The sequence below is a fragment of the Eleutherodactylus coqui genome, chromosome 6, assembly GCF_035609145.1.
Source record: "Eleutherodactylus coqui strain aEleCoq1 chromosome 6, aEleCoq1.hap1, whole genome shotgun sequence".
NCBI classification, from domain to species: domain Eukaryota; kingdom Metazoa; phylum Chordata; class Amphibia; order Anura; family Eleutherodactylidae; genus Eleutherodactylus; species Eleutherodactylus coqui.
In genome coordinates this window covers 232208693-232280781 of record NC_089842.1, presented here as the reverse complement: position 1 = coordinate 232280781, position 72089 = coordinate 232208693, and the positions used below count along the sequence as shown (strand labels likewise).

Here is a 72089-nt window from a genome sequence, read left to right as displayed (position 1 = left end):
AGTGTGCGGCAGCACAGCGGTGGGCAAGCGTCAGCAAGGCTTGCTGAAACTAATCATCTTAGATGACAAGAGGCACACGGCCCCCGAGCTGCTGCAGGGTCTGACAGAGCAGACTGACTTCTGGCTTTCGCCGCTGAGCCTCCAACCAGGCATGGTCATGTGTGACAACGGCCGTAACCTGGTGGAAGCTGTGCAGCGCGGTAGCCTCACACACGTGCCATGCCTGGCCCACGTTTTCAATCTGATGGTTCAGCGGTTTCTGAAAAACTACCCACACTTGTCTGACCTGCTCGGTAAGGTGCGCCACGTCTGCGCACATTTCCGCAAGTCCACTACGGACGCTGCCACCCTGAGGACCCTGCAACATCGGTTTAGTCTGCAGAGCACCGACTGCTGTACGACGTGCCCACACGCTGGAATTATATGCTGCACATGTTTGATTGACAGATTACTGGGAGGGACTGGTGAGAATCCAGCGGTCATTGTGCACATTGGCACCAATGTACAAATAAGAGGTCAATGGGGGGCCCTCAAAAATGATTTCAGGGACTTAGGGGCCAAGCTTAGGGCGAAGACCTCCAGGGTAGTTTTCTCGGAAATACTACCTGTACCTGAAGCCATACGAGAAAAGCAGCAGGACATTATGGAGGTAAACAAGTGGCTCCGGAGTTGGTGTAAGAAGGAGGGATTTGGGTTCCTGGAGAACTGGGCTGACTTTGCTGTCAGCTACAGGCTCTACCGTAGGGACGGGCTGCATCTTAATGGGGAGGGTGCAGCTGTGCTGAGGGAGAAGATGGCTAGAAGGCTGGAGGTGTGTTTAAACTAGGGAATGAGGGGAGGGCAAAAAGAGAAATAAGGGGGTTGTTAGTGTAGCTAGCAACCTGTGTCTAAGCAATGGGAATGGGGACCGAGCAGGGGGTGGGGTTAGTACAGTTAGAACTGTCAGATCAGCCAATAGTACCATTAGTAACAGAATGAATTTAAAGAACAAAAAAAACTGTATAAATTGTATGACCACGAATGCAAGAAGTCTGATCGGTAAAGTGGGTGAGCTTGAAGCGAGAATGACCGACAAAAACTATGATATAGCTGGAATAACGGAAGCATGGTTTGATAATAAGTGTGATTGGGCGGTGAATTTACAGGGTTACAACTAGAGATAAGCGAGCGTACTCGGCCACGCCCCTTTTTTGCCCGAGTACCGCGATTTTCGAGTACTTCTGTACTCGGGCGAAAAGATTCGGGGGGCGCCGTGGGTGAGTGGGGGGGGGGAGAGGGAGAGAGAGAGAGCTCCCCCCTGTTCCCCGCTGCTACCCCCCATGCCGCCACGCCTCCCCGTCCCCCGGCGCCCCGCGAATCTTTTCACCCGAGTACTGAAGTACTCGAAAATAGTGGTGCTCGATCGAGTAATTACTCGAAACGAGTACGTTCGCTCATCTCTAGTTACAACCTCTCCAGAAGAGACCGTGGAAACCAGAAAGGGGGAGGGGTATGTCTGTATGTTAAATCCTACTTAAAGGGGTTGTCCCGCGCTGAAACGTTTTTTGGGGGGTTTTTTTGCATAGGCCCCCCTGTTCAGTGCAAGACGAACCTAAGGAATGTGTTGAAATTAAAAAAAAAAATTACTTACCCGAATCCCCTCTCTGCAACTTCTTTCTTCTTTTCTTCCAAGATGGCCGCCGGGATCTTCACCCACAATGCACCGTGGGGCTTCTCCCATGGTGCACCGTGGGCTCTGTGCGGTCCATTGCCGATTCCAGCCTTCTGATTGGCTGGAATCGGCACACGGGGCGGAGCTACGCGATGACGCGTAGAAGGGGGTGGAGCCAGAACACCACTCATGCCCGGACCGACCAAGAGGGAGAAGACCCATCTGCGCAAGCGCGTCTAATCAGGCGATTAGACGCTGAAATTAGACGGCACCATGGAGACGGCGACGCCAGCAACGGAGTGGGTAAGTGAATAACTTCTGTATGGCTCATATTTAATGCACGATGTATATTACAAAGTTCATTAATATGGCCATACAGAAGTGCTTAACCCCACTTGCTTTCGCGAGACAACCCCTTTAATGCTGAGGCTACGGGGGGATATAGGGGCGGGAGATAAACATGTGGAATCTCTATGGGTAGAAATACACTGAGAAAAAATAACAAAATCCTGATAGGGGTTTTCAAAAGCAACAGAAGAAACTGAAATCTTACTAATAAGGCAGATAGAAGAGGTACCAATATGTAACCAAGTAATTATCATTGGGGACTTTAATTATCTGGATATAGCATGGGAAAGCGAAATCTGCAGATCTCATAGGGGTGATAAATACTTGAGAACAATTAAAAATAACTACCTAATCCAACTTGTGCGGGAGCCAACGAGAGGGAGGGCCACTCTGGACTTAGTATTAACTAACAAACCAGACCAAAAAACGGGGTACAGGTTGAGGGGCACTTAGGGAACAGTGACCACAATATAATTAACTTCCAGCTGTCATTCAATAAGAAGCGTTATCAGGGAGCGACCAATAAACTAAACTTTAGTAAAGCAAAATTTGATCAGCTTAGAACTACTATCCGTAACATTTATTGGGACAACATCCTCAAAAATATCAGTACAAACGACAAATGGGAAAAGTTTAAAAAGATCCCAATCACCTCATGTGAGCAATTAATTCCCTTTAAAAATAAAAGAACTGCAAGTAATAGGAAACCAATGTGTCTTGACAGGATGGTAAGGGGGCAATAAACGAAAAAAAAGAAAGCGTTTAAGCTGCTAAAGCAAGAAAGCAGCAAAGAAGCGTTAAAATAATACAGGGGAAAAAAAACTAAATATGCAACGGAAAGATCAAAATTGCTAGGGAGGAGGAAGAAAGACTGATAGCCAAAGAGAGCAAAAACAACCTTAAACTATTTTCCAACTATATTAACAGCAAAATGATTTGCACCGAGAGTACTGGCCCTTTAACAAATAATGTTTCTTTTCAAGCGTATTCACGAACGAAAAGGAAATGCCACATGAGATGCAGGGGAATAAAATGAATCCCTCATAAAATAACTCATACCTAACGCAGGAGGAAGTACAGAACCGGTTAAAGAAGATTAAAATTGATAAATCGCCAGGCCCAGATGCAAGGGTTCTAAGGGAACTAAGTGATGTGATAACTTGGCCGCTATATCTAATATTTATGGGTACTATCAAGACCAGGGTTGTACCACTGGATTGGCACATTGCCAATGTAGTTCCAATATACAAAAAGGCGTCCAAAAGTGAGCCTGGTAACTACAGGCCGGTAAATCTCACTTCAGTAATTGGAAAAATATTCGAGGGGTTTCTAAGAGACGCCATCGAATAATACCTCAAGGAGAACAATGGAATAACCCCTCACCAGCATGGGTTCATGAAGGGTCAACTATGTCAGACCAATATGATCAGCTTCTACGGTGAAGTAAGTTCTATGCTGGACCTGGGATAGTCTATTCAGCTCATATATCTGGACTTCTCTAAAGCATTTGACACTGTGCCGCATAATAGGTTGATATATAAAATGAGACAGCTCGGATTGGGTGAAAACGTGTGTATCTAGGTAAAGAATTGGCTCAGAGATAGAAAGCAGAGGGTGGTGATAAATGGTTCGTACTCTGACTGGGCCACTGTTGCTAGTGGGGTGCCACAGGGTTCAGTATTGGGCACCATTCTGTTCAATATATTTATCAATGACCTGATAGAGGGACTGCACGGTTGAATATCGATATTTGCAGATGACACAAAATTACACAAGATACTCAATGCAACAGAGGACAATGTACGGCTACAAACAGACCTAGATAAGCTGGGGGCTTGGGTAGAAAAATGGCAAATGAAGTTGAATGTTGATAAATGTAAGACTATGCACATGGGTAGGAGAAACGGATGTCACCAATATACACCAAATGGGGTACTGCTAGGGAAAAGTGATATGGAAAAGGACCTGGGGGTACTAGTGGATTGTAAATTAAACTGAAGTAACCAATGCCAGTCAGCTGCTGCAAAAGCTAATAAAGTCTTGGGATGCATTAAAAGAGGTATAGGGGCGAAGGACGAGAACATTATTCTTCCACTATATAAGGCACTTGTTAGGCTCCACATGGAATACTGTGTACAGTTCTGGTCACCAGTGCTCAGGAAAGAGGTTACAGTGATTGAGGGGGTTCAAAGAAGGGCAACTAAACTAATACTTGGGATGAGAGGACTAGAATACCCAGAGAGGCTATCCAAATTGGGATTATTTACCCAATTTGGATAGCCGAAAAAAGACGGCTAAGGAGCGATCAAACAATTATGTATAAATACATGAGGGGACGATACAAGGAAAACAAGAGGGCATCCGCTATGTCTAGAAGATAGCAAGTTTCATCGCCAACACAGAAATGGGTTCTTTACTGTAGGAGCAGTGAGACTGTGGAACTCTCTGCCTGAGGACGTGGTGATGGCAAAATCCAAAGAGGAGTTTAAAAGGGGACTTAATGTCTTTATGGAGGGGAAGGATATTACAGGATATAAATTAGGTTAATTGTTAATCCGGGTATACAGGCAGGTAGGAACTATTAGGGGTTGATCCAGGGATTAGTCTGATTGCCATTAGGGAGTCAGGAAGGAATTTTCCCCCAAAAGGGCTAATTGGCTCCTGCCTCTTGGGGTTTTTTGCCTTTCTCTGGATCAACAACTTAGGAGGAAAAACAGGCTGAACTAGATGGACATTATCTTCATTTGGCCTTACATACTATGTTACTATGTTACGTTCGGTGGTTAAATAGACCTTCCCAGTAACCGTGTTGGTGAGGGCATGGTTAATATTCCTAGACACGTGCTGGTGTAGGGCGGGGACGGAACAGCAGGAAAATAGTGGCGACTGGGGACTGACTAGTGTGGGACGACCGCCTCCATGAGGTTGCGGAAAGCATCACTTTCGACCAGCCTATATGGCAGCATCTCCAGGCTCAGCAGCTTGCTGATATGCACATTTAGCAATTGTGCATGCGGGTGGGTGGCTGCACATTTGTGTTTGCACTCTAATGCCTCTGTTATGGGCAGCGGAATGCTGTGCTGAAACACATGGGTGGAGGCAGTGGAGAACCGTGCAGCCGAAAAGGTGGATGCAGGGAGGGAGACGCTCGTGCCTACGTCCTGGGAGGGAGATTGCATCTCAGTGTCTGCATGTGAGACGTGGGAAGAGGCAGTGGTGTGACCTGCAGGCTGTGAATGGCCTGAGTTCCACCTCATCGGGCGCTTAGCAATCATATGCCTGCACATGCTGGTGGTGGTCAGGCTGGTAGTGGTGGCCACCCTGCTGATCTTGGTTTGGCATGGGTTTCACACCACTGTTCGTCGGTCATCTGCGCTTTCAGAAAAAAACTTACAGACCGTTGAACACCCAGCCCTCTGCACGGTAGCTTGCCGTGAGGTGGTGCTATGGGCAACAGTAGGGGGATTGCTTTCTCTGGCCCTGCTTCTCCCTCTGGGTCACCTAATCATCCACCAGCTCTTCCTCTGACTCCTCAGTCTGCTCTTCCCTCAGGCTTAATGACCTATCAACTACCTCACTGACAGAAAACTGTGTCTCATCATCATCATCCACAAATACCTCTTGAGACACTACTTGGAATTCTCCACCCTCATCACCCTGAGACTATGAAAGGTCCAAATTTTGGGCATTCGTCACGAAAAACTCCTCAGGTGGCTCAATAACCTTTTTTTCTGACTCAGGGAAGGGACCCGAGAACAGTTCCTGGGAGTCTGCTTGTTCAGAATCTCTCCTTTGCCGGGAGTGACCAGGCTTGGAGGAAGGAGGAGCAGCCTGAGGATTCAGAGGACCATTCCCTTGGCTTGCATGAGTGGACTACGTGAAAGACTGGGAGTTGGATAAATTACTGGACGCATTGTCGGCTATCCACGTCATCACCTGCTCGCATTGTTGTGCTTTTAATAATGGTCTACCATGCGGACCTGCAAACTGTGTGATGAAGCTAGGGAGAGTAGATACACAGCGTTCTACTTCTCCCTCAGCAGCAAGCACTGTTTCACCCCGCCCAGGAACTCAGCCCCTGCCCACACCCTCATTCGGACGCCCCATGTCCACGTCCTCGACCCTTACCTCTAGCCTTCATTATCTTGTAAAATGCACTCCGTCAAAATTCTACACAAACTGCGAGGTAGTTTGCATATGCTGTAACCCCAAAATAGACACTGTAAACTGCATCTTGTGTTGTTAGGTAGTGTGGAGTGACAGGATGCACACAGGTGTATATAGTGTACAATGTAAGCCCAAAATAGACCCTATAAACTGCGTATAGTGTTGTTACGTAGCGTGGATTGACCGAGCACACACTGGGGTATATAGCGTACGCTGTAAGCTCCAAAAAAACACAAGTGAACTGCTTATAGTCTTGTTAGAAACTGGTTTTTGAAATTACACACACAGGGGTATAAAGCAGTCAATTTAAGCCCCAAAAATTCAAAAGTGAACTGTGTATTTTCTCATTAAAAAGTGGTTTTTGAAAGAACACACACAGGGGTATAAAGCGTTCGCTTTAAGCTCCAAAAATGCAAAAGTGAACTGCCTATTGTCTTGTTAGAAAGTAGTTTTTGAAAGTACGTACACAGGGGTATATAGCGTACGCTGTAAGCCTCAGAAAAACAAAAGTAAACTGTGTATAGTGTTGTTAGAAAGGTTTTTTTGGAAAGTACGCACCCAGGGCTATATAGCGTACGCTTTTAGGCCAAAATATGCGATGTAAACTGCGTAAACTGCGTACAGTCAACTTACAGAGTATGCATCGACAGGACACACACAGGGGTAATATAGCATTCACTTTTTCCCAAATATGCAAAAGTAAACTGTGTATAGTGTTGCTAGAAAGTGTTTTTTGAAAGTACTACACAGGGGTACATAGTGTACACTGTAAGCCCCAAAAGTACACACCTAGGGGTATATAGCATATACCTTTAGGCCAAAATATGCACTGTAAACTGCGTACAGTTAAGTTCCAGAGTATGCATCGACAGGACACACAGGGGTATATAGCATTCTCTTTAAGCCCCCCAAAAATTAAAAAAACGATAAATGATAGGAGTTTTGTTACTTCCTATCTACTCTCTCTACACCAGAAGCAGTATACTGCATAAAACCGGTAACAGTATGCAGTATACAGCCAAAATGCTTGTGAATGGTTGGTGTGCACTACTGCTCCCAGCCAGCCAAACTGCAGATGCACAAAAGAGGATTTGTAGTCCCAAAAAGGACTGTTGGGTTCTTGTACAGTGGATCCCTGCCTAAACACAACCTCTAACCTACTCTATCAGTCTCCCTGATTAGCAGCAGCTCTGTCCCTGAACTAATCCAGCCTGTGTGTGAGGCGAGCATAAGGTGACCTGAGTTTTTATGCTTGTAGGTCACCTGTTCCGGCCAGCCAGTCACTGCTAGAAACGTGGAAGGGTTGGCACGTCATAGCAGGAGGTGCCAAATAGAGATGAGCGAGCATCAAAATGCTCGGGTGCTCCTTACTCGAGTCTAACTTTCAGTGATGCTCGAGAGTTCGTTTCGAGTAACAAACCCCATTGAAGTCAATGGGCGACTCGAGCGTTTTTGTATATTACTGGTGCTCCGCTAAGGTTTTCATTTGTGAAAATCTTAGCAAATCACCAAAGTCATGTAAAAAACACAGAAATGGATAGGGAAGGCGAGGAGCAACATGCAGGGCTGCATGTCGGGCTCCGAGGTCTCACTATTAAGCCACAATAGTGGCAAGAGTGAGAACCCCCCCCCCGCACTGTCAGCATAACGATCGTTCTCATCTGCCTGTGGCAGAGAAGAACGATGTTAGCCCATTGAATTTAATGGAGCCGACAATACAGCCAGTTCCATTGAAAGCAATGGGCTGCCGGCGAGCGCGGGATGAATTTTCGGGAAGGGTTTAAAAATATAAGCCCTTACCTGAAAAAGAAAGATTTTAGTGTAAAAAAGAATAAAAATGCAGGCATTCTCTTCAATGGAGCCGCTGCTGCTGCCGGTGACTCCATTGAAGACAATGGTCCGCTGGCACACCTGAACTCTTTTTCAGGGAAGGACTTTACATATAAGCCATTCCCTGGAAATGAATTAAAAGTGATTTAAAAAACAAAAAAATAGATACTCACCTCCCTTCAGCTGCTCCCGGGGCACAGCCGCGTGTTCTCCTGCTGTCCCCTGCACTGTGGTGCTGAACTGCTGTCATTCAGCTGAGAGCTGCGCTGAGCCAATCAGAGGCAACACTCACTCAACCATTCATGAATTCATGAATGGGTGTGAGTGAGATCATGAAGATGGACAAACAGAACAGGTTATGTAGTGGTAACCAATGGTGAGGTAATTATATGAAAATATCACTCCCATCCTAGGATATCTGCTCAGGAGGCTGTAATGGATGGCACTCACAGAAGTGTGTAGAGTGGCTGAAAGTAAGACTGTTAATGTTTTCACTGACTCGAGGTATGTTTTTGGAATTACATTTGATTTTGCACCCTTGTGGTGCAATAAATATTTGGTTGGATCATTGGGAAAACCAATTCAGAACACAGAGGCAGTGACTTTATTGTAAAAAGCTTTAGCTCTTCTCACACAGCTGACAATCATCAATGTCCAGTCTCATACAAAGGAGACAACTCCTGAGGCTATAGAGATCCAAAGAGCAGCTCGACTTCCCTTGTCTGAGGTAATGGCTGTTAACCTAGTTGCACCCGAAACTGATGTAGATATCTCTTTGTTGCTTAAATTGCAGGAAAAGGTCTCAAACAAAGAAAAGGAACAATGGCTAAAGACAGAGGTGAATATAACACTGATGGGGTCTAAAGGAAGGGTAAGCTCCTGTGTCTCCAGCGCATGCTCTACTCACTGATGCCACATCTGATCCATGGGCCAACCCATAAAACCAAGGAGGTAACCTGTGGTATTGTGTCTTCTGCTTGGTTTGCCCCAGAGCTCAACACTGCTATGATCCGGTCTGCACAGGGCTGCATGACTTGTAACCATCACAACCCAGGCCAACTGGTAAAGGTACAGCCAGAGCCACAGCCAGACTATCCATTTAAGTAACTGCAGATTGACTACATAAAGCTACAAAAGGTGGGTATTTTGGAGCTTGTGTTGGTTTGCATAAACCTTTTCTCATATTATATAGAGGCGTGGCTTGTAAAATAAATTAAATAAAAATGCCAAAGCCCAAAACTATGAAGATCTCACTTCCCACCCTATTTGCTGCCATACACACACATGGATTCAATAATTAGTTGAAAGATGATTGAGAGAATATGTTTGTTAATAATCATGGGGTACGTGTTGTAGCATTTGATGATGCAGATAAACTAAATTATTTTTTAATGTGTACTCATGCCAATACAGCGTCCTCCTCTATGCCCTTTGTGGCTATACCTCTTAATGTGGAGAAAATCAAGTCAAGGTCCAATAAAATTCTTATTACCCCTGTGTTGTCACAAAAACACCAGAGCAGAGCTTCCCAAATAATGGTTGGAGCATGGCTTGGTGACCCCCTGTTTGTTCTTACTTGCTCATGGACTGGAGATCATCATACCATCTCATTTGCTGAGGAAAATGTAATTGTAGACTGTTATCACTCTTGGACAAAGTGTGTGTATATGAAACTTCCAAACTGTGGGACAACTTTATTTGCAAATGATTAGAGATGAGCGAACGTACTCGTCCGAGCTTGATATTCGTGCAAATATTAGGGTGTTCGGGATGCTCGTTACTCGTAACGAGTACCACGCGGTGTTCCGGTTACTTTCAGTTTCCTCTCTGAGACGTTAGCGCGCTTTTCTGGCCAATTGAAAGACAGGGAAGGCATTACAACTTCCCCCTGTGACGTTCAAGCCCTATACCACCCCCATGCTGTGAGTGGCTGGGGCGATCAGATGTCACCCGAGTATAAAAGTCGGCCCCTCCCGCGGCTCGCCACACATGCCTTGTGAGTTAGCTGAGGGAAAGTACTATCGTGCTGGTGCTGCTGTAGGGAGAGCGTTAGGAGTCAGTGTAGGCTTCAAGAACCCCAAAGGTCCTTCTTAGGGCCACATCTACCTGTGTGCAGGCTGCTGCTAGCAGTGTTTTTTTTTTTTTTTCCTCAAAATCGGCAGTGCAGAGCATTGCACCCGGTATTAGGGACAGAAGTGGTGCATAGGCAGGGAGAGTGTTAGGAGTGAGTGTAGCCTTCAAGAACCTCAACGGTCCTTTCTAGGGCCAAATTTAAGCGTGTGCAGTACTGTGCTGGCTGCTGTTAGCAGTGTTGCATATTTTTTTTTTTCTAAAAATCGTCTGTGCAGAGCATTGCACCCTCCATTGATACTACAGGGACAGAATTGTGTAGGCAGGGCCACAACACAGTTATTGTTCATTGAATATACGCAGTGGGTCCTTCCCTTTGCAAAAAAGGAAAAGAAATTATATTTGGCCTGCCTGTGTCAGTCCTAAGGTCTCCGTGTACGTGTGTGCTGCGTAGACAACGTACAAAAATCAGACGCAACCAGCTACGGTTTACTGCAGGCTTGCGCCATTGTCTTTCCTGACTGGCAAATACCTGCTCTGCTAGAGTTAATAACTCTGCTACACTAAAGTTGTGTGTCACTTTTTCAGGGCCACACTACAGTTCTAAAAGTTATTGTTCATTGAATATACGCAGTGGGTCCTTCCCTTTGCAAAAAAGGAAAAGAAATTGTATTTGGCCTGCCTGTGTCAGTCCTAAGGTCTCCGTGTACGTGTGTGCTGCGTGGAGAACGTACAAAAATCAAACGCAACCAGCTACGGTTTACTGCAGGCTTGCGCCATTGTCTTTCCTGACTGGCAAATACCTGCTCTGCCAGAGTTAATAACTCTGCTACACTAAAGTTGTGTGACACTTTTTCAGGGCCACACCACAGCTATTAAACGTATTGTTCATTGAATATCCGCAGTGGGGCCCTCCCTTTGCAAAAAAGCGAATTCAATTAATTATATTTGGCCTGCCTGTGTCAGTCCTAAGGTCTCCGTGTACGTGTGTGCTGCGTGGAGAACGTACAAAAATCAAACGCAACCAGCTACGGTTTACTGCAGGCTTGCGCCATTGTCTTTCCTGACTAGCAAATCAAATCACTGGTAATACAGCATGCTGAGGGGTAGGGGTAGGCCTAGAGGATGTGGACGCGGCCGAGGACGCGGAGGGCCAAGTGAGGGTGTGGGCACAGGCCGAGCCAGTGCGGTGGCCAGGGGTAGAGGCAGGGCCAGACCGAATAATCCACCAACTGTTTCCCAAAGCGCCCCCTCGCGCCATGCCACCCTGCACAGGTCAAGGTGCTCTACGGTGTGGCAGTTTTTCACAGAGACGCCTGACGACCGACGAACAGTGGTGTGCAACCTTTGTCGCGCCAAGATCAGCTGGGGAGGCACCACCAACAGCATGCGCAGGCATATGATGGCCAAACACCCCACAAGGTGGGACGATGCCCGTTCAACGCCTCCGGTTTGCACCACTGCCTCTCCCCCCGTGCCCCAACCTGCCACTGAGATCCAACCCCCCTCTGAGGACACAGGCACTACCGTCTCCTGGCCTGCACCCACACCATCACCTCCGCTGTCCTCGGCCCCATCCAGCAATGGCTCTCAGCGCAGCGTCCAGACGTCGCTAGTGCCACAGTTTGAGCGCAAGCGCAAGTACGACGCCACGCACCCGCACGCTCAAGCGTTAAACGTGCACATTGCAAAATTGATCAGCCTGGAGATGCTGCCGTATAGGCTTGTGGAAACGGAGGCTTTCAAAAGCATGATGGCGGCGGCTGCCCCGCGCTACTCGGTTCCCAGTCGCCACTACTTTTCCTGATGTGCCGTCCCAGGCCTGCACGACCACGTCTCCCGCAACATTGTACGCGCCCTCACCAACGCGGCTACTGCCAAGGTCCACTTAACAACGGACACGTGGACAAGCACAGGCGGGCAGTGCCACTATATCTCCCTGACGGCACATTGGGTGAATTTAGTGGAGGCTGGGACAGAGTCAGAGCCTGGGACCGCTCACGTCCTACCCACCCCCAGAATTGCGGGCCACAGCTCGGTGGTGGTATCTGCGGCGGTGTATGCTTCCTCCACTAAAGCACCTTCCTCCTCCTCCTCCTCCAACGCAACCTCTGTCTCGCAATCAAGATGTGTCAGCAGTACGTCGCCAGCAGTCGGTGTCACGCGGCGTGGCAGCACAGCGGTGGGCAAGCGTCAGCAGGCCGTGCTGAAACTACTCAGCTTAGGAGATAGGAGGCACACAGCCCACGAACTGCTGCAGGGTCTGACAGAGCAGACCGACCGTTGGCTTGCGCCGCTGAGCCTCCAACCGGGCATGGTCGTGTGTGACAACGGCCGTAAGCTGGTGGCGGCTCTGCAGCTCGGCAGCCTCACGCACGTGCCATGCCTGGCCCATGTCTTTAATTTGGTGGTTCAGCGCTTTCTGAAAAGCTACCCCCACTTGTCATACCTGCTCGGAAAGGTGCGCCAGCTCTGCGCACATTTCCGCAAATCCCACACGCACGCTGCCACCCTGCGGACACTGCAACATAGGTTTAATCTGCCAGTGCACCGACTGCTGTGCGACGTGCCCACACAGTGGAACTCTACGCTCCACATGTTGGCCAGACTCTATGAGCAGCGTAGAGCTATAGTGGAATACCAACTTCAACTTGCGCGGCGCAGTGGGAGTCAGCCTCCTCAATTATTTACAGAAGAGTGGCCCTGGTTGGCAGCCATCTGTCAGGTCCTTGGAACATTTGAGGAGTCTACCCAGGTGGTGAGCGGCGATGCTGCAATCATTAGCGTCACCATTCCTCTGCTATGCATCTTGAGAAGTTCCCTGCAAAGCATAAAGGCAGACGCTTTGCGCTCGGAAACAGAGGCGGGGGAAGACAGTATGTCGCTGGATAGTCAGAGCACCCGCCTGTCTATATCTCAGCGCGTTGAGGAGGAGGAGGAGGAGCATGAGGAGGATGAGGAGGAGGGGGAAGAGACAGCTTGGCCCACTGCTGAGGGTACAGATGCTGCTGGGCTGTCATCCTTTCAGCGTGTATGGCCTGAGGAGGAGGAAGAGGAGGAGGAGGAGGATCCTGAAAGTGATCTTCCTAGTGAGGACAGCCATGTGTTGCGTACAGGTACTCTGGCACACATGGCGGACTTCATGTTAGGATGCCTTTCTCGTGACCCTCGCATTACACGCATTCTGGCCACTACAGATTACTGGGTGTACACATTGCTCGACCCACGGTATAAGGAGAACTTTTCCACTCTGATTCCCGAAGAGGAAAGGGGTTCGAGAGTGCTGCTAAACCACAGGGCGCTGGTGGACAAACTGATGGTAAACTTCCCATCCGACAGCGCTAGTGGCAGTAGGCGCAGTTCCGAGGGCCAGGTAGCAGGGGAGGCGCAGAGATCAGGCAGCATGTACAGCGCAGGCAGGGGAACATTCTCCAAGGCCTTTGCCAGCATTATGGCTCCCCAGCAAGACTGTGTTACCGCTCCCCAGTCAAGGCTGAGTCGGCGGGAGCACTGTAAAAGGATGGTGAGGGAGTACGTAGCCGATCGCACGACCGTCCTCCGTGATGCCTCTGCCCCCTACAACTACTGGGTGTCGAAGCTGGACACGTGGCCTGAACTCGCGCTGTATGCCCTGGAGGTGCTTGCTTGTCCTGCGGCTAGCGTCTTGTCAGAGAGTGTGTTTAGTGTGGCTGGGGGAATCATCACGGATAAGCGTACCCACCTGTCAACCGACATTGCCGACAGGCTTACACTCATCAAGATGAACAAAGCCTGGATTTCCCCAGACTTCTCTTCTCCACCAGCGGACAGCAGCGATACGTAAGCAATACGTAGGCTGCACCCGCGGATGGAAGCTACGGTCTCTCTCACCATCCAAAACGGGGACATTTCTGCTTCATCAATCTGTGTCTAATATTCCTCCTCCTCCTCCTGCTCCTCCTCCTGAAACCTCACGTAATCATGCTGAACGGGCAATTTTTCTTAGGGCCACAAGGCTCACTCATATAATTTTTCTAAACAATTTTAATATGTTTCAATGCTCTTAAAAGCGTTGAAACTATAACTTGAACCAATTTTTCGTTAAACTGGGCTGCCTCCAGGCCTAGTTACCACTTAAGCCACATTAACCAAAGCGATTAATGGGTTTCACCTGCCCTCTTGGTTGGCCATGGCCAATTTTTTGGATGTACATTAGTACTGTTGATACACCAATTTTTGTGGGCCCTCGCCTACAGTGTAATCAAATGAATTTTTAGCCCACCTGCATTACAGCTGATGTTACATCCGCTGTGTTGGGCAATACAATGGGATATTTTTATGTACCGCCGGTGGGTTCCAGGGAGCCACCCATGCTGTAGGTGCACACGGAGTTTAACCTACATCTGTCCACTTGTAAAGAACCCCAGTCTGACTGGGGCATGCAGTGTGGGCCGAAGCCCACCTGCATTAAGCACAACATTACTACCTCAGCTGTGTTGGGCAATGCAATGGGATATTTCTATGTACCGCCGGTGGCTTCCTGGCACCCACCCAGGCAGTGGGTCCACAGGGAATTATAAATGCATCTGTTTCCACTTGTAAAGAACCCCAGTCTGACTGGGGCATGCAGTGTGGGCCGAAGCCCACCTGCATTAAACATGACATTACTACCTCAGCTGTGATGGGCAATGCAATGGGATATTTTTATGTTCCGCCGGTGGGTTCCAGGGAGCCACCCATGCTGTCGGTCCACAGGGACTTCACAATAGGGAGTTGTACCTGCCTGTGTCTATGAATTAAAAACCGCGGTCTGACTGGGGCATGCAGACACCTTGACAGAATGAATAGTGTGTGGCACATAGGTTCCCCATTGCTATGCCCACGTGTGCAGCTCCTGATGGCGGTGGCACAGGATTCTGTTTCTCATTGCTTCTGTACAGCATTGTGGGTTATCGCCCCGCCCCTTTTAAAGAGGGTCGCTGCCTAGCCGTGCCAACCCTCTGCAGTGTGTGCCTGCGGTTCCTCCTCATGGCAGACGCACTTCTAAATAGACATGAGTGTGGCGTGGCATGAGGGCAGCTGAAGGCTGCGCAGGGACACTTTGGTGTGCTCTGTGGGGGGGAGGGGGGGCGGTTGGGCAGCATGTAAGCCAGGAGAAGTGGCAGCGGAGTGTCATGCAGGCAGTGATTGTGCTTTGTTGGAGGTAGTGTGGTGCTTAGCTAAGGTATGCATTGCTAATGAGGGCTTTTCAGAAGTAAAAGTTTTTGGGAGGGGGGGGGGGCCCATTCTTGCCGCTATTGTGGCTTAATAGTGGGACCTGTGAACTTGAGATGCAGCCCAACATGTAGCCCCTCGCCTGCCCTGTCCATTGCTGTGTCGTTCCCATCACTTTCTTGAATTGCCCAGATTTTCACACAAGGAAACCTTAGCGAGCATCGGCGAAATACAAAAATGCTCGGGTCGCCCATTGACTTCAATGGGGTTCGTTATTCGAAACGAACCCTCGAGCATCGCGAAAAGTTCGTTCCGAGTAACGAGCACCCGAGCATTTTGGTGCTCGCTCATCTCTACAAATGATACCTCCTATTGGGATTGCAATGATGTGCCTAATAAAAGTGCACAATGTGTGGGACACCATGAATAGTATGGTGGTAGAAAATTGGGCCATAACGTAGGATGTCTTGATCTTTGGCAAACAGTTTTCTGGCATCCTACATCACACGGTAGTAGCCATGCCACCTTTGTGTTACCGTATGATAGTCTGTCATAAATGATGAGCCTTGAACACACTCTTCAAGAGCGCTGCGTATAATTGGCCAAGGCCAAATGCTAAGCCTCAGGTAATGTCTATGGGCAAGGCTAACAAGATTATTTCATTTGCCCACTCATAATATGAATGAGGAGTAAGTTAGTGAAAGCTACAGACTATTTAGATGATCAGATTTTCACAGTAAAGGAGGGCTGGTTAATCAAACTAATGCAATTCAAGTTTGATTGATTTTTGTTACTAACCACCACACAATAGGTTTCCACAGGGAAACAAAGAAACACACATGTTAAAATTCAACATACCCAATGTCTGTTTTCAATGTCAATATGTTCTAATAAAACAGCCTGTCCTGACTGTGACCTATTATTTGACCCTGTCCTAGCCTTGTCTCTCGGCTTGGTATTTGGTATTACCTTGCAAGCAAGTATTCCGTTTCCCTGGTGTCCATTGCTGCCGGTGTAAAAGGGGGCGTGTCACTGTGTGACGAGCGTCCCATGCGTCACATGATCCAGCACGATAGCACGCACTGGATCATGTGACGCATGCGACGCTCGTCACACAGTGACACGCCCCCTTTTACACCGGCAGCAATGGGCGCCAGAGAAACGGAATACTTGCTTGCAAGGTAATACCAATTTTAACTGTTTGTATATAAGAAGACATTTATGAGTATTATGTATGTGCTTGAGAAAGTCTGTTATTTGACGAAACGCGTTGCACGTTTTATTAAAAGATCAAGTTGTCTAGCTTGGGGCACTATCCTTTTTCCTGGATTGAAATTGCCCTAGGAGCGCGGGATCATTTTTTCCTTTTGTACACTTTGAAAATCTATTCCCGATGTGAGATCGGACCAGAGTTTATGAGGAGAGGTACACTTTAACCCCATAGGCGTTTTGTTTTTATGTTTACTATTCATTTGAATGTTGTTTTTATGATACAGTATTACCAAAAATCTACATTTTATACAACATGATTTTAAAAAATTAAACTTTTTATTTTGCTACCAATTACAGATGAGCGAGCACGAAAATGATCGGGTGCTCGTTACTCGAGCCAAGCTTTTTGTAAAGCTCGAGAGCTCGTTTCGAGTAACGAACCCCATTGAAGTCAATAGGAGACCCAAGCATTTTTCAGGGTGACCGATGCTCAGTAGCTGCCTGACTTGTTTTCAATGGAGCAGCGGCTTATAAGGCCCTTCCCTGAAAAGTAATTGACGGCTGCCGGGGCTCAGTGGCGACTACTGCCGCTGTCCCCAGCTCTGTAAATCTCAGCTATCAGCATGCAGGTATTTAAAATCGCTCAGCCAAATTAAAATCAGAGCTACCAGCAGGCAGGGATTTTAAATCCCCACCTGCTGATAGCTGAGATCTACAGAGCCAGGGACAGCCAGGAGAAGATGCGTCTTAGCCTGGCAGCCAAAGGGAGGTGAGTATGTATTTTTGGGGGGCTTTTTTTAACACTTTATTTTGTTTTTCAGGGAAGGGCTTATATTTAAAGCCCTTCCCTGAAAAACATTTTAGGGGTGCTGGCAGCAGGATCCTCCACTGCAGCTGTCATGTGTGACAGCTGCGGTTGGGAATCCTTTATTCCCCACTGGGATTTAGAATTCCTCTGCTGCATCGGTCACAGATGTGGCAGGTGCAGCAGGGAATTCTCTTTCCTTGCGGGGATGCAGGAAACATCTGCCGCACACGGCAGATGTGTTTTGCATCCCTGCGGGACATGGCAGCAGCAGGAAGGTAATTTTTTTTAACTTTTCTTTTTTACTCTAAAATCTTTCTTTTTCTGGGGAGGGCTTATATGTTAAGCCCTTCCCTGAAAAAGAATGCAGGGGTGCCGGCAGACCATTGTTTTCAATGGAGCCACCGTCAGCAGCTGCGGCTCCATTGAAAACATGTGGGGAAATTTTTTATCGAGCACCCCATGGTGCTCGTCTCGAGTAACGAGTATCTCGAGTAGGCTAATGCTCGGACGAGCATGCTCGCTCATCTCTACTTCCAATATGTTATAGTAATATATCTATCACAATTTATTGGTTACATTTACAAATTGTAAAATTATATTATTATTGTATCTTCTGAGATTCTTTTACCCTTTAATGACATAATGATTAATAATAATGATATTGATAATAACCACATGGGATTTACCACAAGGGGGTTAGGTCCTGAGAGATTAGCTAAATGTTTATATAATCTTTTCTTCATTCATTACAAAAGAAACATTTTCTATAATGCATGTGGAGCTACATCTACAATGATGGGAAATCCTTCATGATGATGTTCTTTTTGATTTATCCATAACTTTATAATATTGAGATTATTAACCAAGCAAGTAAGTGACCTTCTATTGGGATTTAATAAACTAAAAATGTGCTGTACTACCCTACAGAGCCGGGACTAAGAACACTACTGTGCATGGAAACCCTAAAAATGGCCACAGTGAAAAGCATAATTATAATGGGTGTAGAATTATGGTACTGTTAGGTGATGTGGCACAGAGCTGGGTGAAGTATTTCACACTCACGTACTTCTGCGATTCAGTGGTGTCCCCCTCTGAAGATTGGTCCGACACTGCAAATCTGACTCTTTTCATAATGCCGTACGCAAGGTCTCTCTTTGCAGCATTCTCTGTGGAGAGACAGTACAGCCAGCACTATAGTGATCAGGGTAGGTCAAACTATGCTGTGCCATTGGAGCTGTTCATCCAAGTATCGAGGATTGGGATGCTTTCAACAACATTTAGTGGCAGCAGGACAGGGCTCCAACTCATTATGCACTCTGCGTTCATGACTTGCTAGATGAGACATTTCCAGAGCATTAGTGTAGGCAAATGTGGGCTAGTGTGCTGTCCTGCTTGCTCCCGGTTCTCATCCAATCTCACTTTTTCCTTTGGGGCTATCTTAAGTATATAGTGTATGCGCATCCCATTTCAACAGTTGACAAATTGAAGTTTGCTATCACTGAGCAATTCTATAACATTCCAGTTCAATTGTGTAGGGATAAATGGGAACATGGAGCTTATTGTCTCCAAGCTTGCATCGATCTTAAGGATGCAGTGGTTGATCATTATCCCCAAAAGAGACATTAGATATATGTGTGAGATAGCCAACCGCAGTGATTTCCCTTTTACCACATAGAAGTAAATAGGGTGGTAGCCGAGCACTTGGAATGCACACTTCTCAGGGCTCACTGGAGATTCCAGCAATCTACATTTTTCCCTTATCTAGTGGATAGGAAATAAATACCTTTAGAAAAAAAAACCCTTAAAGGGTCACTGCCATCATCTTTGAGCCCCATAAACTATGTTATAGGGCTCAAAGGTGAGAGAACATAGAGTCATTGGGTGCCCGGTTCCAGTTTTCCCATAAAGTTGTCATGCACACAATAGGACTCTTTTCAGCTGGCGTTCTTTTCAGCTCTCCCATAGAGAAGAATGAGAGAGACACAAAACGTGGAAACAGCACCAATAGAACCTTGGAGACCTACAGCATATTCTATAGGGCTCAAAGGTGATGACGACTTTCGGTTAACTGTAAATTACTCCATTGCCTGCATATAATAACCATGTTTGTTTTTAATCCATGCTTGCAGTCAGGATGCAGAATGCTAATAAAACCATTGTGACAGAATTTGTTCTGTTGGGTTTTTCCAATTTTGTTACATTTCAGAACATCCTTTTTAATGTCGCCGTCCTGGCATATGTTGTATGTATATTTGGTAACATTGCTATTATTATATTAGTCAGGCATGACCCTTCTCTTCATACTCCAATGTACTTTTTTATAACTATTTTTGCTGTTCTTGAAATAATGTTTGTCTCAGTAACTATTCCTAAACTCTTAGCCCTCCTTGTGCAGACTAGCAAGACAATATCCATGCTTGGTTGTTTTGTTCAGATGTATGCCTTACATGCTTTGGGTGAGACCGAATGCTTTCTATTTGCTCTTATGGCTTTGGATCGGTACTTGGCTATCAACAATCCCTTACGTTATGCGGCTATAATGACCCAAAAGTTTTGTTATATATTAGCTGTGTGTCCTTGGATAGCTGGCTTCATCATTTCTTTCATACCCACAATTTGCACAATTCTTCTGGAATACTGTGGCCCCAATGAGATCAACCAGTTCTTCTGCGATTTGTCCCAATTGCAAAATTTGGCCTGTTCTAACCCATTTGTTAGCAATTTGGCCACTCAGATAGCAGCTGTTCTTTCCGTTGTGTTTCCATTTATTACAATTGTAGCATTATACACTCACATTATAAATACTGTAATGAAAATTGGGAGTACAGAAGGCAAACAGAAAGCATTTTCGACATGCTCCTCTCATCTTATTGTTGCGTGTCTGTTTTATTGCACAATTATTGCTGTATACATCAGGCCAAAAGGCAGTCAGAATGATAAATTTCTGGCACTCATGTACATTGTGGTTACTCCACCATTGAACCCATTTATTTACACTTTAAGAAATCGAGAGGTGAAGAATTCTGCAAGAAAATTGATTAGACATCTTCTATGAGAAGTCTCTCTTTCTTAGGGATAGTTACTTAGGCCTGAGTTTTGGAACTATCTAATAATTTGATTGCACTAACATGTATTTGTATGACTGTAGTTTTCTTCTTCTATGATGTTGGTGTTGTCCTTCCATTCAGGACTAGCAATGAGGAGTTTTGGCCTTGATCAACATACTTACGGGAGGTAATAATGTAGGCTAACAGAGTTTGTGTGTACAGTAGGCATAGTCCTGCTATATTACAACCACAACATGGGCTAAGTTTACAAAAGGATTCTATTCCCAGCAATAGGAGTTCAGCATGTGGAGTGATGTAGGAGGTGGCATGGGCAAGTCAGTCTACTTTGGCATTGACCACTGTGAAAGTGCGGCCACATGGTCGAGTGACCGCATGACAAGTAAGACAAAAGCCTACTTACAACAGGAACTGATAAGAAGTCAGAGACTGAATATAAACTATAGCACTGATATCAGGGAGGTATATATCAATCAACAGAGTAAAATAAGAAAAAAACTGTTGAAAAGCTGTAAGTGTAGCCCATCTGCAGCTATAGAAGGACCTTTCAGAACTATGTGCAATTGTTAACTCTGTAGGCCATGAACACACATGTAACATTCAAGCTGAAACAGTATTTTAAAATAAAAATTATACTTAAGAGCAACCTGCGTGGCCTGGATTCATTCTAGTGAAAACTCCTATTGCTGCAGTTCCACTCTACCTATTTCTAATGAATTAGCATTGTCGGCAGGATCAAACTGCAGTAGATCTCCCCTTCAGGCCTTAGTCACGCCTGAGTGACTGCTGCCTCTCATTGGCTCAGCGGGAGCTGCCCCTGATTGGTCCCGCTGAGCCAATGAGAGGCAGCAATCACTCACCCATTCATGAATTCATGAATGGGTGTGTGAGTGAAACCTGCCTCTGATTGGTCAGGCTGTGACCAATCAGAGGCAGATCATTCAGCAGGCGGGGATTTTAAAGCCCCGCCGGCTGAATAGTGCCGAGAAGCAGTTCAGGAGAACTGACAGCAGCCGCGGCAGAACTCCGGCTGCAGCGGAAAGGTGAGTATACAATTTTTTTTTATTTTAACACATTTTAGGATGAATTGCAGGGAAGGGCTTATATATTTAAGCCCTTCCCGACAATTCATCCAGCGCTCGCCGGCAGCCCATTGCTTTCAATGGAGACGGTTGTATTGCCGGCTCCATTGAATTCAATGGGCAAACATCGTTCTTCTCTGCCACAGCTGTTACAGCTGTGGCAGAGAAGAATGATTTGTCTAGTATATGCTCTCAATGGGGTCGGCGCTGCTGCCGCCAGCCCCATTGAGCGCATATAGAGAAGAGAACATGAATCGCAGATCGCATATAGATGCGATCTGCGATTTCTGTTCTATAATTTATCGGACGAGCGCATAAAAGGCGCTCATGTGTCCGATACCATTGCAAAGCAATGGTTTTATAAAATCGCCGGACGCATGCGCATGCACAAATCATGGCTAAAAACGCCTGTCTGACTAAGGCCTCAGAGTGCATGTGAATGTTAGAGCCATTATCCTGTTTCTAAGGTGGTGCATGTGAGAAAGGAAACCTGCAGTATCTGCTGGCACTGAAAAAGTGAGTTTCCATGTTTATAAAATAATAGTCATGATAAGGCGTGTGTACTGGGGCAATTAGTCTGAGTTTCTGAAAGTGACAGAGGAGTTGTGTGAGGTGAGGCTTAATGAGGCACACTTGATATGGCAAGGTAGTGGAACCACTCCTCACGGAGTGGCGAACCAAGGCTGGATGCATGCAGGATTACCAAGGAAGAAGGAAGCTGTGAAAAAGCCAAGTGGACAACCTAGAAGTCCAAGAGAGCTAAAGCTTTAGAAGAAGGAGGTGGGATCTTTGAATGCTGCCCCTTTACAAGGACAACTATCATTTCATGGAACTAATCTGCTTCCTACTTATACACCATCAATTGAAACCCTTTCTGAGTTTGACAAGCTGTCTGTTTCACCTGAGGTCATTACTGTTGAGCAACCTTTGTGGTCATAGCTTTTCCACTCTGAGGATCCGAGATCTATGTGGTCGGAAATCATCATTAGTTGCTGTTGCAGCAGTGCTGGAATCACTGCCAGGTTGACAGAGTCCGGTGCAGATTTTAGACATGGTTCTGCACCTTCTTGCTTAGAAGATGTGACGCAATGTGCTCACATCTGTGGATGATTAGCTGGCTATTTAGCTCGGATGGATTGGAAGCTAAAGTGCTGTAAATTGTTATTTGCTCACTATCTGAGCTGGCAATTAGTGGCTCCCATGGATAGTGTTGGGTCCCCTGTTCCTTACTCTGGACGGCTCTGTGTGCTGTGGCTTATTCTACTAAAGTTAAGTGCTGTGTTTTATTTTGTTTTGTCCTTTATTAGTTTGGTCAAGTAGGGTTACTTAGGTCACAGGAACAAGTGCAGGCCCACATTTATCGACGCAATCAGTCTGCTGTGTTAGGCAGGGCCCTCTCCCTCGCCCCTATACCTCTTTTAATGCACCCCAAGACTTTATTAGCTTTTGCAGCAGCTGACTGGCATTAGTTACTCCAGTTTAATCTACTATCCACTAGTACCCCCAGGTCTTTTTCCATATCCCTTTTCCCTAGCAGTGCACCATTTAGTGTATATTGGTGGCATCCGTTTCTCCTGCCCATGTGCATAACCTTAGATTTATCAACATTGAACTTCATTTGCCATTTTTCTACCCAAGCCCCCGGCTTATCTAGGTCAATCAAGTGTTGTGGGTTAGCGGCAAAACCTCTGGATTACCCCATCCCTGTCTCTGCTATTGATGCCTCTCTGTTGTCCCAGAGGTGTCTGAGGTTTTGTGTTCCAAACCTTTGTCTAAAGATCGGATTATTTTACATTGAAGTTATCACCTTGCATGTGATGGAATCCCTTCCGGCACAAATAGTCTTGGGTTTGCCCTGGTTGCGGTTGCATAATCCCGTGGTAGATTGTGAGACGGGAGACATTGTTAAGTGGAGCCCCTACTGTAGTGATTGCTGTATTTTGGTAGAAGTGTCTTCTGTGCAACCCGAGTTACCTGGATTTTGTCTGACTTTGCTGATGTGTTTTCAAAAGAAGGAGCAGACAAATTACTGCCTCTCAGAAAAGGGGACTATTGAACTCATTCAAGACTGTAAATTGCCCAGTCTGTAAAGGGTTATTTTCAGGACAGTCTAAAGAAAAGACACATTCGTCCCTCAAATTCTTCGTTAGCCACTGTGTTCTTCTTTGTTAAGAAAAAGGATGGGGGTTTGCGACCCTGTCTGAATTTCAGAGAGCTAAACTAAATCACTAAGCGTAATCCGTACTTATTGCCTCTCATTGAATGGTGAAATCTGGTTTTCCAAGTTACATCTACTAGGGGCATATAAGTTCATTCGGATCAAGGAGAGGGACGAATGGAAAATGGCATTTAACACCCCAGAGGGGCATTTTGAGGGTTTGCTGATACCGTTTGGGTTAACAAATGTGCCTGCAGTTTTTCATTCTTTCATTAATGAAGTCCTGTATGAATTTATTGGTGACTTTGTCCTTGTATATTTTGATGGTATTTTAATCTTTTTGTTGGATTTTGAGACACATGTTGCCCATGTTCGTCAGGTCCTTCAGGCTTTACGCTATAACAGTTTGTCCACCAAAAGGCAAAAATGTGTTTTTTCCATTCAGGAGATCGACTTTCTGGGACACATTATTACTCCAAGAGGTTTCAGAATGCACACAAAGAAGGCCTAGACAGTACGAGACTGGGTGTTACCTAAAAATGTGAAGGCGCTCCAAAGGTTTTTGGGGTTCGCAAATTATTATTGAAAGTTTATCAAAGGATTTTAGATTTTGGTTAAACCATTGACAGATATGACTAGGAAGGCCGTTTTTTTCTTCTAAATAGTCTTCAAGGGCGTTACAATCCTTTCAGGCGTTGAAGGGATGTTTTGAAACGGCTCTGGTTTTGGTAAAGCCACACTCGCCCAGACCGTTTGTAGTCGAGGTGGATACCTCAGAAGTTGGGGTAGGTGCGGTGCTATCCCAAGATACTAATACGTTGCAAGATCTTCGCCCTTGTGATTTTTTTTCATGCAAGTTTTCTTCAGCTGAGCACAATTATGACATTGTGACAGAGAACTGTTGGTGATTAAGTGGGCATTTGAGGAGTGGCAACACTTGTTGGAAGGGGCGCAGTATAAGGTGACGTTTTTTACAGATCACAAAAACCTAATCTACTTGGAGTCTGCCAAGACACCTAACCCGAGATAGGCACAGTGGTCATTGGTTTTTTTTTTGAGCTTCAACATTCTGGTTATATATCGTTCGGGCAGTAGAAACATTAAAGCTGATGCTGTTTTGTAAGAGTTTCATTCCCGTAATTTCAGATGAACCTCCCGCTCCCATCCTCTCGGAGGGGGTAGTGGTATCCGCAGTTTCACTGGAGTTGAAGGAGCAGGTCCATAATGCACAGGACTTGGCTCCGGCAGGTTTGCTGGTGGGGAAGCTGTTTGTTCCTGTCCATTTGAGGTTGGAAGTACTGTCTGAAGTACACAATTCCATGCTGGCTGGGCATCCAGGAATCAATAATACCCAGAAGTTACTCACAAGGAGATTTTGGTTGCCATCTTTGCGACGTGATGTGTTCAGTTTTGTCTCATCCTGTGAGGTTTGTGCCAAGAATAAGTCGCCTCGTAATTCTCCTGCTGGGAGGTTGATTCCTTTGCCGATACCCAGGAGACCTTGGACTCACTTGTCAATGGATTTCATTATGGACTTGCCTCTTTCTGGAGGTAATACGGTCATCTGGGGACTCCATGTGTCCACACACTACTCATTCTGTTTGGGTGTCGGATACCTCATCGACAACGCAAGGGGAAAGCCATCTGCACTCTGCACCTTACCAAGTCAGTCAGTGTCTTTGTGCCAGACAGGTCAAACACCGCTATGAGAAGTCTGTATGCACCCACAGCATAGGTGGGTCCAAGGAAATTAAAGACAGTACTCATAAAGAAATCAGAGTGCCCAAACATGGCAGACTTTCACTGCGCCGAGGATTAGGCCTCTGCACAAACCCTCAGCAATCGCGGGCATAGAGTGGACTCCAATGCTAGCGCAGCTGTGAATGTCTCATGAGCGCTGTATTGCTCCTCTTGTTTGTCCCCAACGAGTTTTTCTGATAACCGAGGTAACATGAGAGAAAATACATGATGCCCAGTGCTGATGCCCTGACGCCAAACAGGAGGAGGAGGTGGCCTTACAAGGCCAAAAAAACCCATGACCAGGACCCGCTGTAGCCTGTGTGGGAAGTATGTGAGCGGGCCCTTGGTCAGGCTCGATCCTAGCAAACACCTTGTGAGACCCGCGAGTGACATAGCAATGGGAAAATCCATGTGCCCACACACTATTCCTTCTGTGTAGGTATCGGATAGCTCAATTGACACCACAAGGGGAAAGCCATCTGCACTCTGCCCCCTACCCAAGTCAGTCAGTGTCTTTGTCCCAGACAGGTCAAACACCGCTATGGGAAGTCTGTGTGCACCCACAGCATAGGTGGGTCCAAGGAAATTAAAGACAGTACTCATAAAGAAATCAGAGTGCCCAAACATGGCAGACTTTCACTGCACCGAGGACATAGGCTTCTGCACAAACCCTCAGCAATTGCGGGCATAGAGCGGACTCCGATGCTAGTAGACCTGTGAAGGTCTTATGAAATCAGTCTTTGGAGAGTTTTCTTTCACCGCTCCAAAGACTCTATTAGCCAGGAAAAAGCTCCACAGGCCCAATCTGGTGCAGTTGCTTTTCCCCCGGGACATAGGCCTTGGCCCACACCCTCAGCAATCGTGGGCATGAAGCGGACTTCGATGCTAGTACACCTGTGAAGGTCTCATTAAATCAGTTACGTTTTCTTTCACCGCTCCAATGACTGCATTAGCCAGGAACAAGTTCCACAGGCCCAACCTGGTGCAGTTGCAATTCCCCTGGGACATATGCCTCGGCCCACACCCTCAGCAATCGTGGGCCTGAAGCAGACTCCGATGCTAGTACAGCATTCTACGTCCCATTAATGCATTAACGCTCCTCTTCTTTGGCCCAAACCAGTGTCTCAGAACACTGTGGTAACACGAGAGCAAATACATGATGCCCAGTGCTGATCCCCTGACCCCAAGCAGGAGGAGGAGTTGGCCTTTCGAGGCCAAAAAAGCATGACCAGGACCCGCTGTAGCCTGTGTGGTAAGTATGTGAGCTGGCCCTGGGTCAGGCTCGGTCCCAGCAAACACACTGTGTGACCCAAGGTGCCGTGAGTTAAATAGCAACGGGCAATCCGGGTCCCCTCACACTATTCATTCTGTGTTGGTGTCAGATAGCTCAATCGACACCGCAAGGGGAAAGCCATCTGCACTCTGCCCCCTACCCAAGTTGGTCAGTGACTTTGTACCAGACAGGTAAATCACCGCCATCGGAAGTGTGTGTGCACCCAAAGCATAGGTGGGTCCTCGGCGACCCAAGCAATGAACCATGAAGAAATCAGAGTGCCCAAACATGGCAGACTTTCACTGCGCCGAGGACATAGGCCTCTACACAAATCCTCAGCAATCGCGGGCATAGAGCGGACACCGATGCTAGTGCAGCTGTGAACGTCTCATAAGTGCAGTATCGCTCCTCTTGTTTAGGCCAAAGCAATGCCCCAGATAACTGGAGTAACTGTGGCTTTGGCCCACAATTCATGCCCTAGTCAGTCAGTCAGTGTTTTTGGGCTAGATAGGTAAAACACCGCGATGGGAAGTCTGTGTGCAACTATAGTATAAACAGACCCCATGTAACATTCCAATAGAAAAGGTATAAGCAGACCCCATAACATTTTGGTAGCAGTAGTATAGGCAGACCCCAGTAACATTTCTGTAGTAGAAGTATAGGCAGACCCCTGTAACATTTCGGTAGAAGACGTATAGACAGACCCCTGTAACATTTAAGTGGCAAAAGGATAGGCAGACCCCTGTAACATTTATGGAGCAGCAGTATAGGCAGACCCTTGTAACATTTCTAAAGTAGAAGTATAGGCAGACCCCTGTAACATTTATGTTGCAGCAGTATAGGCAGACCCCTGTAACATTTATGTAGCAGCAGTATAGGCAGACCCCTGTAACATTTATGTAGCAGCAGTATAGGCAGACCCCTGTAACATTTATGTGGCAGAAGTATAGGCAGACCCCAGTAACATTTTCGTAGCAGCAGTATAGGCAGACCCCTGTAATATTTATGGAGCAGCAGTATAGGCAGACCCTTGTATCATTTCTGTAGTAGAAGTATAGGCAGACCCCTGTAACATTTATGAAGCAGCAGTATAGGCAGACCCCTGTAACATTTATGTAGCAGCAGTATAGGCAGACCTCTGTAAAATTTATGTGGCAGAAGTATAAGCAGACCCCAGTAACATTTTTGTAGCAGCAGTATAGGCAGAACCCAGTATCATTTCTGTAGTAGAAGTATAGGCAGACCCCAGTAACATTTCCGTAGTAGAAGTATAGGCAGACCCCTGTATCATTTATGTTCCAGCAGTATAGGCTGACCCCTGTAACATTTACGTAGCAGAAGTATAGCCAGACACCAGTAACATTTTTGTAGTAGAAGTATTGGCAGACCCCTGTAACATTTATGTGGCAGAAGTATAGGCAGACCCCAGTAACATTTTTGTAGCAGAAGTATAGACAGACCCCTGTATCATTTATGTAGCAGCAGTATAGGCAGACCCCTATAACATTTACGTGGCAGAAGTATAGGCAGACCCCTGTAACATTTTTGTAGCAGAGGTATAGGCAGACCTCTGTAACATTCATGTGGCAGACGTATAGGCAGACTCCTGTAACATTTATGTAGCAGCAGTATAAGCAGATCCCTGTAACATTTACATGGCAGAAGTAGGGGCAGACCCCAGTAACATTTTTGTAGCAGAAGTATAGGCAGACCCCTGCAACATTTATGTAGCAGCAGAATGAGCAGACCCCAGTAACATTCATGTGGCAGAAGTATAGGCAGACCCCAGTAACATTTTTGCAGCAGACGTATAGGCAGACCCCTGTAACATTTATGAAGTAGCAGTATAGGCAGACCCCAGTAACATTTTTGCAGCAGACATATAGGCAGACCCCTGTAACATTCATGTGGCAGAAGTATAGGCAGACTCCTGTAACATTTATGTAGCAGCAGTATAGGCAAACCCCTGTAACATTTACATGGCAGAAGTATGGGCAGACTCCAGTAACATTTCTGTAGTAGAAGTATAGGCAGACCCCTGTAACATTTATGTTGCAGCAGTATAGGCAGACCCCTGTAACATTTACGGGGAAGAAGTAAAGGCAGACCCCAGTAACATTTTTGTAGCAGAAGTATAGGCAGACACCTGTAACATTTATGTAGCAGCAGTATTGGCAGACCCCTGTAACATTTATGTAGCAGCAGTATAGGCAGACCCCTGTAACATTTATGTGGCAGAAGTATAGGCAGACTCCAGTACCATTTCTGTAGCAGCAGTATAGGCAGACCACTGTAACATTTCGGTAGAAGACATATAGACAGACCCCTGTAACATTTAAGTGGCAAAAGGATAGGCAGACCCCTGTAACATTTATGGAGCAGCAGTACAGGCAGACCCCTGTATCATTTATGTTGCAGCAGTATAGGCAGACCCCTGTAACATTTACGTAGCAGAAATATATGCAGATCCCAGTAACATTTTTGTAGCAGAAGTATAGGCAGAGCCTTGTAATATTTGCATGGCAGAAGTATGGGCAGACCCCTGTAACATTTTTGTAGCAGAGGTATAGGCAGACCTCTGTAACATTCATGTGGCAGAAGTATAGGCAGACTCCTGTAACATTTATGTAGCAGCAGTATAAGCAGATCCCTGTAACATTTACATGGCAGAAGTAGGGGCAGACCCCAATAACATTTTTGTAGCAGAAGTATAGGCAGACCCCTGCAACATTTATGTAGCAGCAGAATGAGCAGACCCCAGTAACATTCATGTGGCAGAAGTATAGGCAGACCCCAGTAACATTTTTGCAGCAGACGTATAGGCAGACCCCTGTAACATTTATGAAGTAGCAGTATGGCAGACCCCAGTAACATTTTTGCAGCAGACATATAGGCAGACCCCTGTAACATTCATGTGGCAGAAGTATAGGCAGACTCCTGTAACATTTATGTAGCAGCAGTATAGGCAGACCCCTGTAACATTTACATGGCAGAAGTATGGGCAGACTCCAGTAACATTTCTGTAGTAGAAGTATAGGCAGACCCCTGTAACATTTATGTTGCAGCAGTATAGGCAGACCCCTGTAACATTTACGGGGAAGAAGTAAAGGCAGACCCCAGTAACATTTTTGTAGCAGAAGTATAGGCAGACACCTGTAACATTTATGAAGCAGCAGTATTGGCAGACCCCTGTAACATTTATGTAGCAGCAGTATAGGCAGACCCCTGTAACATTTATGTGGCAGAAGTATAGGCAGACTCCAGTACCATTTCTGTAGCAGCAGTATAGGCAGACCCCTGTAACATTTCGGTAGAAGACGTATAGACAGACCCCTGTAACATTTAAGTGGCAGAAGGATAGGCAGACCCCTGTAACATTTATGGAGCAGCAGTACAGGCAGACCCCTGTATCATTTATGTTGCAGCAGTATAGGCAGACCCCTGCAACATTTACGTAGCAGAAATATATGCAGACCCCAGTAACATTTTTGTAGCAGAAGTATAGGCAGAGCCTTGTAATATTTGCATGGCAGAAGTATGGGCAGACCCCAGTAACATTTTTGTAGCAGAAGTATAGGCAGACCCCTGTAACATTTATGTGGCAGAAGTATAGGCAGACCCCTGTAACATTTTTGTAGCAGCAGTATAGGCAGACCCCTGTAATATTTATGTGGCAGAAGTATATGCAGACCCCTGTAACCCTTTTGTAGCAGAGGTATAGGCAGACCCATGTAACATTCATGTGGCAGAAGTATAGGAAGACTCCTGTAACATTTCTGTAGCAGCAATGTAGGCAGACCCCTGTAACATTTACGTGGCAGAAGTTTAGGTAGACCCCAGTAACATTTTTGTAGGAGAAGTATAGACAGACGCCTGTAACATTTATGTAGCAGCAGTATAGGCAGACCCCTGTAACATTTTTGTAGCAAAGGTATAGGCAGACTCCTGTAACATTCATGTGGCAGCAGTATAGTCAGACCCCTGTAACATTTACGTGGCAGAAGTATAGGCAGACCCCTGTAACATTTACATGGCAGAAGTATAGGCAGACCCCTGCAACATTTCTGTAGCAGAAGTATAGGCAGACCCCTGTAACATTTACGTGGCGGGAGTATAGGCAGACCCCTGTACCATTAATGTGGCAGAAGGATAGGCAGGCAGACCCTAGTAAAATTTCTGTAGCAAGAGTATGGGCCAACCCCTGAAACATTGGAGTACCATGAGTGTAGGCGAAGGCCAGAAAAATTAGTTGGATAAGAGTATTGGCGAGGGCCAGAAAAATTAGTGTACCAACGGTACAAATGTCCCCCTGAAAAATTGCTCAACCGAGAGGGCAGGTGAAACCTAGAAATATTTTTTGAAAGATACAGCTCGCTGTTGCTTAATTTGTAACAGAGCCTGGAGGCAGCCCTGTTAAAAAAATTGGTTCATGTTAAATTATTAATACTTTTGAAACTTTGAAAAATTGTAAAAAAAATTGTTAGATGAGCCTTTAGGGCCGCGGAAAAATTGGCAGTTCAGCCATGTTGTTTTAGGAGGAGGAGTAGCAGGAGGAGGACTAATATTAGAAAAAGATTGACAAAGCTAAATGCCCATTTTTTTCCGGTGATAGAGAAGAGTGCTTTTATATGCAGTTGCAGCGAAAACAATCTTTAGGTTCCGCTGCTCTCCGCCGGTGGAGAAGAGAAGTCTGGGGAAAGCCAGGCTTTGTTCATCTTTATGAGTGTAAGCATGTCGGCACTGGCAGCCGCCTGCAGTGAGTGGCTGGCGAGATCAGGTGTCACCTGAGTATATAAATCGGCCCCTCCCGCGGCTCGCCACAGATGCGTTCTGACAGAGATCAGGGACAGTGCTGCTGGTGCCGGAGCTGCTATAGGGAGAGCGTTAGGAGTATTTTAGGCTTCAAGAACCCCAATGGTCCTTCTTAGGGCCACATCTAACAGTAGTGTGGAGGCTGCTTTTTGCAGTGTTGCACATTTTTTTTTTGTATATCGGTCGTGCAGAGCATTGCGCCCTGCAGGAATTATACATAGTCCAGGGCCAGTAGTGGTGGTGAGGCAGGGACAGAAGACATATTTATTGAATATAGGCAGTGGGCCTTTCCAAAAACATTTGGGAAAAAAAATCTATTTGGCCTGCCTGTGACTGTCCTCAGTGTACTGGGTCTGTGCTGGGGGTAGTTGTCCTCCTAATTCATACGCAGCCAGCTAAGTGTTACAGCAGGCTTGCGCAAAATTATTTCCTGGCTCTGTGTTGGCTGTTACATCACCGCTGTATTCCAGTCCACAGTGCAACAGTCTGCAGTTATTTTACATACTCCAGGGCCAGTAGTGGTGAGGCAGGTACAGAAGACATATTTATTGAATATAGGCAGTGGGCCTTTCCAAAAACATTTGGGAAAAAAAATCTCTTTGGGCTGCCTGTGACTGTCCTCAGTGTACTGGGTCTGTGCTGGGGGTAGTTGTCCTCCTAATTCATACGCAGCCAGCTACGTGTTACAGCAGGCTTGCGCAAAATTATTTCCTGGCTCTGTGTTGGCTGTTACATCACCGCTGTATTCCAGTCCACAGTGCAACAGTCTGCAGTTATTTTACATACTCCAGGGCCAGAAGCGGTTAGGCAGGGACAGAAGACATATTTATTGAATATAGGCAGTGGGCCTTTCCAAAAACATTAGGGAAAAAAAATCTATTTGGGCTGCCTGTGACTGTCCTCAGTGTACTGGGTCTGTGCTGGGGGTAGTTATCCTCCTAATTCATACGCAGCCAGCTAAGTGTTACAGCAGGCTTGCGCAAAATTATTTCCTGGCTCTGCTGTGCATTCCGTAAGCGAAGTCAGCCTCCAACCACAGGCCAATAAGCGGCCCATTTAATTTCAGCGTTCTGTTTCTGCACTACTGGTAATACACCATGCTGAGGGGTAGGGGTAGGCCTAGAGGACGTGGACGCGGGCGAGGACGCGGAGGCCCAAGTCAGGGTGTGGGCACAGGCCGAGCTCCTGATCCAGGTGTATCGCAGCCGACTGCTGCTGGATTAGGAGAGAGGCACGTTTCTGGCGTCCCCACATTCATCTCACAATTAATGGGTCCACGCGGTAGACCTTTATTAGAAAATGAGCAGTGTGAGCAGGTCCTGTCGTGGATGGCAGAAAGTCCATCCAGCAATCTATCGAACACCCAGAGTTCTGCGCCGTCCACTGCTGCAACTCTGAATCCTCTGGCTGCTGCTCCTCCTTCCTCCCAGCCTCCTCACTCCATTACAATGACACATTCTGAGGAGTAGGCAGACTCCCAGGAACTGTTCCCGGACCCCTGCCCAGAATGGGCAGCAAGGGTTCCAAATCCTCTCCCACTGGAGGAGTTTGTCGTGACCGATGCCCAACCTTTTGAAAGTTCCCGGGGTCCGGGGGATGAGGCTGGGGACTTCCGGCAACTGTCTCAAGACCTTTCAGTGGGTGAGGAGGACGATGACGATGAGACACAGTTGTCTATCAGTGAGGTAGTAGTAAGGGCAGTAAGTCCGAGGGAGGAGCGCACAGAGGATTCGGAGGAAGAGCAGCAGGACGATGAGGTGACTGACCCCACCTGGTTTTCTAAGCCTACTGAGGACAGGTCTTCAGAGGGGGAGGCAAGGGCAGCAGCAGGGCAGGTTGCAAGAGGCAGTGCGGTGGCCAGGGGTAGAGGCAGGGCCAGACCGAATAATCCAGCAACTGTTTCCCAAAGCGCCCCCTCGCGCCATGCCACCCTGCAGAGGCTGAGGTGCTCAAAGGTCTGGCAGTTTTTCACTGAGAGTGCAGACGACCGACGAACAGTGGTGTGCAACCTGTGTCACGCCAAGATCAGCCGGGGAGCCACCACCACCAGCCTCACCACCACCAGCATGCGCAGACATATGATGGCCAAGCACCCCACAAGGTGGGACGAAGGCCGTTCACCGCCTCCGGTTTGCACCGCTGCCTCTCCCCCTGCGCCCCAACCTGCCACTGAGATCCAACCCCCCTCTCAGGGCACAGGCACTACCGTCTCCTGGCCTGCACCCGCACCCTCACCTCGGCTGTCCTCGGCCCCATCCACCAATGTCTGTCAGCGCACCGTCCAGCCGTCGCTAGCGCAAGTGTTGGAGCGCAAGCGCAAGAACGCCGCCACGCACCCGCACGCTCAAGCGTTAAACGTGTACATAGCCAAATTGATCAGCCTGGAGATGCTGCCGTATAGGGTTGTGGAAACGGAGGCTTTCAAAAGTATGATAGCGGCGGCGGCCCCACGCTACTGAGTTTTCAGTCGCCACTACTTTTCCCGATGTGCCATCCCACCCCTGCACGACCACGTCTCCCGCAACATTGTACGCGCCCTCACCAACGCGGTTACTGCCAAGGTCCACTTAACAACAGACACGTGGACAAGCACAGGCGGGCAGGGCCACTATATCTCCCTGACGGCACATTGGGTGAATTTAGTGGAGGCTGGGACAGAGTCAGAGCCTGGGACTGCTCACGTCCTACCCACCCCCAGAATTGCGGGCCCCAGCTCGGTGGTGGTATCTGCGGCGGTGTATGCTTCCTCCACTAAACCACCCTCCTCCTCCTCCGCAACCTCTGTCTCGCAATCAAGATGTGTCAGCAGCAGCACGTCGGCAGCAGTCGGTGTCGCGCGGCGTGGCAGCATAGCGGTGGGCAAGCGTCAGCAGGCCGTGCTGAAACTACTCAGCTTAGGAGATAAGAGGCACACGGCCCATGAACTGCTGCAGGGTCTGACAGAGCAGACCGACCGCTGGCTTGCGCCGCTGAGCCTCCAACCGGGCATGGTCGTGTGTGACAACGGCCGTAACCTGGTGGCGGCTCTGCAGCTCGGCAGCCTCACGCACGTGCCATGTCTGGCCCACGTCTTTAATTTGGTGGTTCAGCGCTTTCTGAAAAGCTACCCACGCTTGTCAGATCTGCTCGGAAAGGTGCGCCGGCTCTGCGCACATTTCCGCAAGTCCCACACGGACGCTGCCACCCTGCACACCCTGCAACATCGGTTTCATCTGCTAGTGCACCGACTGCTGTGCGACGTGCCCACACGGTGGAACTCTACGCTCCACATGTTGGCCGGGCTCTATGAGCAGCGTAGAGCTATAGTGGAATACCAACTCCAACATGGGCGGCGCAGTGGGAGTCAGCCTCCTCAATTCTTTACAGAAGAGTGGGCCTGGTTGGCAGACATCTGCCAGGTCCTTGGAAACTTTGAGGAGTCTACCCAGATGGTGAGCGGTGATGCTGCAATCATTAGCGTCACCATTCCTCTGCTATGCCTCTTGAGAAGTTCCCTGCAAAGCATAAAGGCAGACGCTTTGCGCTCGGAAACAGAGGCGGGGGAAGACAGTATGTCGCTGGATAGTCAGAGCACCCTCCTGTCTATATCTCAGCGCATTGAGGAGGAGGAGGAGGGGGAGGAGGATGAAGAGGAGGGGGAAGATACAGCTTGGCCCACTGCTGAGGGTACCCATGCTGCTTGCCTGTCATCCTTTCAGCGTGTATGGCCTGAGGAGGAGGAGGAGGAGGATCCTGAAAGTGATCTTCCTAGTGAGGACAGCCATGTGTTGCATACAGGTACCCTGGCACACATGGCTGACTTCATGTTAGGATGCCTTTCTCGTGACCCTCGCGTTACACGCATTCTGGCCACTACGGATTACTTGGTGTACACACTGCTCGACCCACGGTATAAGGAGAACCTTTCCACTCTCATACCCGAAGAGGAAAGGGGTTCGAGAGTGATGCTATACCACAGGACCCTGGCGGACAAACTGATGGTAAAATTCCCATCCGACAGCGCTAGTGGCCGAAGGCGCAGTTCAGAGGGCCAGGTAGCAGGGGAGGCGCAGAGATCAGGCAGCATGTACAGCACAGGCAGGGGAACACTCTCTAAGGCCTTTGACAGCTTTATGGCTCCCCAGCAAGACTGTGTCACTGCTCCCCAGTCAAGGCTGAGTCGGCGGGAGCACTGTATAAAGGATGGTGAGGGAGTACGTAGCCGATCGCACGACCATCCTCCGTGACGCCTCTGCCCCCTACAACTACTGGGTGTCGAAGCTGGACACGTGGCCTGAACTTGCGCTGTATGTCCTGGAGGTGCTTGCTTGTCCTGCAGCTAGTGTCTTGTCAGAGAGGGTGTTTAGTGCGGCTGGGGGAATCATCACAGATAAGCGTACCCGCCTGTCAACCGACAGTGCCGACAGGCTTACACTCATCAAGATGAACAAAGCCTGGATTTCCCCAGACTTCTCTTCTCCACCAGCGGACAGCAGCGATACCTAAACAATACGTAGGCTGCACCCGCGGATGGAAGCATTGTTCTCTATCACCATCAAAAACGGGGACCTTTTAGCTTCATCAATCTGTGTATAATATTCATCCTCCTCCTCCTGCTCCTCCTCCTGAAACCTGACGTAATCACGCCGAACGGGCAATTTTTCTTAGGCCCACAAGGCTCAGTCATATAATTTTTGTAAACAATTTTTATACGTTTCAATGCCCATTAAAGCGTTGAAACTTTCACCTGAACCAATTTTTATTTTAACTGGGCTGCCTCCAGGCCTAGTTACAAATTAAGCCACATTAACCAAAGCGATTAATGGGTTTCACCTGCCCTCTTGGTTGGGCATGGACAATTTTTCTGACGTACATTAGTACTGTTGGTACACCAATTTTTTGGGGCCCTCGCCTACAGTGTAATCCAATTAATTTTTTGCCCACCTGCATTAAAGCTGACGTTACATCAGCTGTGTTGGGCACTGCAATGGGATATATTTATGTACCGCCGGTGGGCTCCAGGGAGCCACCCATGCTGTGGGTCCACACGGAGTTGTAACTGCATGTGTCTACTTCCAAAAAAAGAACCCCAGTCTGACTGGGACATGCAGTGTGGGCCGAAGCCCACCTGCATTTAATCGGATGTTACCTCAGCTGTGATGGGCACAGCAATGGGATACATTTATGTACAGCTGGTGGGTTCCAGGGAGCCACCCATGCTGTGGGTGCACACGGAATTCCCATTGCGGAGTTGTACCTGCCTGTGACTATTTATAAAAAAACTGCGGTCTGACTGGGGCATGCAGACACCATGACAGAATGAATAGTGTGTGGCACATAGGTTCCCCATTGCTATGCCCACGTGTGCAGCTCCTGATGGCGGTGGCACAGTATTATATTTCTCATTGCTTCTGTACAGCATTGTGGGCTATCGCCCCGCTCCTTTTAAAGAGGGTCGCTGCCTAGCCGTGCCAACCCTCTGCATTGTGTGCCTGCGGTTCCTCCTCATGGCAGACGCACTTATAAATAGACATGAGGGTGGTGTGGCATGAGTGCAGCTGAAGGCTGCACAGGGACACTTTGGTGTGCGCTGTGGACACTGCGTCGTGCAGGGGGGGGGGGGGGTTTGGGCAGCATGTAACCCAGGAGAAGTGGCAGCGGAGTGTCATGCAGGCAGTGATTGTGCTTTGTTGGAGGTAGTGTGGTGCTTAGCTAAGGTATGCATTGCTAATGAGGGCTTTTCAGAAGTAAAAGTTGTTGGGAGGGGGGGGGGGGGGCACTCTTGCCGCTATTGTGGCTTAATAGTGGGACCTGGGAACTTAAGATGCAGCCCAACATGTAGCCCCTCGCCTGCCCTATCCGTTGCTGTGTCGTTCCCATCACTTTCTTGAATTGCCCAGATTTTCACAAATGAAAACCTTAGCGAGCATCGGCGATATACAAAAATGCTCGGGTCGCCCATTGACTTCAATGGGGTTCATTACTCGAAACGAACCCTCGAGCATCGCGATAATTTCATCCCGAGTAACGATCACCCGAGCATTTTGGTGCTCGCTCATCTCTAGTGTAAAAATTAAAAAAGAAACATACTCACCTTGTCCCGGCAGAACGATGTTAGCCCATTGAATTCAATGGAGCTGGCAATACAGCCGGTTCCATTGAAAGCAATGGGCTGCCGGCGAGAGCGGGATGAATTTTCAGGAAGGGCTTAAAAGTATAAGCCCTTACTTGAAAATCATCCTAAAATGTGTAAAAAGTAAAAAAATATATATACTCACCTTTTCCCGGCAGAACGCTGTTAGCCCGTTGAATTCAATGGAGCCGGCAATACAGCCGGCTCCATTGAAAGCAATGGGCTGCCGGCGATCGCACAATGAATTTTCGGGAAGGGCTTAAATATATAAGCCCTTCCCTGCAATTCATCCAGAAATGTGTAAAAATAAAAAAAATATATACTTACCTGGTCCTGGCAGACAGAGTTCAGCCACAGCCAGCTGGTAGTTCTCCTGAACTGCTCTCTGTAGTATTCAGCAGCTGGGGATTTAAAATCCCCACCTGCTGAATGAGCTGCCTCTGATTGGTCACAGCCTGATCAATCAGAGGCAGCTCTCACTCACACCCATGAATGGGTGAGTGAGTGCTGCTTCTGATTGGCTCAGCGCAGTTCTCAGCTGAGCCAATCAGCTGAGCTAAGCCAATCAGTGGCAGCACTCACTCACCCATTCATGAATTCATAATGGGTGTGAGTGAGAGCTGCCTCTGATTGGTCAGGCTGTGACCAATCAGAGGCAGCTCATTCAGCAGGCGGGGATTTTAAATCCCCGGCTGCTGAATACTACAGAGAGCAGTTCAGGAGAACTACCAGCTGGCCGTGGCTGAACTCCGTCTGCCAGGACAAGGTGAGTATATATATATTTTTTTTATTTTTACACATTTCTGGATGAATTGCAGGGAAGGGCTTATATATTTAAGCCCTTCCCGAAAATTCATTGTGCGATCGCCGGCAGCCCATTGCTTTCAATGGAGCCGGCTGTATTGCCGGCTCCATTGAATTCAATGGGCTAACATCGTTCTGCCGGGACAAGGTGAGTATATTTTTTTTTACTTTTTACACATTTTAGGATGATTTTCAGGTAAGGGCTTATATTTTTAAGCCCTTCCCAAAAATCCATCCCGCGCTCGCCGGCAGCCCATTGCTTTCAATGGAGCTGGCTGTATTGCCGGCTCCATTGAATTCAATGGGCTAACATCGTTCTGCTCTGCTACAGCTGTTACAGCTGTGGCAGAGGAGTACGATCGTTATGCTGACAGTGCCCGGGGGGGGGGGTGTGTCTCACTCTTGCCACTATTGTGGCTTAATAGTGAGACCTCGGAGCCCGAAATGCAGCCCTGCATGTTGCTCCTCGCCTGCCCTATCCATTTCTGTGTTTTTTACATGACTTTGGTGATTTGCTAAGATTTTCACAAATGAAAACCTTAGCGGAGCACTAGTCATATACAAAAATGCTCGAGTCGCCCATTGACTTCAATGGGGTTCATTACTCGAAAGTTAGACTCGAGTAACGAGCACTCGAGCATTTTGGTGCTCGCTCATCTCTATTTCTTACCTTGTATTGGACTATTGGCCCTTAAATAGAAGACTAAAACCTATGCTTTGTAGTGTCAGAACTAGGATTTTAAGATAAGAAGTCAACAGACAAATTAAATAAGGCTAAGCTATGTTAACAGAGAAAGCACTCAGCGATAGTAGAACTATTGTCTAATGGGATAACAATATCCTGACTTAGGTAATTCTGTGTCTGAGACAGGCCTTAAGAGATTTGAGACTATTTGGTAGATGTCAATAAGTCTTGTGATCAATAAGTATTTTCACCTTTGTAACAGTAAGCTTCGTAACACTAATCTTTGTACCAAGCAACATTTGGATACGCCCATTCTTTCTGTATAAGAAGTGGCAATGTTGACAATAAAGTAGAATTCTCATGGAGGTGTCTTGACATAACATGGAGTGATTTCATGCTATTGATAGATAATGCTAGCAAATCTCCTCATCACGGGCTTCCATATCTACCAATTTGGCACCTGGCAACGAGGTCATCAGATCAGTACCGGTGTGGTCCGATAACAAAACAAACTCTCGAGCATTGCAGAAAGCTCGACTTCAGCAACGAGCACCCGAGCATTTTGGTGCTCGCTCATCTCTAGTTATTTTCTTTTTTATGTGTATATTTTTATTTTAATTGTGTCATTTTTTTAACCTATTCATGTAATTATTTTTTTCTTACCATCTATGACCCCCACTTCTCCTTTCTCCTTTGGGTTCTCAGCTGTGACTAACAGCTGACAACCCAACCTGCTTCTGCTTGATTGCAGAAGAAGGGGCTTTAATTTTACGCTGTATTTCTGCAATCAGGCGGTATTAAAGCCCAGGACCAAGTGCAGTAAATTTACAGTGCTTGGTCCTTAAGGGGTTAAAGGGCCAGCATGCATTTTTAAAACCTGTCCTCCCCCTTTCATCACTTATCCTTAGCTATTTTAAGCATCTTCCCTTTATACAGGATGCCTAAGTTCTGGTTCCACACCCTTTGTGATAAAGTCCTAGTTTGTATTCGGACCTCTGCCTGTTCCCTGACTTGTCTGACCTCTGTGCTCCTGACCTTGGTTATGCTATTGGACTTAACTCTTTGCTAGCTGCCTGCTCTGACCTGTGTCTGGATATTAAAGTTGCGCTGCCAGCCCTGAGCATTGCTAGTTCTACGGATACGATACTGTTCACATGATCAGATACTGCACCTCAGTCCTATACAGCATCAACAGCCACATAAAGAATATTATCTTTGAAAGTAACAGTAGTGAAGACCAAATATCAATTGAAGCGGTCAAGGGTGAAAATTGCTGTCCCCTATGTGCTGTATCCATTGAGAGACCACAGTCAAATTAGTGTATGGCAAGGTGGATCCATTATGTCGGACACAAGTCTCCTCACACTTACTTGCTGCTATCCATAAGCTGAAACTCTACACCTGGCTTCCTCTAATAACAGCATACACTAACAGTCTGAGTCTCCATTTAGACCTTTATCCAGGCTGTGGGGCAACCAACCCTAGGATGAGCATGTACATTTGGGTATTTAAAGAATCCACTGGCAACAATACATAGCCACTGACTCCCTTGCAATTTCGAGTGACCCCCTCAGAGTTTCTAGTTCCATGGGCCATCTCACATGGTGGTAACTCAGCTTTAGTCACTCTGTGTGCCTCTTAGTACAGGCATGCTCTTTGATGAATGATTAGTCCTAAACATCAACTCAGTTTCAAAACAGATATCTCTACCATGTTACTCTGAGCATAACACCTACCTTAATAATAAGCCCTACCCAGATTTTGGGGGGATAGGAGGGCTTAAAATATAAGCTCTCCCCTGAAAATAAGCCCTAGCTACACTACATGAAAAAAAAAAAAACAATACTCACCTAATAGGCACCGTTTGGGCCCCTCACGCTGAGCTGAGGCATAGTATCCTGTTTTCAGGGGGTGTCTTAATCACCTAGCAGGCAGCGTCATTGGCCCTCATGCTGAGCTGGGTTGCTTTGGCAAGCTTCAGTGTAGTCCTCAGCACTGAGAAAACATGCTCTTCCTGGTAACGAGGCTTGAATATCTTGCCTCCAGCAAAGAGATTGCTGTGGGTGGTTCAGGAACACCCCCTAAGCCAATCAGAGACGGCACTCGATGAAGCAATCACAGCCATTCAATGAGGTCAATAGGCCATCAATAGTTAACAACTGAACAGCTCCTTTAAGAATAAATAGAGTTAATTCTTTAACAACATAAAATATGAGCCAATTAAACAAAGTAAACCCCAGTTGTGCCCTTCATAACGATCAACAGACAGGCTTTTCCCCTGTGCCACATATAATAGATATAGAAAAGGTATAAATATGCTTGAGTCATGTAATCATACCAATGAAAAAGTATAATGAGACACGTGGGAACCATGGGTCTATAATGGAAGCTTCCATATATTTTCTTGTTAAGGAAGAAGAGCGTACTAGAAAAATAGTTATCTGATGTTATACAACAAATCAGGAGTAAAAGCTTATCCAAATCACAAAGATAATTAACCTCAACATGGAACATCATTCTATATGAATTATTTTTTTTCTTTTTTGTTCTTAATATGCAGTGTTTTAATTTGCGTCTTCAGTTATACAGCACTGTATATGTTTGGAACTACGTAAGTATAGGGATAGAACTTAATTTAATTGTTAGGGCTAAAGAATATCATGTTTGGGAAGAGTTTTTGCCTAATTTTCCTCAGCTTCATTGGCTGTCGTGTGGTACCCTTGTTTAACTGCCCGTATTCCTAATGTACAGGAACTTTGTAACCTTACTCTACTGAACCAAGCGTACAGCACTATAGGGATCAATATACGTAAAGAATATAAGAGGCTATACTCACCTCTCCTGGCGCCCTTCATTTCCATGCCCGAACTCCATTCTACAGGGCCGCGTCTGTGTTTACAGGTTGCAGTCAACCTATTTACTGGATGTTGCAGGCTTACGTAGCCAACCACAGAGTTCCACGCTCTAACAATTGGACCATTGATGTTCTAGGAAAGGGCTGTCCTGAGAATTGATATTTGAGGGTCACCAGCATCCTGATCTCTCAATAAGTTAAGGTTGCGGAAAAGAGACCTGCATCTTACAGACCTTAATGACAAATAAATGATTTGAATGCTGAGTACTGTGATTTGCTGCAACAGCCTATCATCATAACACCCCTATATAGGCTGACTGAAATAACCGACCCCATGCAGAGAACTGGGATGAGACGCTGGACATCCTTCAATACAGGCAAGCCAATGTTCCTCATTTTTATGGAACAGAAATTCCTTTCCAACTCCAAAATATGACAATCAGAATAATCCCCTGGATCAACAACCCATCTCCAGAAATCTAGTGGCTATAATATATAATATTGATACATTCAGGAAGATTGTCCAGGAACTTTTTGAACTCACCTACTGGGGGATCATGGAGAGGTAGTCACCATATGCCAATTCTTCTTTCAATGGAGAGGTGGCTGAATGTGTGAATGGCCCTCAACCTTAAAGTCTGTAGGTGTTCGAGAAGACCCAACCATAGTACTTTAAATACCCATGACCAACAGTGGTGCTGCCTTTGAAAAGAAATCTAATTGAAGTTACATTGCTAAAGAAAAAAAACCAGACTGCCTTTTCTTACACTGATGAACACTGACAGATTTAATATAGGTTGAATATCCATCACATCTCTATCTTTGCAGTATACTGCCATTTATAATGGAATACAGAAACAAAACTTGTGTGACAGATTTTGTCCTTTTGGCTTTTTCTGAGTTTTTTCGGTATCAGAATGTGCTTTTCACTATCATTTTATTGACATATATTGTTTGCATTGCTGGGAATATGACTATTATTCTTCTGGTCATACTGGAACATTCTCTCCATACACCAATGTATTTCTTTATCAGTATATTTGCTGCTGAAGAAATCTTGTTTGTATCTGTTCCCATTCCGAAACTTTTAGCCATCCTATTGGCAGGTGATAATAAAATATCCTTCATAGGTTGTTTTCTACAAGTCTATTCTTTTATTACCATGGGGCAAGTGGAGAGTATTTGTATTATCATAATGGTCTTTGATAGGCACTTAGCCATTGACAAGCCATTGCACTACATGGCTATTATGAATCAGACTTTCTGTATAGGTCTGGCTATTCTTCCATGGTTTATTGGATTGTTTAACTCTTTAATTGTTACATTGTTTACATTGTTTTTGGATTATTGTGGCCCTAATGAGATCAACCATTTCTTCTGTGATTTGGGTCCACTGCAGAATCTGGCATGTTCCGATACATACATTAGCAATACAGTGACAACCGCAGCTGCCACTATTGGAACTGTTGTCCCATTTATGATAATTGTTGGACTCTATACCAAAATTATTAGAACTGTTTCTGAGATAAAAACCTCTTTGCATAAACATAAAGCATTCTCCACATGTTCCTCTCATCTTATAGTCGCCATGCTATTTTTCTTTACAGCCTTTGTTATTTACCTTAGGCCTAAAGGCAGCCAATATGACAAATTTTATTCACTCATGTACACTGTGGTTACTCCAGTATTCAACCCTTTTATTTATGCATTAAGAAATAGGGATGTGAAAAATCTTTTAAAAAATGTATTAGTCAAGTTTTATCAGAAAAAGAGTTCCACATTATGGTAACAACATTAGTGCTTTTACTAGAGATGAGCGAGCGCACTCGTCCGAGCTTGATGCTCGTTCGAGTATTAGGGTGTTCGAGATGCTCGTTACTCGAGACGAGCACCACGCGATGCTCGACTCCATTATATTTCCTTCCCTGAGAAATTTGTGCACTTTTCTGGCCAATAGAAACACAGGGAAGGCATTACAACTTCCTCCTGTGACATTCCAGCCCTATCCCACCCCCCTGCAGTGAGTGGCTGGGGAGATCAGATGACACCCGAGTATTTAAATCTGCCCCGCCCGCGGCTCGCCACAGATGCATGCTGACATAGATCAGGGAAAGTGCTGTCTTGCTGTAGCTGCTATAGGGAGAGTGTTAGGTGTTATTTTAGTCTTCAAGAACCCCAACGGTCCTTCTTAGGGCCACATCTGACCGTGTGCAGTACTGTTGAGGCTGCTTTTAGCAGTGTTGCACAATTTTTTTTGTATATGGGGCGTGCAGACCATAGCGTCCTCAGTCTGCAGTCATTTTACTGAGTATAGGGGTGAGGCAGGGACAGTGGTACAGGGAAAGAGATATACTGCCTATATAGGCAGTGGGCTTTTTCAAAAAAATTGTAAAAAAAAATCTTTGGGCTGCCTGTGACCGTGTTCAGTTTACTGCGTGTCTGCTGGGGGTAGTAGTCGCTAATTAATACCCAGCTAAGCGTTATAGCAGGCTTGCGCATAATTGTTTCCTGGCTCTGCTGTGTCCGTTACATGATCGCCGTCATCCCGTTAGAGGGAAACAGTATACATATATACGCTGCATACGGTGTCTGTCTGGTTTTTCACCTCACCATTTTAAAAAATTGAAGCAAAATACTTAAGGCCTACCACTGGCCTTTGGCCACTTGACTGGTTCTGCGCTGTGAATTCCAGTAGCTCAGTCATACGCACCTAGGTCTCACTACAGGCTTGCGCATAATTGTTTCCTGGCTTTGCTGTGTCCATTGTGTGCCTCCGGTTCCTCCTCATGGCAGATGCACTTATAAATAGACATGAGGGTGGTGTGGCTATGAGGCCAGCGTGTGGCATGAGGGCAGCTGAAGGCTGCGCAGGGACACTTTGGTGTGCGCTGTGGACACTGGGTCGTGCGGGGGGGGGGGGACAGCATGTAACCCAGGAGAAGTGGCAGCGGAGTGTCATACAGGCAGTGATTGTGCTTTGTTGGAGGTAGTGTGGTGCTTAGCTAAGGTGTGCCTTGCTAATGAGGGTTTTTCAGAAGTAAAAATTGTTGGGAGGGGGGGCGCAATCTTGCCGCTATTGTGGCTTAATAGTGGGACCTGAGAACTTGAGATGCAGCCCAACATGTAGCCCCTCACCTGCCCTATCCGTTTCTGTGTCATTCCCATCACTTTCTTGAATTTCCCAGATTTTCACAAATGAAAACCTTAGCGAGCATCGACGATATACAAAAATGCTCGAGTCGCCCATTGACTTCAATGGGGTTCGTTACTCGAAACGAACCTTCGAGCATCGCGGGAAGTTCGACTCAAGTAACGAGCACCCGAGCATTTTGGTGCTCGCTCATCTCTAGCTTTTACATCACTAAATGGATTGACTCACCATGACAATCTCTTCTTGAAATGAAGCAGACCTAACCAGCTGCTGGTTTTCAATATCAACTGTTATGGCCCCATGCAGAGTTTTAGCCATAAAACGTTTTGACCCAACATAAATTTGGACCCACAGAGTGCCACTAAATTGTTGTGACTTAGATTTATTACATTGCTAAAGTTTTACACATCCAAGGAGGAGGATTGATAAAATTCCGGACTGCTTATGAGGGATGCTGGACCGTTGTAATACTCTAAAGCAGTGGTCATCAACCAGTGGCTTACCATGGGAGTCGTGATTGATGACTATATGTACTGGCAATTGACATTATTGAAGACATATCATAAGCACCAAACAGCGCCAATCAGGATGACATAATAGTAGAGATGAGCGAGCATGCTCGTTCGAGCTTTAGCATGGTCGAAAGTACTCGTTACTCAAGCAAGCTCCACGCTGTGTTCGAGAAAATTTTACCCTCTCCTCCCCACATGTTTAGCAGCTTCTTTAGCCAATGAACATGCAGGGAAGGCTTTGGCACCTCCTGCTATGGCGTGCCAATCCTGTGCACGTCTACAGCAATGGTTGGCTTGCTGGATCAGGTGACCTAGGATTATAAAAACTCAGGTCACCTGATGCTCGCGTCATATGGAGGCTGGATTAGCTGAGGGACAGAGCTGCTGTGAATAAGGCAGCGTGTTAGTGTAGATTAGAAGGAGCGTTTAGGCAGGGATCCATAAAAAAAAACAATAGCCCTTTTTAGGACTACAACTCCACTTTTGTGCATCATCAGTTTGGCTGCCTGGGACCAGTAGTGCGCACAAAGCATTCACAAGCATCCCGGCTGTGTACTGGATACTGTTGCTGGTTCTATACAGTATACTGCTACTGGTGTACACAGACTGTATAGGAACTAACATCACTCCTCTCATTTTTCATTTTTTATTTGCTTTTGGCTGAAAGCATTTTAATAATACGCCCAAGTGTGTGTCCTGTTGATCCACAGTATATAACAAGACTGTACACATTTTACACTGTCTATTTTCAGCTTAAAGCATATGCAAAATACCTTGCAGTTTGCGTAGCATTTTGACGCAGTGCATTATACAACATGATCAACACTAGGGGTAAGGGTCGAGGACGAAGACGTGGACGTGGGCATCCGAATGAGGGTGTGGGCAGAGGCCGAGGTCCTGGGCAGGGTGAGACAGTGGCTGCTGCTGAGGGAGTAGTAGAACGTCATGTATCTACGCTCCCTAGCTTCATATCTATGCTCCCTAGCTTCATATCACAGTTTGCAGGTCCACGTGGTACACCATTATTAAAACCACAACAGTGCGATCAGGTGATGATGTGGATAGCGGATAATGCGTCCAGTAATTTATCCACCAACCAGTCTTCCATGCAGTCCACTCATGCTAGCCAAGGGACTAGACCTGTGAATCCTTGCGCTGATCCTCCTTCCTCCCAGTCTGGTCCCTCCAGGAAAAGGAGAGCTTCAGAACAGGCATACTCACAGGAATTTTTCTCAAGTCCCTTCTTTGAGCCGCAAACAATGGTTCATGAGCCACCTGATGAGTTTGTCATGACCGATGCCCAAAATGTGGACCTTTCACAGTCTCAGGGTGATGAGGGTGGGGACTTCGAAGTAGTGCCTCAAGAGGTATTTATTGATGATGAAAATGATGATGATGAGACACAGTTGTCTGTCAGTAAGGTTGTTATTAGGGAAGTAAGTCTGAGGGAGGAGCAGACTGAGGATTCAGAGCTAGTGGATGATGAGGTGACTGATCCAACCTGGGTTGTTAAGCCTACTGAAGACAGCGCTTCAGAGGGGGAGGCAAATGCAGCACCAGAACAAGTTGAGAGAGGCAGTGGGGTGGCCACAGGGAGAAGCAGGGCCAGAGCAAATAATCCCTCAACTATTCTCACAGCACCTCCTCGCGGCAAGCTATTGTGCAGAGGGCTAGGTGTTCGAAGGTCTGGAGGTTTTTTTAATGAGAGCATGGACAACCAACGAACAGTGGTGTGCAACCTGTGCCACACTTAGATCAGCAGGGGAGCCACCACTACCAGCCTGACCACCACCAGCATGCGCAGGCATATGATAGCTAAGCACCCAACGAGGCGCAACAAAAGCCATTCACTGCCTGCAGGGGCACACCACTGCCTCTTCCCCAGTGTCACATGCTGGCACTGAGATGCAATCCCCCTCCCAGGACATAGGCATGAGCGTCTCCCGCCCTGCATCCACCCCTTCACCTGCACGGTTCACCACTGCCTCCACCAATGTGTCCCAGTGCAGCGCTCAGCTGTCCATAGTACAAACATTAGAGCGCAAGCGCAAATATGCAGCCACCCACCCGCATGCACAATCGCTAAACCTGTATATCTCCAAACTGCTGAGCCAGGAGATGCTGCCGTATAGGCTGGTAGAAAGTGAGGCTATCCGCAACCTCATGGCGGTGGCCGTCCCTTGCTACTCGGTCCCCAGTCGCCACTATTTTTCCTGTTGTGCCGTCCCCGACCTACACCAGCGCGTGTTACAGAATATCAACTGTGCCCTCACCAATGCAGTTACTGGGAAGGTCCACTTAACTACCGACAAGTGGACAAGTGCTGGTGGGCAGGGACACTACATTGCCCTGACGGCACATTGGGTTAACCTGGTGGAGGCTGGAGCTGAGTCTGACCCTGGGTCCGCTCATGTGCTACCGACACCGAGGATTGAGGGTCCGACCTCGGTCATGGTTTCTCTGGCTTATTATGCCACCTCCTCCAACCTCCACCCTACTCCTCCACCTCTCAATTACCATCTGTGAGCACGTCGCCTCCAGTCGGTAGCGCGAGGCGCTGCAGCACTGCCGTTAGGAAGCGTCGACAGGCCGTGCTTAAACTCCTGAGCTTAGGTGACAAAAGGCACACCGCTCAAAAGCTGTTACAGCTTTCGCCACTAAACCTCTAACCAGGCGTGGTCATGTGTGACAATTGGCGTAGCCTGGTGGCAGCTCTGCAGCTTGGCAGACTAACACACATGCCATGCCTGGCCCACATGTTCAATCTGGTAGTTAAGCGCTTTCTTAAAAGCTACCTCAATTTTCTGAGCTGCTCAGCAAGGTGCGTCGCGTGTGCGCACATTTCAGGAAGTCCACCACAGATGCTGCCACCCTCAGGACACTGCAACAGCACTTCCTGCTGCCAGTTCACCGACTGTTGTGTGACATGCCGACGCACTGGAATTCAACTTTGCACATGTTGGCCAGGGCTTACAAGCAGCATAGAGCCATTGTTGAATAGCAGCTGCAACATGCCCGTCGAAGTGGTAGTCAGCCTCTGCACTTCTTCACAGAGGAGTGGGCATGGATGTCTGACATCTGTCAGGCGTTAGGAAACTTTGAGGAGTCAACACTAGAGATGAACGAACGTACTCGTTTAGGGCGATTTCGCAATCGAGCAGAGTTTTTTCCGAGTAACTGACTACTCGGGCGAAAAGATTTGGGGGGCGCCGGGGGTGAGGGGGGGTTGCAGAGGGGAGTGGAGGGAGAGAGAGAGAGCTCCCCCCTGTTCCCCACTGCTACCGCCTGCTCTACCACACTGCCCCCCCCCCCCGAATCTTTGCATTCGAGCAGTCAGTTACTCAAAAAAAGCGGTGCTCGATTGCGAAATCGCCCTAGACGAGTACGTTCGCTCTTCTCTAGTCAACACTAATTATGAGCGACGATGCCGCCAATATCAGCGTAACCATCCCAATGCTGTGCTATCAGTTTTCTGGCTAGGTATAGTATCCTAGCTACTGCTAACTTTTCATTTTCATCTAGGGGTATGTCATTCACGTATCCTAAAACACTTACCAGTCGTGTAAATTCCAATTGAATTTCATGCACCCTATGGATCAGACTGCATACCTCGGTCCAATATCTCTACAACTTAGGACAATGACACGTCATATGTATAAGGTTTGCTGGGTGGATCTTGCATCTATTACACAAAGGGGTATCACTCACTCCTATATTGTATAGTGCGGCACACCCTGTGCAAAAGATATATTTGTGATAGTCTATGAGACTCACTCAAGGACAGTTTGGGGGTCATCTGTAACACTTCTGCCCACAAGGATTCCTCAATAGGACCAATATCTTCCTCCAATTCACTCTTCGTCACCAGAGGGTAGCACAGATTTATCTGGCCCTGTATACTTCAATATACACTGGATATCTTCCCCTTAGTATTAGTTGTACCCCCTACAATCTTTGCCAGTAGAAGCCTTTCAACTTCTACAGCTTCAAGGCATTTCTCTGCTTGAAAGGCATAAATATTTAATGAATTGAGTGTGTGGCAGACCATATTCATCTCTCAATAGTTTGAATGATTTAATATGGGTTCCAGACACTATCTGAGACAGGCGTCTGATCTCCCTCTCCTTCCATCCTTGAAAGCCCTCCAGAGTCTTCAACTCCTGCAGCCTCGGGTTGTCCCAGATAGGGGTATAACACGTAAAATTCTCAATCCCCATTATTTCCCTGATCTTCCACCAAACCCTATGCATAAGGGCTGAAGTTGGAAAACTCTGGGTGTTGCAGCGGAACTTAAATCTCTCCTTAGGGCCTCAAACTGGTGTGCACTATGAATGTGAATTTTCAATAGACTGAAGCTCCCATCTTGTGTATCCTCCAATTCACATCCCCTGAAATGTTGTACTTGTGACGCCAGAAAAAACGACATGGGATTAGGCAGCACGAGTCATCTATCCCCTTTAGGATTAAGCAGTGTCTCCAGCCTAATTCTAGGTCCTTTATCCCTCCAAATCAAGTTTCTGAACAGTTGATTAATCCTGTAAAAGAGGCCCTGTGCAATCCAATGAGGTGAATTATGGAGGTGAGTAGGAACAGCAATTGCGGCTCCATATCATTTTAATAGGGTTCATCCTTCCTACAATTATCAGATGAAGCTAACACCAGACATCATGTTTTTTCTTAAATTTCACCAACAGGTCTAGGTTCAACTTCCCATATTCCAAAACATCACTTGAGACTTTGACTCCCAAGTACGTAATTACTGGTTTGCACTGCATAGGATTTGTATTTTCCCTTTCAGCGATACCAGGATCATCTATTTGCCCATCGGTCAATCTCAGCAGTTCTATTTCTGCTAAGTATTGAGCAATCTGTTCCTGAGTTTTATGAAGCTTGGAGAAGTATAAGGAAGCATAATAGTGTCTCACTGTCTCTCTTATTGCCGCCGAGTCTGTACAGTGTACCTTGTTCACTCCTCATCCCTGTAATGTAGGCAGAATTTTTCTGTGCCTGAGAGAGCGTCGCTAGCATATATCCAGCTCTCTCACCTGCTTCATAGTAGGCCTGCTTTTTAAATTTACACTTATGTGCCGCAGTCTCTAGTGTGTACAAAGTCAGGTCCTCCTGGGCTGTCTTCCACTGCTCTTCACCTGCACTGTACATGTCTCTACAAATCTAGCTTCGCTATCTGTCAGCTGTTCTCTCAATTTGTGCCCCCACTCTCCATGTCTTCACTTCATCTACGTCACCCTCTGCAGGGGGATACCTCTAAAAAATGCTTTCATCGCTTTCCACTGTACACTAATGGTTATGGAGCCTGCATTTAACTCAAAATATTCCTTCAGAGTTTCTCCCCGGTCTTGATGTCCTATTATATTAAGGGGCCTGTGGGCACACCACCTCCAGAATGTTGAACCACAACTTGCAACGGGGAGTGGTCAGACAACACCCTAGGGAGGTATTGGATCAATTGTATTCTCCCGTACAGCAATGTGTTGCCATTTGCCAAATCAATACGCGACAGAGTCTGGTATATACTGGAGTGGCACAAATAATACCTAACTTTTGGATTCTTGGTGCGCCACAAGTCCAGCAGGAGTGCTTCTTCCAACAGACGACCTAGCGGAATCAGCTCCCACTTATCTTGTGGTCCGTGTAATCTTAGTCAATCCCAATAGAGGTAAATTACCAAGTTGAAGTCTCCTACCATCAGGCTCAGGATATCTGGTATTTCTGCTACAAAGCCCAGGATCTGCCGCATCACCACACTGCTATAGGGAGGTGGAAAGTATACTGAGATTAGTAAACACACATAATTAAATATTATACAATGAAGGCAAACAAATTGGCCCTCTGCTTCTACCGTTTGCATGAAATCACAAACGGTATGGATCGGTGGACAAGAATACTAACTGCCCTAGAACAAGTGGAATATACCAAGTGGAAGCCATGCCCTGCCCACCCCAACTTAGAGGACAGCGTGTCTCAAGAAAGATGTGTCTCCTGTAGACAGAGAATCACAGGGTGATACTCCTTAATTGCCTGAAGTACCGCTAGATGCTTGACCGGATCTCCCATACCCAGGATATTCCAAGATATAACAGTGAATGTATCAGCCATTTCTTATAAGGCAGGCATGAACAGAAGACTTTTTCCAATCAAGAATCCAGCAGCACCCCAGAGTTTCAGTTTTTTCCCCAGCAGGACAATGCATCCACACAGCAGCTATCAGTGGCACAAGAGAGATAAAACACAACAACTTTGAACATTTCCCACAAAAACGTTCCCCATATGTAACTGACTGTAGACATTCCTCACATAAAACGTATAGATCTGTTTTCACCCGCACAGATCGGGGCATCAGTCCACCAAGCAGGGAAAATAGGCAGTTTGTTCACAGTTGCAAAAATAAAACATTCATTCTTTATTCCCTGTGCAATCGACCTTAAATTCCGACCACTTTCCCTGGTAATAGATGGCATCTGTTAGGTAGCTCCTCCTCTGTCAAGCTCTATTATTGAACTTTGCAGAGCATCGCGGTGAGTGCGAGGCATCTCGTAATGCAACGTCATTTCTTTCTAGCCAAACTGACCCGGATCTTGGGTTGTCAAAGAATTGCATCTCTCCCATTGTTACTACTCATAATCTAGCAGGTTATAGCATGGTATATTGTGTACGGAGGTCACGCAGTCTCCTTTTGACATCCATTAAAGTTCCCCTTTTCTTCTGGATTTTTGCTGAAAAGTCAGGAAAAAAGGAGATTTTTGCTCCATTAAATCTTAAATTGGCCTTCTCTCTGGCTCCGCGTAGTATGGTGTCTCAGCCCTTAAAGTGTAAAAGTTTCATGAGAACTGGTCTTGGAGGGGTCCCTGGGGAGGAGGATGTGTAGGGACTCGGTGGGCTCTTTCTATCGCAAAAATTGGCGAGAGGCAGTTTTTACCGAACAAGTCCAGAACCCATATCTCCAATATTCAGATGGATTATTGCCTTCCATCTTTTCTGGCAGCTTGACAATGCGGACATTATTTCTGCGGGAGTGGTTCTCTAAGTCGTCAATTTTAGCAAGGAGAGATGCTATGTTCTACATGTTGCTATTCACTTCGCACTGCATAGGTAGCACTTTATCCTCTATTTCACTTATTCTGCCCTCCACCGCCGACAGTTCTTCTGAGATTTTTTGCATGTCTTGTCTGAGCAGCCTATGTTCTTGTAAAGTGTCAAATTGCTGATATAGTGCCTGTAACATATTGGAACACTTTGTAACAGCTCCAAGAATTTCATGCAGTGTGGGCTCTGCAACATCAGGGGTTCCGGTGACCGCTCTAGAAGTGCACTGTATTGCGGGCTCTGCTACATCATGGGCTTTGGCAGCAGCTTCAATGGTGCTCCGCATTGTTGGCTCTACTACATTAGGAGCTCTAGCAGCACCTGAGGTACTTTGCATTATGGGCTCTGCTGCACCAGGAGCTGTGGCAGCAGCTCCAGAGGTATGCTGTATTGTGGACCCTGCTATATCCATATTGGCTGTCAGTGTCCCCTCTATTCATGCCTTTCTTCCCCATCTGCCTGTTTCTTCTTCCATCTGCATGCTTCTCCTCCCCCTCTCCCTCCAGCAATCATGCTGTGCCATACCTAGAGGGACTCACCCGTAGTTTAGGGCCCCCATCTGGCCTCCAGCAGCTGCCTGAGCCTGCTTCATGCAGCGTGCCTCCTCTGGCATAGCGGGCCAGCTTGCTTGCTGTGGTTCTATTTGCTTCAGCGCGGGGGTCCGGTCTCCTCGCGGCTCTTTAAAGTGATGGACGCTTGTCACCCCGCTCTTTCTTTGTCCTTTCTGTGGGTCATCGCTGTGAGTAGCCATCTCAGCACTCCCCAACTGCCGTCCAGCCACACAGGGAGTCCTAACACTGCTGTTATATCTAGGTACGCCTGGTTACAGGATGTTCTTGCAGGTGGTTTTCAGCGGAGCTCCGGTCTCACCCGTCCGCTCACATTCCCTGTTTGGCTCTGCCCCCATGTCTAAGTTTTTTTTCCAGGCAATATGGGGATGTTTGTGTGACCAAATAAATGCTGAGAATGCTGTGTATAGCTTTCCTATATCTTGTCTTTTTAATAAGAGTGGAATAGTCTGTAGTTAATAAAGAAGTTTTGGGAAGCTAATCATTTTAATCAAGTGATATCTCCCCAAAAAGTATAGTGGGATGTTGTTCCATCTTTGGAGTTCATTTATGTTTTTGTGTATTAATAGCATTGTTTAGTTTATATAAGCTCTCGGGTACCTTACCTATATGTATACCCAGGTATAGAATTCCCAACCTTGGTGACAACTTTTTTTTTAATGTCAATATTGTGTAGGTTTCTTCAGGGAGAAATATCTAGTAATTCGCACTTTGTGGTGTTGACCTTAAAACCTGATTGTTTCCCGAATGTCTCTAGGAGAGCAAAAACTCACGGCAGGTCCGTATGTGGATGTGCAAGTGCCAGCAAGATATCATCAGCGAATAGCATAGATTTGATAGTCTTGTTTCTGACTTTGATTCCTTCTATCTCCTCACTTCCCTCCAGCATGTGTATCAATGGTTCTATTGCGATGCTGAAGAGGAGGCGGGAAAGGGGGCACCCTTGCCTGGTGCCTTTCTGTAGTGGAAACCTTGGGGACAGGAAGCCCAGAGTATAGATTTGGGCTAGTGGGGAGGTGTAAAGGTTCCAAATATAACAGTAGAAGGGGCCCTTAAAGCCCGTCTTGTCCATAAGCCTCCCCAATCAATTCCAAGAGATGTTATTAAATCCCTTTTCAGCATCTATCATCACTAGTGATGAAAAAACGGATGAGCTGCTGGGTTGATTTTAATATCTTCAAGAATTGTTAATATTTTCCTTATATTTGCGGTGGTGGATCTATCCTTTGCAAAGCCACTCTGTAGGGGAGAAATCAGATGTGGTAGTAAGTTGGCAAAGCGGTCTGCCATAATTTTTGCCATCAACTTTAAATCAGGGTTGATTAAGTAGATTGGTCGGTAGGCGGTCACGTCAGTAAGATCTTTTCCCGGTTTAGGAAGTAGTTTAATGTGGGCTGTATTCATATTTGATGGAATAGGAGTCGCCTGCATGTGGCCATTGAATAGCGTTTGCAATAATATTGTCATCTGATCTTTTAATATTTTAAAGAACTCTCCTGAATATCCAGCTGGTCCCGGAGCCTTGTAATCTTTTAGATTTGATATGGTTTCCTGCATTTCTACCTGTGATATAGCGGCATTTAGGCAGGAGCATTGTTCTTCATTCAATGAAGTCAGTGAGATGTCAGGGGTTTTAGTCATTGGGATGTCTGGTTGTATTGAGGTTTCGGTGTATAGTTGCAAGTAAAATTTGTAAAATATATCATTTATTTTTTCCATATGAGATCGTATTTTGCTTGATTGATCTTTCAGACCTAGTATATTAGATATCGCAAATAGACCCTTTGCTAGTTTAGCCATAAGCTTGTCCGCTTTGTTCCCAAATTTAAATAAATGCGCTTCATTATATTGTGAGGTGCTGAGGGACGTAGTGGTGGATGGTCGCTACGTCGCCCCTAGGTACCGGTACTATGCATAAAGGGACTGGAGGAAGATCATGTCTCGCTCTCAGACATAAAAAAAAACAGGAGCGTAATGTGGTCTCCAGCAAGCAGTTGCTGGAGATCTGCTCTTTTAAAAATATCCGGGCCTGTTTTTTTTGGAATGGATGGCAGGTTGGTAGTGGGGCTGTCCATTCCACCTCCTCCACTCCAGGGTGTGGGCGAGCCCAATCAGCACAGGTGCTGAGGCTGAGCAAGTGCTAGTGTGCACATAAATAGAAGGTGCACGGACACAGAGGAGAGCTAAGATGGCTGCTGGGACCTGGCAGCCTGCGTGACCGGCTGGACATAAGAGCCCCGCTGAGCGCAGCACCGCCTAAGTGCGACCTGATTAGGCCCGGACGGCTTGATCGCTGGATTGAGGACTACTATTTGTTTGCCTGATCGCTGGATTATGGACTATTATTTGTTTGCCTGAAACTAAGGCTGGACTTTTTATGTTACTGTTATAAAGAAAAAACGCAGGACACGCCTGCTTTGGATTGCATCCGCTGGTGTTCCGTCTATGAATATCGCTAAACCCACACTCTACCGAGCTAATCTCCCACAATATGTATATGACAATTGCTCTTGTTTGTGTAGCCATGTTTCATAAGAGTCCTTGGCCTCTATCCATTGCTGTTTGTTCTGTAGGTTTGGGCTGGATTGAAATATTGCGTATGCAGACAGCAGGAGAGAGCTATATGGGCTAATTTTATCTTTGATCTTTCTTTTTTGCGAGATTGTATATGCAGTCAATTTGCCTTTAATAAAAGCCTTTGCTGTGTCTCAAAACAACTAAAGGTTATCAGAATGTATCTCATTGTCTCACGTTAATTCCAACCACCACTACCACCATAACAATGCCCAAAAAGACTTATCTTCAGCCAAATATGTTGGGAATTTCCACAAGTAATCTGTACCCCTTGGAAATTTATAATGTAGTTTCAACATCACTGGGGCATGATCCAAGATCACCAGTTCTGCTTTACTTGCATTAGTAACTCTAGGCAATAAACTAGGGGCCAGCACTATATAATTGATTCTGGACTAGGAGTCATGTGCATGGGAATAATGTGTGAATTCCTGGCCTTCTGGATTGGTTTCCCATTGCACATCCCTAAATTATTGTGTATTAGTAAAATTATAAAATGTGGCGTCATGATATCTTAAAGTATTTCCACCAGCAGCATGGCTACGGCGGTCTTCGGCCACATTGAGCACAGAATTACCCTCACCTCTTCAACTGTAAGCCTAATATTGAGTTCCCTTTCCCAAGAGGCAATAAATATTGGTCTGAGACCAGACTGTGGAGCAATAAACTTTTAAGGAGAGAAACTTTCCTACTGGAACAGCAGCGTGCCAGAATTATGCGTTCCAACTCAGAAGACAGACAGGATAAAGGGAAGACTTTGTTGAATTGCTCAAATATTTTAGATAGGTTTTTAGATAGGTGCAAGTGAAAGCAGTCTCTCTGGAAGCTCTGTGTTCTTAGATGTGTGGTAATGCTAGAGGTCTGCAACTGAGAGATTGCTAAGGGAGGACGAGATTTGCTTGTATGGACATCTAATTTTTAGCCTAGAATGTATGGCATAAGGCACAGGGGGCAGCGAAAGATGGGTGTGGGAATGGTGTCCCAGATATCGCAGGCTCCTCTCAACAATGGGTCAAAAGAATCTTTCCTATACAGTTTTTGTGATGGGAGCCATAAGTCTCAAAGCAAAGATGTTCCATAAGAGGCTTAGGCTAGGTTTCTCACTATTTGTTTTTTCGAGATATTTGATAATTCCATTCATCTAATAAGTTGGATTGACTTAGAGTATTGCGACATGTTAGGTAGGTTTGTCCCTCCACACTCTTTTCCCTAAATCAGAAGATGATGTGCCATGCAATGCCTTTTGTGTTTCCAGATGAATCTAGAGAAGTTTGACCTGATTTGTTTAAAAAAGGAGTCTGGGAGGTGGATCGGGAGCATTTCAAATTTATATGAAATTTTTGGGACAATATAGGTTTGTAGGAGGTTTTTACAGCCCAACCAGGAGAGCATCGGTAGGTCATATTTTTGCAAAAGCGATGAGATTTCTTTGAGAAGGGGCACAAAATTTTTGTCATATAATCACTCAAGATTTTCGGTAATCTTAATACCTAGGTATTCTATATGTGTTTCTGACCAAGCATATCCAGAAGACTTTTGGAGTTCTTTTGCCAAGTCCGGAGTCAGAGTTATATTCTACACAGTTGAGTTTGAGACATTTACTTTAATATTTGAGAAGTATTTTTCTTGCTTAAAATATTGCTGAGTCTTGGAAGCCCTTGTTCTGGGTTAGTCAAGATAAATAAAATATCATCTGCGAAGGCAACCGATTTAAGAGAACACTGATTGATATTAATTCGCTTAATATCCTTACATTGCCGCACTATTTGGAGAATGATTTCTAATGATAGAATAAAGAGAGTTGGTGATAAAGGGCATCCTTGGCGTGTCCCATTGGAGATAGAGAATGGGGGAGAGAATGAATCGCTTACTTAGATCTTAGCATGGGGATTGGAGTACAAAGGGAAGATCACTTTAATCAAGCATGGGGGGAAACAAAATTTCTCCAGGACTGCTCGCATAAAATTCCAATCTACTCTATTGAACACCTTTTAGCATCAATACCTAAAAATATTAAGTGGATTTTTTTTAAATCTTGGGCATATCTTATTACATGAAGAAGCCGTGCCAAGTTGCCTTCCCCTCTCTACCAGTGACAAAGCCATTTTGTTCCTCATTAATCAGGTTAGGTATAAATTTATTGATTCATCTGGAGAGGAGTTTAGCCCAGATTTTTAAGTCTAAATTTAAAAGAGAGATGGGTCTGTAGCTACCGCAAATGAAGTAGATCTTTCCCTTCTTTATGGATAAGGATAATAAAGGCTTCTTGTGTCTGTTTGGGTAATTGAGCTCCCTTCAATAAGGCGTTAAGTGACAGGGCTGAATCTCGTAGAATTATACGTTGGATTTTTTAAAATAATATATTAAAGGTAGACCGTCTGGTCTTGGGCTTTTATGTAATGGGAAACTGTTCAGAACAGGGGTGAGCTCTTCCAGGGAAATTGGAGAGGTCAGTGTGACTCCTTCAGCCTTACTCAGGGAAGGAAGCTCCAGTGTGGGCAACAAGTTTCTCAATTTTCTGTCTTTTTTGTTTTGCGCTACTTTGTTAGTTGTGCTCAAATTGTATAGCTTTGAATAAAAGTCCTGGAAAATCAGAGCAATTTTTGGTGTTTCTCTATATGTTTTCCCCTTTGGATCATTTATTTCTGGAATATGTGTCTTGCCTCTAGCCTTCTTGATTAAAGCAGACATGAGTCATCCGCCTTTATTACTGTGGACATGATGTAGATGGATGTTAATAGTACCAGAGTAATTTTGCTAGTTTGTTGTTCAGAATATCTTTAAATTTCTCTCTCAGTTCCATAAATTTGGGTTGGGCTTTCTATTACCTTTTTTTGTTTTGTTTTGACAGCTGTACTAATTTAGAAATTTGGTTCAAGATTTCTTCTATTTTTTTGCATTTTGGTTTTCTCTGTGCTGAGCCTGTAGTTATGAAGATACCTCTAATATAAGCCTTCTGCGTTTCCCACATTAGTGGGTGCTTATCAGGGGACTAAAGATTTTCCTTAAAAAAAATTCTTAAGTGATTAGAAATGCTAATAATTGCTTCTTGTTTATCAAGGATGGATTCATTTAATCTCCAACTCCAGGCTTTGAGATAGGGGTGAATAGATTTAGCAAGACTGTGACAGGGGCATGATCTGACACCATTATATTTCCTATATAAACATAGTTTATTTGTTAAATCAAGGCCATGGAGGTGAGGATATAATCGATTTCTTGGAATGAATCATGTACATGGGAGTAGAAGGAGTAATCTTTAACTGAAGGATTCAATATCCTCCAAGTATCGGATATCTGCAGATGCTCTAGCATTTTATGGAGTTTTTGAATGATTGTTGCGAGATCTGGCACTTCCCCGAGGAAGAGTCTAAAATGGGGTTCAGGGTGAGAATTAAATCAGATCCCATAATTAATTCTCCTACCGCAAAAAGTGAGAGTTTATTTAAAGCATCTGTAAGCCTGACCATCTGATTTTTGTTTGGGACATACAAGTTAACTATTGTAAAGGATTCTGTCAGTATTTTTCCTTTTAAGAACCGCATTCTACCCTCTATGTCAGAGAGACTGCTCTCTAGGACTAATAGAACAGATGAGTGTAGCGCAATGGCCACTCCTTTGGCTGTATTAGTAAGATGGCTACTAAAATACCACCTATCAAAAGTTTTTTTTGGAAGTCTCGGTGTTGCATTCCCTTTAAAGTGGGTTTCCTGGAGGAAAGCAACAGAGGTTTTTAGCTTCTTCAGAAGCCACATCACCCTACTCCTCTTTTGAGGGAAGTTTAGACCTTTAGTGTTCAAGGATGTAAGAACTAGTTCGTTTGTCATTATAGTTATTGGTTAAGCTGTGGCATGTAGTGAGGATAAGCAATCAAATGTCTCCAGTGGAAGTTGCCCAAAAAGAGTGCCCTTCCCAGTAAGATTCCGGATAAAATTTGAGGTTAAACTGCGGTTACGGGGCAAACATGCCAAGCACTTGTAACAGGCCTTAAGTCTTGGCCCAACTTTAAAGTTTAAAAAAATTAGTTTGCCAGATAGCTGGAAAATAATATAGTCAGTAAAGATTGATGGCGGAAGCAAACTCACTTATATTATGTAATCTTTTTTGTTTCTGCTTTTAATAGATATCAATAGATGAGATGGATAGCACCTCAAAGCACTATCTATATAGTCGGGTGATAGTCTTTTGTCACTTTCTGGAATGCTTCCAGCATAGATCAGTGTTTTGCCAGTCTCTAAGATGGCACCGCTGTTCTTTGCCCTTTATATGCGTCATCAATATGCTGCACATTCAGAAAAGCTTTCATCATAAATCAACGCTTTGCCAGTTTTCAAGCTGGTGCTGCTGTTTTTTGCCCTTTATACGCGTCATCAATATGCTGAGCCTTCCTAGCAATAGTAGCTGAGGAAACCCAGGAGAGGTGAGGTATTGTTGATTGCTGGCTTAGTTGCTCCGACAACCACAAGGACAACACTGTAATGATTCAAGTGACATACATTGGCCACAATGGGTGTGGTATGCCTATAGGCTGACTGATTAACATATCCTACCTACTATGAGGCATAAGTATGAGGACTAGCGTGTATTGATTATCTGATATAGGCGCTTATAAGCTTTGACTGGTACTTTTTACTTCCCAGCAATTGGATGGGCCATTTGAAGACCCATCCCAAGGGGGGTTCTGGCCCACTATATAAGCTTTGGCTGAGGAAGGAGCTTCATATGCTCTAGTCTACCATCCAGACTATGAGCTGATTTTATTTCTTTACTTTTGTTTTTACCCTTTTTTGGGGGGGATACTCTGCTGGGAGCTGAATCTATTTTCTACCAATCCAGCTAGTATGGATAGACAAACTTTCAGCTAGTGACTATGTGAGCCATTTAAATTTATTTTCTTTATTAAGGAAAAATTGCACAGTACATAGTAAAATTATGTAAAAGTATAGACTCAATATTGCATAGAGTACATATTGTGCTATAGTTTGCTTAGATATAATAACAACATTTTCCTTGTATATTTTTTCTGTAAATAACAATAAACTTTTAACCGATAAACTCGATCCGCCCATGCCGGTTGGTTGCATTCTTGTGAGATAAAGCTCTGCTCTCGTTATTTGTTAGGTAAATAGGGGCACAGGAGTATATGTGGGGAAAGGGAGGGAGGGGGGGGGAGAGAGAGGGGATACGAGTCTGGGAGTTCAGTCCGCGGATAAGGTAGAGTTGGTATCCAACCAGATATCCCATATTTTGTGGAATTTGTTTGGGCATCCTCTATTTTGATAGATAATTTTCTCGTAGGAGATTACTGTATTCACCGACCGAACCCAGCATGAGATCGTGGGAGTACCCGCCGCCATCCAGTAGGTGGCTATCGCCTTACGTGCCAAAAATAATATCTTCTGTAAAAAGATGCGAATGTGATACGGCCACTCCTCCTCCTCCAGTAGGCCAAATAGGATCGTCTTGGGATCCATCCCAAGGTTAAGGGGAGATGGTAATAGTGAGTTTGTGAAGGATACGATCTCAGACCAGAATCCGTTTACCAGGGGGCAGTCCCAAATCAGATGCCAAAAATCAGCCTCTGGCCGGCGGCATCTATGACAGGAGTTTGAGGAAGAACTGCCCATTTTATATAGTCGTTTGGGTGTGAGGTATGCTTGGTGAATAATATATAGTTGGATTAATTTGTTATTGACTGCAGGGGAGACCAAGAGATGGGATTCAGAGATGTCTGTCCAGTCTTCCAGTGATAAGGACGGGATGGCAGTCTTCCATTTATCGTAAGCTGGGGGTTGACCGTGGTCGGTTTTTGCTGAAAGGAGGTGCGTGTAGAGCACTGAGATTAGGCCCCTGGGTCCTTGAGATCTGAGAATACCGATTGTGGGGAATTTGGATATGCTTGTGGAGATGGGTGGGAATTGGGAGTTCAGGGCGTGCCTCAGCTGAAAGTATCTAAACAGTTGAAGTTGTGGGGACTGTATTTTTTCCCGTAATTGGTTGAATGTAAGGAGGTTCCCGTCCGTATAGACGTCTCCCACCGACACCACCCCTATAGATCTCCAATATTGGGGGTCTGGGACCGACTGCAGGGCCTTAAGGCCAGGATTATTCCATAAGGGAATTTCACACATTATTCCTTTGTACCGTTGGATGGCCTTAGTCTCCTTCCACACCTTTAAGGCAAGTTTGTGAAGTGGCAATGTGTCGGAGGGATTGGTATGTTCTGGGAATTCCAGGAAGCTTAAAAGGTTGTTACCCTTCACTTGTTTAGCCAGGTATTGGTCCGCGATGGGCGTTTCCCGTTCTAGGAACCAGCTCCGGACGTTACGCAGCTGTCCGGCTAGGTAATATGCATGTAGGTCTGGAAGCGCCATTCCAGCCTGCTCCTTCGGTCTCTGGAGGGTCGAGAGACTAAGCTTTGATCGTGTGGAGTTCCAAATGAAAGATATAATGAGGGAGTTGAGGGCTTGGAAGATGCGCCTGGGTACAATTATTGGCATGTGCTGTAGTATGTACAGACACTTAGGTTGAATGGCCATTTTTACCAGATTTATGCGGCCGGCCACCGAAAGCGGTAATTTAGACCATCGCTCGAGTTTGTTTTTGACATTTCCCAGCAGTGGGTTAATATTATCTTTTATAGCGTTATTTGAATTTCGGGACATATACATTCCTAAATATTTGAATGTGGAGACCACGGCTAGGTTATATCTGGCGACACACGGGTCTGTTATTGGGTTGAGATTTGTATATAGAATTGTGGACTTGGGCCAGTTGACATGTAAACCAGATAGATGGGAAAATTTGTCTATTTGGGACATAGCGTGGGAAAAAGAATTTATAGGATCTGACAAAAATAGGATTGTGTCATCCGCGTATAAGCCCACTTTACTTTCAAGGTCCGCCCATTTAATGCCGGTTACTTCATGGGTGCTTCTCAACCGAATTGCCATGGCTTCGATAGCTATAGCAAATAGAGCCGGGGACAGCGGGCATCCTTGACGGGTGCCTCTTGCGAGGCGGAACTCTGTGGATGGGATGCCATTTACTATTACATTAGCTCTTGGCGATTTGTATATGGTCTTGACCCACTGTAGGAACTGGGGGCCAAACCCGAAACGAATCAGGCAGGCCTCAAGGAAAGTCCACTCCAACGAATCAAAGGCCTTCATTATGTCCAGAGAGACCAGTGCCCAGGGCATGTTAAACTGTTTGCCCAGTTGAATCGCTGTTTGTACTCTCCGTATGTTAATTGTTGTGGACTTTCCTGGCATGAAGCCAGTCTGGTCAGAGTGTATGATGGATAGGATTACTTGGTTTAGTCTTGTGGCCAGGAGTTTGGTTAGGATTTTATAATCGACATTTACCAGGGATATGGGTCGGTAAGAGCTACAGTCTGTAGGGTCTTTGTCTGGTTTCAAGATAACTATAATAGATGCTCCATAGAACGAGGGTGGAAGGGATTGGTCTATTTGGGCCTGTTGTAGAGTTTCTAATAGCAGTGGGGCCAATTGCTCGTCATATTTCCGGTATACCTCAATCGGGAGGCCGTCGGGGCCCGGGGCTTTATTGGGTGCCATGTCCCGGATTGTCTGCCGGATTTCATCTAGGGTGATTGGGGCCTCCAGGAATTCCACCTGTTCTTCTGACAGTGTTGGAAAAGTCAGGTCGTTCAGGTAATCTAGGATATCTGCTTTAGTAAAAGTTGTGGATGAGCTATACAGGTTAGCGTAAAATTCTTTAAAGCGATTTGTGATGGCTGGGGCATCAGTCAGCTCCACACCATATTGATCTTTTATCTTAAGGATCGTGTTCGAGTGTTTCTCGTGTTTAATCAGATTAGCTAACAAATGGCTAGACTGGTTACCCAGTTCAAAGTAGTATTGCTTCACAAAGAACAATTTACGCTTGGCCTTGACGTGGATTTGGTGTTTGTAGAGGCGGGAGCAACTAAGCCATGCTTCTTTGTTAGAGTCTGTGGGATTGTCAATATAAGTCTTTTCTGCCTCAAGTGTCTTGGCCTCTATCTCTCTGTCCGCCTGGGCTGTCGTTTGTTTGATATATGTAATGGCTGATTTGAGAAACCCCCGAAGGTATGCTTTAAGGGTATCCCATCTCAAGGCCGGGTGGGTGTTGTTGTTATGGGCATCTAGAAAAAGGGATATATGGAACGGGGTTTGGTCGTCTGGGCCTAGAAGTTTGAGCCAAAACGGGTGTAGTTTCCAGGTGGGGAGAATTTTGAGTTGGGGAAATTTCAGTGTTAGTAGTATCGGGCTGTGGTCCGAAATGCCCCGCGGGCCGTGTGTTATATCTGCGAGGTACACCGCCACTTCCCTGGAGCTGAATATGTAGTCGATTCTTGAAAGGGAGTTATGACCCAGGGAGTGGCAGGTGTATTCCAGGGTGGCAGGATGGTGTAACCGCCAGAGGTCAACCCAGCCCACGCTCTCGGTCGTCTGCCGGAGGGAGGAGCTAGTATTGGCGGTTGTGTTGGCCAGGGCATGGAACCTGTCCCTGATCGGGTCTATCACCTGGTTAAAATCTCCCATACAGAGTACTCCTATTGAGGGGTATTGGTGTGCGAAGGTCACGGCCGCCTGAAGGAGGGAGAGGTTATTATGTGGTGGATTATAGACGCATAAGATTACATAGGGCTTGGAGTCTATTTCTGCATATACGAATATTGATCTGCCTTTCGGGTCTTTGCGGACTTTAATAGGATTCCATCTTATAGAGCTATGTATAAGCAATGAAACGCCTCTGGAGGAGGAGGTGTGAAAGGAGTGGGCCGCCCACTGTACCCACGGCTTTTTAAGAGTATCGGCCCTGTCCTTGGTGAGGTGGGTCTCCTGCAGGCACACAATATGGGGGTTGTTTTGTTTAATAAAGGAGAAAACTTTCCTGCGTTTGAGGGCTGTGCCGAGACCCCGTACGTTCCAGCTAAGATATTTTAGAGACATTGGTGTCGGTGTAAATATAAATCTCGATTGACATCCGTACAGTCGGGGGGAGGGAAGGGAGAGGACCTTGCGAGAACAGAGCAGTGGGGATCATCGGCATAGACAGATCAGAACAAATAACATTTATCTCAAAACAGTTTAAACCTTTAACTATCGGCATCCTGTCTGAATATGAACGTAGGAATCCTAAGTTAGGTTTCCGGTAAATCTCAAGACAGGAGACAATGAAAACCTTAAGCTACAAACTATCAGTAGGTAGCTGATGTTGCTGGGGGGAAAAGGATCCCAATGGCCTATGGGTGGCTGGCTTTATCTAGTGGACTTAAATTATTAGGTTGGAGTAGCGTTGAGGCCTGGGGGGTTCCCGGGCAGTAAGTTCGCGGCGTGGACGGCCGGCGCACCACCAGTAGGTCAGGGGGATAATAGAGCTTCCCAGCCACATTTCAAGTTAGTATACATATTTATGCATGTTATGGGTTAGTGCATCATGGTGACACTGGGTGCATTCTGAGCCATTCCAGAGCTTCAGTGGGAGAATGCAGGAAGATTGCTTTACCCTCTGCGGCAATGCGCAGACGGGCTGGATATGCCATAGAATAGGGAATGTTTCTATCTTTAAATTTCTTTTTGACCTCCATGAAGGTAGCTCTTTGTTTTTGCAAGTCCGCAGAAAAGTCAGGAAAGATAGATATCACTGAGTTGTTATGTTTAAGTGGGCCCTTTAGTCTGGCTTGACGCAGGGCGGCGTCGCGATCCCTGCAATTAAGAATTCTTGCTAGGAACGGGCGTGGAGGTGCGCCCGGCTGTGGCGGTTTCGCCGGGACGCGGTGAGCTCTCTCCACGGTAAAGTGAGTAGAGAAGGCGTCTTCGCCCAGCAATGATTTTAGCCAGTTCTCCGCAAACAGTTCTGGTTGAGAGCCCTCTGTCTTCTCAGGTAAGCCGATTATGCGTAAATTATTGCGGCGCGCACGATTTTCCAGATCATCGGTTTTAGCTTGGCAGTATTCCGCTGTTCTCATGGCTTTTTTTACCGCTGCGGGGATTGGGCGCAGGGAGTCCTCAACATTCGAGATGCGGTCCTCCATTTCCCGCACCCTGCCGCGCATATTTTGTAGATCTTGTCTCAGGAGGACTACGTCTGATTTGACCTCTTCTATCTTGTCTGTGAGGGCGGACTTGCAGGAGTTAATTGCCTCCAGGAGCTGGCGCATTGTTGGCTCCGGTGGCTTCCCAGATGTGTCGTCGGTTTCTTTTGTTTGGATGGGTCGCATCGCTCGAGGAGTGTGGTCTGGGGTTTCGGTACGTGAGAATTCTTTTAATCTTTCCGTCGCAGAGCCGCTTTTTGCGCGTGTGCTCATGTTCACGGGCAGTTGTTTAACGGGTTTAACTGGAGGCGTAAGCGGTTCTTTGGTGGAATAAGCGTATGAGTGTTTCTGAGAAAGATAACTTGATTGTAGGGCTGGTTAGCCTATCAAATATTTTGTGGGGGTTCTGGTAAGGTATGTAAATTGCTAATATCTCCGGGTGCCTTACTTTCTCGAAACCCCCACCATTTTTTGAAGTTTGATGCACCGGTAAAATGTACCTCCACTGTGGGTAGATGTTGTCTGTAACTCCAGTCAGTTCAGGTGGTTCGGCCGGGAGGCCGTCGAGTCTTGTCTGTCTCCCCTATAGCGAATGGGGATCACTGCAGGGTCGCGGGGGGGGGGGGGGGTCCTAAGATGGCGGGGGACTGTTATGTGTTGTCCCTCTCCGGGCACCTGGCGTCCAATACGGCGGCGTGCCGTTGCTAGGTGTTGTCCCCCGACCCTTGTCCCCACTTACAGTTTTGTTGCCGGCTCCGCTGGGCCGGTTTACGGTCGGTGGGTCTCCCCGCTCCTGGCGCCCGGCCGGGTGCAGTAGGCCGCGCTCGCCGCGGCGGTATGGATGCCCGGTGGTTGGTTGAACCGCGGCTCCCGGCGGCTTCGTGGCAGGGGAGCAGGTGTTGGCGCCCCTCTTTTTGGCTGCGGCTGGGTCGCTCAGCAGTTCCGCCTCTCCTTTGCAGCAGGGGGTCTTGGTTTTGCCGAGCTGCCGGGGGTAATGTGGCTCAGGGCGCCGTTAAATCCAGCTGCTGGCGCCGGGGTTCAGTTTATTGTGTCTTCTCTACAGCGGGGGAAGGGCGCCAGCCGGGCCGCCCGGACCACCAAATAGCGGTCCTCCGCGGGTTATATGGCCGCCGGATCGCTTCAGGAGGAAGACAGGTGGCTCAGCCGGGCACGGGAGGCCGCGGTCCCACAGCAGGTAATCAGCCCCGTCCTCCGGGCAGTCCAGGAGCGCGGGGGTTAATGAGTGTTCGGCCGCCGGCGGCCCTCGCAGCACACATCAGCGGGCAGAGCGGCCGCCCGCGCTCCCTCCACGTGCAGGCACGGGCCGTCCAGCAGTGTCTCCCAAAGCAGCGGCAGGAAGGCAGGCTCGGGGAGAAGGTAAGGGGAGACCTAGCGGTGGTGTGTAGGAGCGTGCGCCGCTCCGCAGCTCCCGGTCGGGATGGTGAGCGCTTACCCCGCAGCCGCGGGGGAGGAGGGAGGGGGTCCCGAGTGGACGGTCGGACGGTCCGGACCGGGTCCACGGGCGCTGTCTCGTGCTCGGAGGGCAAGGGGAAAGGGCTGCTTCACCGCCCAGCTTGGTCCGCAGGTGAGGATAGGTCTCCGGAGCCGCCGCTCCGGGTGTCGGCAATGGCGGGAAGGGAGCAGGGATTTGGCGCGGTCTCACCTCCGGGCCGGTCCACTCCGCTTTGCAGCACGCTTCAGGGGTTTAATCTGCCCCAGCTCCGTCTCGGCCTCCTATGGCAGGTTTCAGGGGTCTTGGATTTCCAAATGGGTCACCCTAAGGCCAGGATTTTAACAGGATTGATGTATCCCCTGGGGAGCTCCTTTCACGTGCGACTCTCCATGTTGGTCGCTGGCCACGCCCCCATGTGAGCCATTTAAGCTTAGCAAGCATAGGTTGAAAATCTTCATCACTAGCTAGTTAGCCATTTCTCTTGTAGCTGGCTGCTTCTGACCAAATCATTTTTGACCAGATAATGCCTTCAGGGGACCTCTGTATGCTTGGATACGCAAACCATACCAAGCTACAGCCAGCACCACCACATGGTGATATGTCTCATATCAGACTATGACTATTGAGCCGCATATTACCAGACCTGAATGAATAGCATTCAGCTGCACTAGATGGTCTGATATGTTGATTGCGTCCCCCGTGGCTATGAAAATTTGGCTATCTGCTTATAGCTCCCAATAGCCATTAATGGATTAAATATATCTATTAGTCATGCAATCTGAGCTATCTCTATCTAAATTCTATATATGAGAGCCTCTTGCCAATGTACATCCACTGAGTATGAGGACAGTGACTAAAACACTACAGACTTAAAACAGTCTTTCACAGGGCTCATTTTACTTCCTGATGACCCACCTAATCTGCAGAGAAAATCGTTAAAGTGTAAATACTAATTATACAACTCCGATAACCTAGGTGCTCTGTCACCTGGTCTGCACTCTATATATCAGAGTTTCCAGTGGATAAGTGCACGCTCAACTACCACTGTGAGCCTCTCAGATGTCCAATATGGACTGATACCACATGGGGAATACATAGGAAGCGGCCTGCAGTCCTGACCACCACCCAGTAATAACTAATTAGATATACTAGGTCCCCGTGGACAACATCTAGGGCACATGACCTGACACACCATATTTTTGTCTCTTTGTCCTATAGTCGGTATCCTATACCTTGGGGAATGTTTATCTGCTAATTCCTGTTAATAACCCCCCTTATTGTGGTTTGTGTTTTTTTAATTTAACCGAATAAAATGTAAATTTTTTAATCTTAGTCTACTCTGTGAATAGATAGAATTAAATTTAATCCAATATAGTTTGTGCCTACTTAATTCAGTAGGCGACTGTTGTGTCAAAGAAAAGTTAAAGAAATAGCAATGATAATATCTTTTGTTATTTAAGTTTGAGAAAAAGAGAGGACGTAGTATTAGAGACAGCAGACAGTTGGTGATATTTTGGAGGAATGGTTCAGAGATCTCACTGGAAGAGGTGTATAGTTGGGCGTTGTCTGCGTAGAGAAGGTAGTGGAGGACGAATCTGAGGATGGATTGACCAATTGGAGCTGTGTAGATAGAGAAGAGAAGAGGATCAAGGAGCCCTGGAGTACCCTGAGTGCAAGAGGAAGTGGAGAGGAGATAAAGGCAGCAAAGGAAACACTGAAAGAGAGGTCAGAGAAGTAGGAGGAGAACCAGGAGAGAACAGTGTCCTTTAGGCCAATGGAGCGAAGAATAGTGAGAAGGAGGTCATGGTTGACAGTGTCAAATGCAGCAAAAAGGGCAAGGAGGATTAGTAGTAGTAGTCACTTCTCGACTTTGTCGTTATCAGGTCATCTGATACTTTTGTGAGGGCATTTTCGGTTCAGGTGTGGAAACCAGACTGGAGGGGGTCAAGGAGAGAGTTGTCAGAGAGAAAGCATGTGGAGCGGGAGTAGACTAGGCGTTCTAGTAATTCGGAGATGAATGGGAGGTTTGAGATGGGCTGGTAGTTGGCGGCATTGGTGGGGTCAAGGGTTGTTTTTTTAAGCAGAGGAGATATGGTCAAGTGTTTAAATGAGGAGGGGAAGTTGCCAGAGATTAGGGAGAGGTTTCAGATGGTGGTGAGGTGAACAATGAGAGCTGGGGAAAGGGAGCGGAGGACGTGAGAGGGAAGAGACTCGCTAGCACAGGTGGTGGGGCGAGTAGCAGAAAGCAGCCTGGAGACTTATTTTTCTGTCATTAGTTCTGTGAGGGTATATGTATATATTGCCATATGTTTTTATGCTTTTATACCTGTATGCAAATTCTATGCAATGCTATAATGAAAAAAAATAATAATATGTAGCCTTAATGTCAGATATGCCAAGGCTTTACAAAGCAAAGGAAAATGTATCTTGAAAACAGCAAGGAAGAACAGGATGCAAAGGCTGCGTGCTTGGCTGTTTTCCCAGTATCTAGATAAAAAACTGTTTAACTACGTATATGACTAACACTGCCTCAAGCGGAACTGCGGACATCACATATATGGTTATGTGGTGGATTTGAGCCAATAAGACACACTTCTAATGACGTGATAAGGGGTATAAAGCGCCATGTAATCTGTAATAAAGGGCACAGTTATTTCCCTGTGTGAGGAACTATACCACACCTCCGTGTGTGGTGTTTTTTTCTTTACCACCGGCAACTAGGCATTGGGGTGGGTCTGATTGGTGCTGTACACAGAATTTCAGTTGGCGGCCAACATCTGTGGGGTGGTAAAACCGGAGCCATGCAGCCCAGACCTCCCGGATCCACGCCACAAGGAAGCCGTCCTGCTGCAACCGAGCCTGATCAACTCACAGTATTCAAGGTAAGACCAGCATATTTTTTATGTTGAGTTTTACTGAGAGTCTTGCAGCAGGAGGGACTACACGGTAACTTGTGGACTTCGGATTTGCCGTCACGGACCACTGACCATGATAGGCGCACCAATCGCCCACCCAAGGACTGGTTTATAGTCTATTTGTACTCTGTAGCCCGTAGCGTTTCAGCAGTAGCGGGGGTTGTTTGTTGTATCTGCAGACGTTTTTGTCTCACAGAAGCAGGGACCTTCGGTTATCTCACCACAGAGAGCAAATAATTTGGGCTAGAAGGAAGTACTCTGTGAGACATGTAGTTTTAGTTTGTTAGTCTCACAGAAGTAGGCACCCTCGGTGATCTCACCACGGAGAGCAGATAATTTGGACTAGAGGAAAGTACCCTGTGAGACGTGTAGTCTTAGTGTTGTTTTAATATGTTTAGGTCTGTGTTTAAAAGGACAGAGCCCCTTAAGCGCCGTCGTGGGCGGATGAATTGGTGGCGGAGAGACAAGGGTCCCAGTTTGTAAAATGCAAGAAAGCTCTTATGAAAATGTGTGACATGGACCCACATGGTAGATTACAGTATGATGACTGGGAGGAGGTCCTTAGGACCAAGAAGGGTGTCTTGAAAGACAAATGTTTACTAGAAAGTGCTGAAATGAGGAGCAGAGGGACAGTCAGGGAAAGTTAAGTATGTACATGTATTATTTGCCTAAGAAAGTATCTGTAAGTGAAACGTGAAAAGTACAGTATGTGATATATTGTGCCCGGCATCGGAAGAGTGTCTACTGAACATTACATTGTTGGTCAGGTAGTGAGAGAAAAATGGGGAACAAGCATAGTGGAGAGAAAGGTTACAAGGCATGTGATTTGGTGGCAGAGAGAGAGAATCAAGATGTGACTGTGTCACCTATAGATATATAGGAACAGGTGTATAATACTAAGTAGATAGATATAGATGTATATATATATATATATATATATATATATATATATATATATATATGCAAATGGTTTAATTGAGCTTGATTTTAGTGAGAGAAAGATTGTTTACTTGAAGCTGCAGTGTCTCTGTCTAACTTCTCAAGACCAAGAGATAAGAGTGGAGAGGATGTGATACTAACCTTGGAAAGTAGCTTTGTTTGCTTTAATGGAATAGAAGCTTGTAAGGAATCTAATGAAATATACTGTCTTAGAAGGCAAGAAAGATAGGAATTTTAAGGTACATTCTTGCTGGGTTCTGAGGTCACGAATGGACACGTCTCGAAACTCACAGCATATGTATTCGTTATTTATTTAAATGCGGGGAATAGTTAAACTAAAACAAATTTGTTCAGTCTGTGTTTCATATTCACAGAGAGATAACAGGGGGCTGTCACTTTCGGACTTCACTCTTTGCTCAGGGTCACAGACAGATAAGGAAAGATGGGGGGGGGGGTGTAAGATACCCACGCATTCTAAAATATTTCAGCGTTTAATATAGCATATGATAGCTTCAGTAAATAAGAAAGAATGCCTCAGTCACTCAGCAAACTTTTTCACATAATTTGGCAAAAATAGCACTTATTCACAATCTCATCTCAATAGAATCATGTACTTTATAACATTATAACACTCACCTCAATGTTTTTCAACTGATGTATGTTTGTTTGTCACACTTTTTTTCCTGTGCATCTGTATGTCCGGGTACACCTTCAAATGGGGGGTGACGGGGCATACTCGACCGCATGGATGGATGAGAGTTAATGACCCGTGTTGAAACTGTGATGGTTGTAAAATGTGTGGTGCAGATATTGACTGGGGATAAAAGTCCCCCCCTTGCATATGCAGACTGTAAGGTTCAAATGAAAGCATGAAAAAGCTTTCAAACTACCACAATCGAAGGGATGAAGCTAGATGATGTAAAAGTACGTAATGGATCATCTCTCTCTTGTCCACAAAGGAGG

At 46.3% G+C, this 72089-nt stretch overlaps 2 protein-coding genes across 2 annotated transcripts; both read left to right on the top strand.

Moving 5' to 3' along the window:
- The first annotated feature begins 19413 nt into the window (after positions 1 to 19413).
- Positions 19414 to 20334, top strand: LOC136571883 (olfactory receptor 5V1-like). Its single transcript, XM_066572499.1, has one exon. It carries the CDS (start codon positions 19414 to 19416, stop codon positions 20332 to 20334), a length of 921 nt encoding a protein of 306 aa, XP_066428596.1.
- A 295-nt stretch (positions 20335 to 20629) lies between these two features.
- Positions 20630 to 43653, top strand: LOC136571882 (olfactory receptor 2C1-like). The gene is made up of 3 exons (XM_066572497.1): positions 20630 to 20726; positions 24731 to 24879; positions 42781 to 43653. Exons 1-3 carry the CDS (start codon positions 20630 to 20632, stop codon positions 43651 to 43653), a joined length of 1119 nt encoding a protein of 372 aa, XP_066428594.1.
- The last annotated feature ends 28436 nt before the right edge of the window (positions 43654 to 72089 follow it).

What these genes read in the sequence shown, in the direction of transcription:
- LOC136571883 (XM_066572499.1), top strand. Translation starts at nt 19,414, where the DNA reads ATGCAGAATGCTAATAAAACCATTGTGACAGAATTTGTTCTGTTGGGT.
- LOC136571882 (XM_066572497.1), top strand. Translation starts at nt 20,630, where the DNA reads ATGTGGAGTGATGTAGGAGGTGGCATGGGCAAGTCAGTCTACTTTGGC. An exon ending in GTCGAGTGACCGCATGACAA is followed by an intron (nt 20,727 to 24,730) that starts GTAAGACAAAAG and finishes CCGTAATTTCAG; the next exon opens with ATGAACCTCCCGCTCCCATC. An exon ending in CTGTCCATTTGAGGTTGGAA is followed by an intron (nt 24,880 to 42,780) that starts GTACTGTCTGAA and finishes TTTCGGTATCAG; the next exon opens with AATGTGCTTTTCACTATCAT.